The 72,089-nt window shown below is 43.7% G+C and overlaps 1 long non-coding RNA gene and 1 other non-coding gene across 2 annotated transcripts; one reads left to right on the top strand and one right to left on the bottom strand.

Annotated features, from left to right (window-relative positions):
* The first annotated feature begins 2,411 nt into the window (after positions 1-2,411).
* Positions 2,412-2,536, top strand: LOC116269916. Its single transcript, XR_004177726.1, has one exon. It is a non-coding gene; the product is annotated as a U6atac minor spliceosomal RNA (small nuclear RNA).
* Positions 2,537-18,324: 15,788 nt separating this feature from the next.
* LOC108581967 lies at positions 18,325-54,027 on the bottom strand. The gene is made up of 3 exons (XR_001894946.3): positions 53,466-54,027; positions 29,993-30,428; positions 18,325-19,262 (listed from the first exon to the last, which is right to left on the bottom strand). It is a non-coding gene; the product is annotated as an uncharacterized LOC108581967 (long non-coding RNA).
* Between the last annotated feature and the right edge of the window lie 18,062 nt (positions 54,028-72,089).

Below are 72,089 nucleotides of genomic sequence, written 5' to 3'. Positions count from 1 at the left end.
GATTGTCAGGCACTTCTCAGAGGCACCAGACCTGGGCTTCTGAGCTTGGAGCAAAAACAGAGGCCTGGGCATTAGAAATGTGGACATTGGGAAATTTCAGGAAGGCTTGAGCTGGTGCCTAAAGTTGAGGCTGGAGAATTTGAGTAAGACTGAATTCTCTAAGAGTGAGGTAGAAGAGGGGCAGAGGGAGCCTGCCTGAAGCTCTGCTATGCTTTGCTCTGGGAGAGTCTGGCCAGATCCCCAGAGGGCAGCCCATCCCTGACAAAGCCCAGAACTCAGCAGGAGGGGACCACGACTCCTGGGGAAGAGTTGGGTGGAGATGAGGGGTGTTATCTTTGGCTTCCAAAGGCCTTGCCAGTGTTCCTGCTGAGCCTGGCAATTTGCCCCAGGGCACAGAGCTGTAATTTAGAGACAGCAGGGACTGGGATCCAGGGCGGAGGGGAAGAAGCCTTCTGGCCCTTGGTTTAGGGGAGGCTGAAACTAGTTTAGGACAGGATACGTCAGGATATCAGAGGTGAAGAAAGATCCAGGATTTTCATGAGAGCAAGAACTTTGCTGTCTGGCTCACCATTGTATCTCCAGAGCCTGGAACAAACCCTGACACATAATAGGTCCTCACTAAATATTTGTCGAATTAATATTTTTCACTCCCTTTTGCTGCCCACAATTTCCTCTCTACTGGATCTCCAGCATATAATAAAAAGTCTGCATGGAGTCAAGTCAGCACATTTACAGTGGTTGGCTGACGACTTTCTGTGCCCAGAGTGGCTGCACATCCCAACTAGAACGGTTTGCCCTTAGCTCCATCAAACATATTTGATGGATACAAAAAGTATGAGGCTGGAAATCAAGAAATTTAGGTCCTAGGTACAGCCCACTGTTTATCAATGACAGATGTGAAAAAACTTTCAGAACATCTTCACAATTAATTCTCCTCTTGTTATGCCCATTTCATAGATGTGAAAACTAAGTTGAGGCTGGCACTAGATCACACAGCCTCGGAGTGGCAGAGCAAGCCTGACATCCCAGGAACTTGCTGTACAACTATCAGTAGCTTCTTTCCCCTCTCTGTGCCTGTTTTCTCACCTGCATTATTGAGGTTTCCAAAGACAGTCCCAGATCTCCTATGGTAAAGGCAGGAGGCAACTGTCCGAGTACCCCACCACCCCCGCTAAAGGCTGGTCCAGCTTAAATGTACTGCAGAGAGGAGTCCACAGGGCAAGATCAGGCCACAGTGGATGTCTGGGGCTGCTTGGGCCCAGCATGTCTGAGGCCATCTTTCGTTTGGATCTTTCTATTACCTCTTCCTAGAACAGAGTAGAAGACCGGAAAGGACTTTTCAGGAGAAGTGAGAGGTGAGGTTAGAAAGGCAGGAAAGAAAGAAAAGGAAAAACAAAAGTAAAGAAAGATACACTAGTGCCCAACAGGTAAAATAAAAGATAAATCAAAACCACAATGCAAATCAAAACCACAGTGAGTGATCACCTCACAGCTGTTAGGCTGACTATTATCAAAAAGACAAGAGATGACAAGGGTTGGCAAGGATGTAGATAAAAGGTAACCTTTGTATACTGTTGGTGAGAATGTAAATTGGTACAACCATTATGGAAAACAGTATGGAGGTTCCTCAAAAAGTTACAACGATCTGGTAATCCTACTATTGGGTATATACCCTAAAGGAAATGAAATCACCACCTTGTAACGATAGCTGCACTCCCATGTTCATTGCAGCATTATTCAAAACCACCAAGATATGAAAATGACCAAAGTGTCCATCAAGAGATAAATGGATAAAGAAATCATGATATATATGTATAAAGATATGTGTATATATATATTTCTTTGTGTATATATAAACATATATATGTGTTACATATATTTATATATAAATGTAAACACACACGAAGAAATATTATTCAGCCTTGAAAAGAAAGTTATCCTGCCATTTGTAACAACGTAGATGAACCTAAAGGACATTATGCTAAGTAAAATAAACCAGACACAGGAAGAAAGAAAAATACTGCATGATTTCACTTATACATGAATCTAAAAAAAATTGAATACATAAAAACAGAAGAATGATGATTGATGGGAGGGACTGGACAGATGTAGGTCAAAGGGTTGAAAGGTGTAGTTGTATAGGATGAATAAGACTAGAGATTAAATGGACAGCATGAGGACTATAGTTAATAACATTGTATTGCATACTGGAAATTTGCTAAGAGAGTGGATTTTAGGTTCTCTCACCAAAAAAAGAAAGAAAGGTAACTATGTGAGATAATGGATATGTCAATTTCCTCGGCCATAGTAACTGCTTCGGCTACTGATAGAAAGAAGCTACTGATAGTTGCACAGCAAGTTCCTGCCTATGTACATTATGCATACAAATGTACATTAAAACATGATGTTGCATGTTTTAAGAAAGGAGGGAGAGTCAGCACTCCTCTTGACAATGACAGAAAAGGCCCTGCAGCCTGACAACATGCATACAGTTAAGGTATCGCCACCTACTTCAAGGCATCAACTACTTCCACTCACCATCCTTTTTAAAAACGCAAAAGGTTTGCTTTGGGGGAGCTTCCTGGTAGCTGAACACCTGGAGGCTCCTGGAAGGTGGCGCATCCAGAGAGGGCAGGGAGCCCCTCGCCTCTTCGCACATCTCTTGCCTAGGCATCTATTCCATCCATCTGGCTGTTGTTCATCTGCATTCTTTGTAATATCCTTTATAATAAATTGGTAAACTTTTTTTAAAACTATGTCCTTCACTGGCTCCTTTGTAAACCCACTGGCAGGAGTGTCCCACTCAGAACCTAACAGTTCAACCTCCATAGCAAGGCTGCAATCAGCTGTACCATGCTCAGGGGACCCATGGATGAGAGACAAGCCTGTCCCCCAGGAAGTCCAGTCTCTGGTTGGGGGTGGGGGTAGCAAGCACACATAGTCACCAGCAATCCAGCCTGCAAAGTGCTTTGAGGAGGCAAGCCCCGGGGCTGTGAGAGCAGGGAGGAGGAAGTGACTGGTTCTGCTCTGAGGTCACAGAAGGACAACAGCCTGGGGCATGACGCCAAGCACGTGTATGAAGGAGGATGAGTGTTCTAGCCCCAGGGAAGAGCATAAACAGAGGCACTGGGCATGGTCACCGTGAGGAAGCAACTGTTCCTATGGAATCCCCCTTAGTGATCACAGCCTCCATCCTTCCCCTGATTTCCCTGCTTTGGCTTAGCCTACCCTTGACACTCGGCATGCTCTCAACCTCTGACCTCTCCCAGTTCTCCTCCTGCAGGGGAGACTTTCAGTCCCCTGACTTTCAGTCCCTGACTTTCAGTCCCCTCTTCCCTGATCCCAAACCATTCGCCCACGAGGACTTCAGGAGAGTATCTTCCGAGAGAAGCCTGGCCCCACTGCAGAGTCAGGCTGTCCATCTTCCAGGGAGTCTTCCTGCAGACCCTCATTCAACATAGGTGTTGTTATGCCCAGACCCTCTGTTCCCCAAAGAAGACCACCAGAGTCCAGAGTCAAAGCCAAGCGGCAAGGATCTTTACTACAAGTTCGAACCTGGTCCCTCCATTCCACAGTATACAAGAGGGCCCCGAACAATGCGAGTGCTTGCTTTTTTATAGCCCGAAAGTTACAGGGGAACAAAGGAATTCTTTCGGTTCCCGCGCTTTCAGTAAAACCTTGAACGGCTGTCTCCTTATCGGAGACCTTCCAGGTGGTGTTTGTACTGGGCTCAGGAAGTTTGAAAGATATGTGGTGGGATGGGAGGATGGGATGTGTTTGTACTGGGCTCAGGAAGTTTGAGAGATATATGGCGATATGTGGTGGGATGGGAGGATGGGATGTGTTTGTACTGGGCTTGTTTGTTTTGAGCCCGGGGCTGAGGAATGTGCCCGGCTCCTCTCATTCCCCCCTTCTTTTCAGGTATCTCTAGAGCCAATCTTGGGTCTTACAAGTCAGATTCTGTTTCAGCGTTTACAGGTTGGTATTGGGCTCTGAGGACCATGAGTTGTACAGTGTCAAACCTTTCTCTAACGAACCGCAAAATTCTGTTAACAATACAAGGTCCTACGGTAAGCAGAAATAGAGGACACAGCAGGGGTCCAAGGAAGGGGGCTAACAGAGAAAACATAGATGAGTTCCACCATTGGTCTGCAGCTGAAGCAAACTGCCGTGTTCTTACTTCTGTGCTTAACTTGCGTAACTGTTGGACCCGGTCCTCCACAAGTCCTGATTCATTTATGTAGAAACAACAGTCTTCCTTTAGGAACATACACGTACCCCCTTTTTCAGCAGTGAGTAGGTCTAAGGCCCTCCGGTTCTGCAAGGTTACCTGTGCTAGGGACGTGAGCTGCCGCTGGAGGGAGGCAAGGGACTCAGCTGACTCCTCCATAGCAACGGCAAATTGTTGGTACAGCTTGTTACTTTCTATGAGGGTGTGACCTAAGGCTCCCCCCGTCAGTCCGGCTGCCATGAAGGATGCGGTGAGGGAGATTCCTGCAATGAGGGGGAGAAATATGGCTCGTGCAGGTCTCAATCTAGGGACTGGGTGAATAACAGCACTAGTCCAGTTACCGGTATACCCTAGGAACTCGCCGGCAGTAAGTAGAGTCAACCGGGGAACTAATGTGACAGGAAGACACAGTAGGTTGGTAACAGAGGGGCTTGATAGGTTTTTAGATAATGTTCCATTACACCAGAAGAATATGCCTGACGGAGCCCTTAAGGTGATATTAGGGGGTGTTGCAGTGATGCTGCAGAGGCTGGAATTAGTTCCTGAGAAACAGTAGGGAAACTTTTCTTGGCTGGGGTTTAGGTATAGTGGCACGTTAGGGATAGGGGCATATGAGAGGTTGTGGTGGTTGTTAGCTTGGGCAGAGGTAGAGGATCCCCATGGCAGGGGGACAGCGGTTAGTGGTGGACGCCCTAGAGTGGCACACAGAAAGCAGCCAGACAGGCTGTGAAGTCCTGTAAGGTTAGCAAGTTCTAATCCTTCTTGCAATAATTTTAACCAGGAAAAAGGACGTAAATCTTGTGTCAGGCGGTTTTCTTGTCGCTGGATATTTCCATGGACCAGGGGCCGTACCTGCACTAGACCCCGCCACAGATAGAGGTGACTACTAGGCCATGTGGAGGCGGAGGAGTAGTATACAGCCCCGTGTTGAGGCGTGGTCCAGCGGGAGTTCCAGGGGTCTCTAACTATCCATGTATATGAAAGGTCTCCATCTCGTCTACGATGGAAGGGCCATCTGGGGTTTATCTGTTCTTTTCCACCCCACCATTGGTATTTATGGACGATACAATAGTTATAAGGGCAGCCAGCACTTTGGTGCCACCAATAGTGCTTACAATTGTATTGAGTCTGATCATACTCGAAGCATATCATTGGTGCCACTGGTTTGGCTATTGGGAAATCGGTAAAATTTAGTAAAATTGGGCTATTGCACCCCGAGGAGGGGCAATCTGCACTGGCCACTAATTTCCCGGGCTTATGAGGTTGCCCAGGGTGGGTTTGGTTTTCATAAAGCCAGAATCTCCAGACAAAGGGATTAGGAGCTGGCTTTATGTTTTCCCCAGCGGCCACTAGGGCGACTAACGTTAGAGTCAGACTACCTAACTGCATGTTTGCAGTGAGCTATGCTGTCGGCGCAGGGTGAGTTTTAAGGGGTTGTTCTTAGCTCTGTCCACAGTCCACGTGTCCGGTGCTTCAGCCGCCGCCGTGATTGGTCCCAGGAGGTCGGAGGTTGGGTCCACCGGCTTGACGTGGGTGTAGTGGATCCACGACGCGATGCCTTCTACCTTTAGGGCGGTGGGTGTGGTTAGGAGTACCTGGAGTGGTCCTTTCCACCTGGGTTCTAGGGTCTCTTGTCGGTGTCGCTTGACCAGGACCCAGTCTCCCGGCTGGTACGGATGGGGTGTCGGCGGGGGACCGGTCTCATATAGTTCCTTCAGCTTGGGCCAGATTTCTTGATGAATTTTCTGCAAGGCTGGGAAGGATATCTTCCAGAATTTTCTTTGCTACGACCTGAGCAGTTTCTCTTTTGGTTGGGAATGCTTCAGTCCACCCTGAAAAAGTATCTACAAAGACAAGTAAGTACCGGTACCCGTACTTTCCTGGCTTTATTTCAGTAAAATCTACTTCCCAGTAGATACCAGGCCTGGTTCCCCTGAGCCTTGATCCTGTTGCAGCTTGAGATTGGGGGTATGCGTTGTTAAGCTGGCAGACTTTGCAACTTGTCACGATACTGCTGGCCGTCTCAGCTATATGTCTGATTTTGAGCTTGGAGCGTCTGATCAGGTCTATCATCCGCCGGGCCCCCAGGTGGGTGGTTCGGTGGATGTGTTCTAACACCTGTTGTCCTAATTTTTCTGGTAGGATGGTTTGGTCATTAGTATCAGTCCACCACCCATTCTGGATTTGTTTCAGGGGAAGTTTGTCAATCCACTGGAGATCTTGTTCTGAATATTCAGGGAAATATGGCAAGTCCCGGGGGCCCGGGTCAGGGAGCTGGAGTGCAAGGAGTTGGCTGGGGGCCTTCGCCATCTTTCTTGCAGTTTGATCCACCAGAAAGTTGCCTTGAGCAGTTGGAGTAGTTAGTTTCTGATGCCCTGGGCAATGCACAATGGCTAACTTTTCTGGCCTCCATAGGGCTGTTAGCAGGGCTAGGATTTCTTGCTTGTTTTTTTATCTCTTTTCTTTCAGCCGTCAGTAACCCCCGCTCCCTGTAAATGGCCCCATGTATAGGCGCCGTTGCAAAAGCATATCGGCTGTCTGTATATACCGTCAGCTTTTTCCCCGCCCCTAAGGTAAGAGCTTGGGTGAGCGTTATCAGTTCGGCCTTCTGGGCCGATGTCCCCGGGGGCAGGGGTTCCGCCCAGATTACCTTAGTCTCTGAAGTCACTGCCGCTCCAGCGTACCTCTGGCCCTGATGCATGAAGCTGCTCCCATCAGTGAATCAGACTAGGTCGGCGTCAGGAAGTGGGCGGTCCTGCAGGTCTTCTCGAACTCCGTGCAACTGAGTTAGTATCTCGGTGCTGTCGTGGAGTGGGGCGTCCAGGTCCGGGTTGGGCAGCAGTGAGGCAGTCTCTTACCCAGTGGCTAGCCTCCTTGCAGTAGGCACATTGGTCTTTTCTCAGATTATCATGCCTAGGGGGGCCGCCTAGGTTGGGTGTACTCTGGCTGTAGATGTTTTTTCTGTACTACTGCTGCCAGGACCTTGGTTCAGTGGCCTTAAATTGCCTTTCCTCTGGAATATCTCTGTTATTATAAACCTGCTGGGCTATCTGAAGGAGGTCCTGAATCCGCTTTCCTTCCGAGTCTTTTAATTTTTGGAGTTTTTTAATATTTGGGGCTGCCTGATTTACAAAAGACATTACAACAGCTGCCTGACTTCCTGGAGCCTCTGGATCTATGGGGGTGTACTGTCTAAAAGCTTCCATTAATCTTTTTAAGTAGGTGGCTGGGCTCTCTGTCTTTCCCTATAGAATAGAATATACTTTGGCCAAAATAGTGGGCTTGCGAACAGCTGCCCGGAGACCTGCCATTAGAGTCTGGCGATAAAGGTGTAGCCATCCCCTACCTTCTGCCGTGTTGTAGTCCCACGCCGGCCTGCTCAGAGGAAAGGTCGCGTTTATGAGGTCGGGGTTGGCAGTCGGTTGACCGTCGTCCCCCGGGACCAGCTTTCTAGCTTCTACCTGTATTCTCTCTCGCTCTTCCGTGGTAAACAAGATTTGGAGGAGCTGCTGATAATCATCCCAAGTGGGCTGGTGGGTTAACATGACACTATCCAGTAAAGCCAGTAAATCTTTGGGGTTGTCTGAAAACCGAGCACTCTGCGTCTTCCAGTTATACAGATCACTGGTGGAGAATGGCCAGTACTGGAGCCTGGGGATTCCTGTGTCATCTGGGGGTCCTATTTCCCGAAGGGGTAAAGCCACCGTGGAGTCAGGCGGCTGGGGGGGGCTAGTTCGCGAAGTGCGCCCTCGCGTCCGCCCCGCCGGCCCTTCAAAGTTACTTTCCTTTTCAGCGGGCCCGTGAGTGCCGGCCGCCTCCCCTCCGCCTGCTCCCTCCCTCTATCCTTCTCTCTAATCTTTCCGTTTCTGTCCAAATCTTTGATTGACAGACTCACAGGGTCTCTTCTTTAAGTCTCTATCTCATTCGCGCGCACTCTCTCTCTCTCTGTCATCCCGTGTCCTTTCTCCTTCACACTCAGTCTCTTTCTCTTTCTGTCTCTCTCTCTAACTCTCCACGTCTGCCGTTTCCTCCCCTTTCTCTTTCCGATTTCCCTTCTCACTTTCTTTCTCTTACTCATTCTCTCCCTCTCCCCAGTCTCACTTTCTTTCTCTTACTCATTCTCTCCCTCTCCCCAGTCTCACTTTCTGTGTCTCTTCCTGTAAAGGAATGTGGGTTTGAATCCCTGCAAAGGAAATCTGATCTGACTTATTAATGATATTTAGTCACGATCGTGCTCCGGCAGCCCAGATCAGAGACAGCTACTGCCCAAACCGCAGACCGGCGCTCGGGGCAGTTCAGATCAGAGACAGCTACTGCCCAAACCGCAAACGCGCTCGGGGCAGTTCAGATCAGAGACAGCTACTGCCCAAACCCCAGACCGGCGCTCGGGGCAGTTCAGATCAGAGACAGCTACTGCCCAAACCCCAGACCGGCGCTCGGGGCAGTTCAGATCAGAGACAGCTAGATCAGACGAGAGCCAGGAGACGTCTCCCACCAGTCTCCACTGGCTGTCCTATAGCGCGTCCACCAGGACTGTGCCAGCCCCAGTTTCAGACCTCGCGAGTCACAGATTCAGATTCAGAACAGACATACAGACACAGACAGACAAACGGAGACGAGCCGGCTCACCTATCAGTAGATCGATCCTAGCAGATCCGTTGACCAGGGGTCTGGTGGGCTTGGGGAATCCCGGGCGAGCCCCCAGATGTTATGCCCAGACCCTCTGTTCCCCAAAGAAGACCACCAGAGTCCAGAGTCAAAGCCAAGCGGCAAGGATCTTTACTACAAGTTCGAACCTGGTCCCTCCATTCCACAGTATACAAGAGGGCCCCGAACAATGCGAGTGCTTGCTTTTTTATAGCCCGAAAGTTACAGGGGAATAAAGGAATTCTTTCGGTTCCCGCGCTTTCGGTAAAACCTTGAACGGCTGTCTCCTTATCGGAGACCTTCCAGGTGGTGTTTGTACTGGGCTCAGGAAGTTTGAGAGATATGTGGTGGGATGGGAGGATGGGATGTGTTTGTACTGGGCTCAGGAAGTTTGAGAGATATATGGCGATATGTGGTGGGATGGGAGGATGGGATGTGTTTGTACTGGGCTTGTTTGTTTTAACCCCGGGGCTGAGGAATGTGCCCGGCTCCTCTCAGTGTCTCCCCAATTCTCTGGCCAACAAGCTACCCTTCTTTTCTCCCCTCAGACCCCAAAGCCTCTTTTGCCAAGCTCAGCATTTGCAGAATAGCCTCCCCCTGTAGCAACAGGCAGTGGTCATTTAGCTGCCACTCCCTCCATTTCTCTTCCTTCCACTCCAAATCCACACTCTCTCATCTCCCATTCTTTCCTCCTGACTCCCCCTCTCTAGCCTTACCCATCTCCTGTCCATGCTCCACCTAACTATCTGATATACAAAGATGACTATCTGATATACAAAGTTGTCCATGTCACCCATGCTTAAAATGTTTTCTAACTCCCTATCATTCGCAGGAGTAAATCCAGACTCCTCAGTTGGCATTTGAAGCCCCCCACACTCTCTCCAGGTGAATTCTGTACCGGTCCCTCACACACCCTAAGATCCAGCTTCTTGGCCTATCCCGACCTGCCCTGCATTTTATCATACCTGTCACATCTTGAAGCAGCTGCAAGGTTGGGAAAGGCTGGATGCTGGTGGTAACTCAAGACTGGAGGGAGAGGGATTAAGCATTGGGCACCTCACCCACAGAATAGCGGTCTTGGCATTTTGGGGGTCACCTACCTTTTTTTAGTGTCTCTTAGAAGCCATAGGTCCCCTTCCTACAAAAATTAATATACAATGTACCTAAACACAAATTTTATACCACATGTCTGGGAAGTTACAGACCTTTCCCTTACAGTGTGATATGGTTTGACTGTGTTCTCCCCATCAAATCTCATCTCGAATTATAGTTCCCATAATCCCCACGTGTCATGAGAGGGACCAGGTGGAGATAATTGAATCATGGGGGCAGTTCCCCCCTACTGTTCTTGTGATTACACTCCATACTGTGATGGGCCTTAGCTTATATAGGTTTAAGGCCTTAAGAGCAAAGACTGAGAGTTCTTGAAACAGAAGGAATTCAGCCTCAAGACTGCAATATAGAAATTTCCTGAGTTTTCAGCTTGCCGGCTTGCCCTACAAATTTCAGACTAGCCAGCCCCGCAATCATGTGAGCCAGTTCCCTAAAACCTACCTCTCTTTCTCTCTCCTTCCCTCTCTCTTCCTCCCTTCCTCCCTCCCCCTCTCTTCCTCCCATATGTATGTGTGTATCTATATATTCGACAGGATATATACCCAATAGGGTGGATGGGTAGATACCTTACTGGTTCTGTTTCCCTAGAGAGCCCTGACTAATAATACACTCCTTTCCCCTACTTCATCCACAGAGAGGGAAGTAGCCTCCGTCCCCATCTCTTCCTCCCAGATATATGTGTGTATCTATATACTCGATAGGATACACATCCAATAGGGTAAACGGGTAGATATCTTACTGGTTCTATTTCTCTTGAGAGCCCTAATAATACACTCCTTTCCTCTACTTCATCCGCAGAGAGGAAGTAGCCAGGGAAAATCAAGTAAGAGTGAGGTCACTGTGGAAGTCCCAGAAGTGCCGTGGTTCTCTTCTCAAACATGAAGGGCCCCAGGGTACCAGCCTGTGCATCCCCCTGCGAGCCTGTCCTGCAATCCTTCCAGGAACAGCCTGGCTTGTGGCCTAATGGTCAGGCGGTCCCCTGTACTAATGAGATAATACGATCAGAAAATGAATCTAGTTTTAAAAGAATGTTGATAAATGCGGCAAACATGCACTCAACAGATTACATATCAATGTTAAAGAGTCACCAAAGCCTCTCTTCTCGTCAGATGTAGTCATTCATTCACTCACTCAACAAATATTTATTGAAAGCCTGCATGTGCCAGACATTCTTCTAGGCATCAGGAATGCAGCAGCAAACAAAACAGTGACATTCAGGCAGAGAGAGATGGATAGTAAAGAGATTGATACAGAATACGTTATGTGGTGATGATAAAGAGCTACAAAGAAAAATGAATCATGGTAAGGGGAGTGGGGGTGTGAGTGAAGAAAGTGTCTAATTGATGTGGGGTGTGTAGAGAAAGCCTCTTTGTTAAGGGAGCCTCTGAACGGAGGCCTAAAAGGAGTGAGGGAGTGAGCCAGGCAGCACTGTGCGAGAAGAGCATCCCACAGAGGGCCCAGCAGATGTGAAGCCCCGAGGCTTGGCATGCTGGCATCTTCCAGGAACAAGGAGGCCAGTACGACCAGAATAGAGTACACAAAAGAGAGTCCAGGAGAAGGGGTTGGAGGCCAAGTCATAGAGGGTCTTAAGTCCATGAGAAGAACTTTCGATCTTACTGAGGAAGTCAGAAGGCCTTTGGAGTTTTTGTTCAGGGGAGGAGTACTAACTCCATAAAACTCATAAGAGGTAGAGAGAAAAGAAAGGGGCAGGGGTGGTTTTACTTCCAGCACTTCTGTGCCAGTCACTCCTGGGCCACATATGCCCCAGAGAGGCCTCCATGATTGAATTTTCAACAGCTACTGCCTTGCCTCCCATTTATGTTGCCTCATCCAAACAGGACTAGTTTTAACTTCAGGGTGACACACCTGGGGGTGGAAGAAGGGCGGTGGAGGGAGGAGGACCGTTGGGGCCACACTAACCCCCATCTCCACAAGTTTGTGCTGCTGCTTTCAATGCTGCTTTGTCTAATCTTTTTCCATCATCATCTTAACAACTGTCGTGCCACTATACCACCTTGAAAACTGTCTTCCAGAAATAATCCCGTGGAGACAGTGGCTCTCTCTTTCCTAGCCCTCTGGAGTGTTGATCCTCACCCCAGCCCTCCTCTTTCATGCTCAAGACCACAGCCTGGTGGCTCCAAAAAGGACCTTCTGGGTCAGTGCACAGAGCACTTAGAAGCACCTCTGCCCCTTCCTCACTTACTTCCTGTTAATCCATCAGCATTCTGCAGCTCTGGCCAACGCTATCAGCCTCTACTCAATACGGTGCTTCATTCCACTGTGGGAGGGAAAGTGAGGAAATAAAAATATGACAAAGGAAGAGAGAGCTGAGAGAGAAGGCCAGAGGAGAGGAGAGCCACAATCAGGAAGGAACTGCTAAGACACTTCATCCCTGAAGGAGCTCAGGAATCACTGCATCTGGTGAGCAGGGACAAGGAGCTCATCAGAAAAGACTCTGCTTCCTCAAGTGTGTCCTCTAAAGCCAAGAAGAGTGACAGCAGGAATCTCCATGGTAGGGGGAAGGAGGCGCCTGCGGTCAAATCGGGGACCTTTTTTTTTTTTTTTTTTTTTTGACATGCAGAAGGGTTCAGCAGGTAAAGGGAAAACTGCACCTATAGAAGTCCTGTCCTTTTCACAAGTACCAGCTCAGATGCCCCAAGAAAACAGCCCACATCTCCAAGTGGGAATGAACATCTCCCTCCCTCTCTATCCCAGAGAGCTCAGCCATAGGGAATCCAGAGCCCTAGGCAGGAACCATTCTTCATGGAAGCCAGAGAAGCATGTCGTGTTCTCATGCCACACCAAAGTGACATTTTCTCCTCTCTTTCCAATTCTACCCTTCCTGCCTTGAATATTAGACTGACTGAGTGCCCCTCTCCCTCCACATCATGTGATGCTCTGCGTGAGTTTCTCAGGGGTGAAGGGGTGACTCAGCCTGGCTGCCTGAACCTACTTTCCAGCTCTCTGGCCCACGGCACATCCTCAGCACGGCCTCCACACCGCAGAGCAAGATGTGCCCTCTCTGCCTTCACTGCATTCAAATCCAAAAGAATTTTTCCATGATTTGTCACTTTCAGAGAGGGCTTACATAAAGAGTAGTTGTTTCCAGAGCAAAGCAAAGAATAATCAATGGAATTTAAAACAATCCTAGGAAAGGCTAGTCCCAGTGGAGCCAAGAAAGTTCTCCTGCCCCAGTTGAATCACTATTATGCACAGTTCTGGCCCTGCAGCAACCCAAGAGCCCTCATATTGGAAGGGTATTCCAGGTCCCCTGTGCCCGACGTATTTACTCAAGGCTGTTTGAAAGACCTTAGCTTTAGTGCAAGGCTCCCAGGGAAACAGATAAGAGGGTGTCCCTCCTACCTTACCTATTCTCCATATGCTGGCAATTCAGCTTTTGCTCTAGCCCAAGCCTCTTCTGGGTTCCTGTCTCATTTATTCAAGTGCCTACTTGACCTTTTGCAGATGTCTAATGGAGATCTCAAACTTAACATGCTCAAATCTGAACTCTGGATTTCCTCCCTGAACTCGGAAGCTTCTCTGCTTGTGATCTTCATATCTCAGTTGAAGATGCCACTATTCACTCAGTTTCTCAAGCCAGAAATGTGGCAAAAGTACATGAATCTCCCTTGTCCACCACATCCTACTCTACACCCCAAACATGTCTCCAGTGCCGTCCCATCAGATTAAGACACCGTTATCCCTTGGCTAAAAGACCAGCAGTTCCCTGCTTCCATGTGACCCCCTCTCCAATCTATTTTCCACGTAGCAGCTAGAGCAATTTTTAAAATCAGATCACATCAATTCCTGCTTTAGTCGTTTCCTTTTATAACTTCCTCACCGAGGCCAAAAAGCTGGGCATGAATATGTCTCCTGCCTTCTTTCCTGGTCTCATTTTATGCCACTTTCTCACTTGCTGTACTTCAGCCACATCAAGCTTCTTTCCAGTTCTGGAACATGTTTTCTTCTCCACCTCAGGGCCTTAGCACTTGTTTTCCGTTCTCTGCACATTTTTTCCCCTACGACATCCTTCAGATCTTAGCTTAGTCACTTCCTCAGAAAGCCTACTCCTAATACCCTTCCTAAGTAGGTGCCCCCATAATTTGTTGTCATTTTCTTTTGCAGTCTCATTTATTCTTTATATAGCATTTAGCCAATTAGCAGTTGACAATTAACTATATGTTTACATGTTTATTGCCAGTCTCCCTGCCATTGTCTGCTATCCCCATAAGAATGAGCCTAGACTGAAGGCATGTTAGTGAGTCCAGCTGGAGACAGTCCAGGTCCCGCCAGAGAGAGGCAGGGTTTGAGGTCTGAGGCAGACACAAGGCTCTTTGCAGGAAGAAACCATGTCTGAGTTGTTTACACAGGACTTCGCAGATACATTGATTGGATGACTGGATGGATGGGTGGATGGATGGATGGATGGATGGATGGATGGATGGATGGATGGATGGGGGAATTTCAGCTGTGGGCAAAAGGCAGTAGAAACCATGTCTGAGGAATGGGAGTTGACTGAACAGAACGGACCCTGCACTGGCAGGAATTCTATAGACCCAAGTTCAGAGACAATGCCATTTTAGCACCTGGATGAGAAAGAGACTAGGACAAGTCAGCCTTGCATGTGCTCAGGTAATACCTGCCTGCATCATGAGAGGGAGAATTAAAACCAAAAGAATAAAGAATATATATAGTCTGACTTTCTCCTTCTTCATTTTGGCCAGAGTTGCCTTGACTCAGGTCAATCACATGGGTTGATGAGCTGATGTGGGATGACCCATAATACTCTGGGAGATGTCTACATGAAGAATTTGACTTTGGAGTCAGTAACCCTTACCGGTACATGAGATCTACTTACTGGGGGAAGGGCTGCTGTCCATGGACTCCTAATGACCTTTGCAACCAACAGAAGGGAGACAAATGGAAAGGAGAGAAGACTCCTGGGCATGACTCAGTGGAACAGGAAGCATAGCCCATGCCAAGTGTCATTAGAATGGGCTTACAGAGAAAGTATGTAGGGCCAAGGAGAGGAACAAAGAAAGTGGAGAAAGCCTCCTCACTAACTCTGAGCCACGGGTTCCAGCCCAGCTGCAAAATGGGCTGGTAAACTCTTCAGGGGTCATCCCTAGTTAACATCAGTGTCAAAGATAGCCAGGCCAGTGGGCAGAGATGATAGAGATGGGAGGTAACATAGAGCCAGGTGAAGGTTCATCACCATGCCCAGGGTTCCCTTCATCAGTGGCTGCAGTAATGGGCCAAAGTTTATACGCAGGTATAGAGCCCCAGGAAGGCTTAGAACCTGAGTATAGACCCACAGGAAGGGTTCAAGGAAGTATAACCAAGTGAACTAGGACGAAAGGACTAAGGCAGGACCCCAGTCCTGTGGATATACCAACACAGCAAAGCAGGAAGCCCAGCCTGGTGCTACCAGCAGGAAGATGATTCCAAGCCCCATGGAATGGGATTGCGGCTGTTGTCAGGATTGGCTCAGGTTCCCAGATGGGCTCAGGCCTGGAAGTGGGAACATCAGTGACTCCAGCCATGAGGTGCTGGAGAGACAGATGCAGGGATAGCAAGGTGCACATAAAACTGACAGCATCTGGAAAAACATGAGTATCCTTTCCCACACCAAGACGGTGGAATGAGGGAAAGTGTCATTGCTCTGCAGGATTACAGATGACTAAGGAGACAGACACCAAACGTCCTACCCCTTGTAGTCCTTTAGGAGCTGGCTCTCTGGCCTGCCTTGGGGACCCTTCTCTCCAGCTTCAGAGAAAGGCCTTTTCCCCCAACACCATTTTATGCCTCAGTGTGATTCCTTAGTGTGAGGTGGGACTCAGGAGAGAGAGGCTCTTCCTCCCTGCCTTGCTTGGGCCTTCCCTACATTCTGTCTAGGAAGCAACCTCAGGGTAAAGAAGACCATCCTTGGTAAGGGCCCATCCTTCCCCCAGGATCCTGAACCCTGTGAGAGGTCACCCTGTCCAGGATCTATGACACGCTCCTTCTGATAACCTCCCCAAGGGTTGCAGCTAGCCATACCACTGGTGTTTGGCTCCCGGCTCGTTCCAAGGCCCGCCAACAAAATCCTATTTAATCAACACTGCTCGTTCTGCAGCTGCTCCCAAGGGGAAACCACATAGGCACAGTCCATTTCACAACTGTTGGCTCCACATCAGGACCAGTGGAACAGAGTGTAGTGGAAAGAGCACTGGGCTGGGAGTCAGGAGCCCTGGGTCCAGCCTTACTCTCACACTAATGCCTGGGCGCCATTTCCCTGTCCTGTCTCCCTCCCAAGGGTGGAGTTGCATCAAAGGAGAAGCTGTCTGTGACTTATAGTTCACTACTAAGCACTTTCTATAAACAAGAACCCCCAGGCATGGGACCTCAGGGTGGGCTCCTCTTAGCCATACTCATACATGTGACTCTGAACCCCTAGCCATCGCTGCTTTTACCAATAGTGAGCCTGTCACCCACCAAGGCTAATTAGCACCTTTCCCCCAAGGAACTTGGAGTGGGGGAAGAAAGACAGAGAAAGAGACTCATGTGGACTCAGGACCTGTGGGGCAATTGCATTTTCTGCGACGCTGTCAGGTGATCAGAAAAACCTGTTCTGCAAGGAGAGAGAAACATGAAACAAATATGCAAGACTTGCAGACAGAGGTGCAAAGAGAGCCAGTGGATTTTAGTTCTGGTTTCCAGGTCTCCCTGAAACCTGCCTGCACCTTTTTTTCAAGCTGGCTTTTAAAAACGAGTCTCTCTCGGATCCCAAGTCTCCAGACAGCTTCAAAGTGGTGAGCCCTGACAAGCTATCAGGGTCCCGCTCAGCAGTCCACCTGTGTAATGCCTGTCTGTTCGGGCATCTCTCCTCGGCTGCACTGTGCTCCGGCAAGCTGGGCTCAGGCGCTGGTCCACACCTGTGCTTCACCCCTGCCCCATGACACAGCCCAGTGTTTCGGCCAAAGTAGGTGCTCACTCAACTGGTGTCAGGTTAAGACAGAAAATCCAAAGACATCATTCCTCTGTGAGGCGTGTTCCTCAGAGCCAGGCCAGGCAGCAACTCCCTTCCTGCACAAGGTTGTCCACAATAAATCCATGACCTGCTCAAGACCTTCCGGTTCTGCAATCCATGGCCCTGCATGAGCCCAGAATTCAACTCCTGATGCAGCCAGCCCACAACTTCCCAAGTTTTATTTTCATTAACCCAACTGGAAAATTGGACCTCACTCAGGATTGTGCTGAAAACCAGATGCTGGAGCTGGGCTCTGGTTTCCTAGATAAACACATTGCAATAATATGCATCTACCCGTGAGATGCTCTGTGTGGCGGCACGTGGCAGCACTCCAGAAGAAAGAAAAACAATGTCAAAGCTTCATTTGAGGCTTCTCACTCCCCTTCCTGGCCCGCGGCTGGGAAAATAGCCACATTTTTTGTTGGCCCCATTGCAGGCCAGCTCTCTCTCTCTGCTGGCTACCCTCACCCTGTCCCTACCTCTGGCCCAGAACTTTACAGCTTCTAGAAAGAACTTCAAGCTTTTCCCAATTGCCCTGTCTGGATCCAGCCCTTTTCCTCTGTGTTCCCACCATGCCCTGTGTCGACCCCATCCTAGCAGCGGAAGACAGTGTTGCGATTGTTGGGGTTGTCTGGCCCCTCTAGAGGGCTCCAGCACAGTCAGTGAACATAGTTCTTAATGTTGTTAAATGAATGAATGAAAATTAGTCATGCCAGTGGCAGTGGGTGGTGGACAAAATGGGTTGCACATGTGGAGGAGGCATGGGCTTCAGGGATGTCATTGAGGGCTGATTTTCAGCTGAGGGCTGAGTATTTTTGCTCACTCATCCAAGGTTCACTGAGTTTTCCCCTTGCAACAGACCCTGTGCTTAGTGTGGGGACAGGCGGGATTCTGACACATCCCTGCCCTCAAGGAGCCTGCCACTTGGGAGAGGAACGGTGGTAGCAGGATGAGGTTTCCTGTTCCCCTTGCCCACTTCTTCCCAACACATAACCCCACCATTCTTGTAGAGAAGGCTTGTCTCTAGATAGTCACCATAGAGTGGCAGAAACTCTGTTAGCATAAAAACCCCAAGCGATGGAAGGCAATCAATATTAGAAAGAGAATGACTTGGGTTTTGGGGCATGGGAATTTGAGACAAAGTCTCGCTCTGTCACCCATGCTGGAGTACAGTGGTGCTGTCACAACTCACTGCAACCTCAACCTCTTGGGCTCAAGCCATCCTCCTACCTCAGCCTCCTGAATAGCTAGGAACACAGGCAAATGCCATCACATCCAGATAATTTTTTACACTTTTTTAAGAGACGAGGTCTCCTTATGTTGCCCAGACTAGTCTTGAACTCCTGGGCTCAAGCGATCCTCCCTCCTTGGCCTCCCAAAGTGCTGGGATTGAGAAAGACTTGTTTATGATGCTCCTCTGACAATTTTGAAAGACATTAAGACCTGAAGACCTCAGGATATGATGCTATCACTCTATAATGGAAAAGGAATCCTAGGGGAGGCCAAGGAGTGCAAAAAAGAAACAGGGGGTCATAAGGGAGGCAAAGAGAGCAAAGAGAACACCCATTTGCCTATCTAAGGCTGCTTCTATATGAACCAGTGGATGATTTGCTGAGAAAATTAAATGCTTTGCTGTACCCTTTAGTCTTCACAGGTGTACATGAATCCCCGACAATCAGAGGTGTTAGAGCTGTGTACAAGAATAGTTAAAGAATTACAAGATACTTCCAATGGGGCATAATTGGGAATGGTACAAGAGCCTGTGTAGCATAAAGGAAGGGAGGGTTTTTTAGGGAACCCATGCCCTCATTCAGGCATGTACGCTATGTGGCATTTGGCTTCGAATCCTGCTGTTGTCCTTCTCGTTTATTTCCTTGGCCTCTCTGGACCTCAGCTGCTCCAGGTGGATAGTAAAAATCCCATCGTGCAAGGAGGAGAGGCTCATGTCAGGAAAGATGAGCACATGGATTCACAGAGCTGCCAGGGGAATCACAATCACAAACCCAGCTGTTGTTGTCAGGGACATCTCTCTGACGAACTCACAGCTCACAGAACTGTGGTTCTGCTCCAGTCCACGTGGTGTTTCTCTCTTCTGAGGCCAGTCAGATCCCAGAGAGGAATTCAGTTGCTGCCCCCTTTCCTGGCCCTTGGCCCCGTCAGGTACTGAAGGGTGGTGTATCCTTAGGGTAACCCAGGGAAGAAGTCACATCTCCTTTGAGGACAGTAGGGAGGGCAGAGCAAATTTCTTAACAACTTCAAAGCCTGACGTAAAAGCAAATACCAAAAAAGGTTTAGTTTAGACAATAACATGTAATCTACATAAATGCAAATTGGGCCACTTTTCTATGTGGAGGAGGATTAAGTCCTTAAATTTTAAAAACTAAAGAAAAGTCAAGGTTTTAATTTAAATTAAATTTTAAAAACTTAGGAAATTGACACGAGCATTATAATGAAACTGTGAAGACTATTTTTAATTATAAGTACAAAAATGTGTTGGGAGGCCGAGGCGGGCGGATCACCTGAGGTCAGGAGTTCGAAACCAGCCTGACCAACATGGAGAAACCCCGTCTCTACTAAAAATACAAAACTAGCCAGGCATGGTGGCAGGTGCCTGTAATCCCAGCTACTCAAGAGGCTGAGACAGGAGAATCACTTGAACCTGTGAGACAGAGGTTGCGATGACCCGAGATTGTGCCGTTGCAGTCCAGCCTGGACAACAAGAGCGAAATTCCGTCTCAAAGAAAAAAAAAAAAGTGAAGACCACTTAATTATAAAGACATTTTTGTGTATTTCAGACTTCTGTGTGACTTCTCTCATAGGAATGGCAGGATATACTTTTTTTTTTTTTTTTTTTGAGACAGAGTCTTGCTCTGTTGCCCAGGCTGGAGTGCAGTGGTGCAATTTCGGCTCACTGCAACTTTGCCTCCCAGGTTCAAGTGATGCTCCTGCTTCAGCCTCCTGAGTAGCTGGGATTACAGGCGTGCGCCACCATGCCCGGCTAATTTTTGTATTTTTAGTAGAGATGGGGTTTCACCATATTGGCCAGGCTGGTCTCAAACTCCTGACCTCAAGTGATCCACCCACCTCGGCCTCCCAAAGTGCTGGGATTACAGGCGTGCGCCACCACGCCCGGCTAATTTTTGTATTTTTAGTAGAGATGAGGTTTCACCATATTGGCCAGGCTGGTCTCAAACTCCTGACCTCAAGTGATCCACCCACCTCGGCCTCCCAAAGTGCTGGGATTACAGGCGTGAGCCACCGCGCCTGGCCAGTTGTGCCTTTTTGATGGATTTACACTTGATATATATTTTTTATGAATCTTGATATTTTGTTCTATATACATTGCAAATCTTTCCCATGCAGTTTTTTTTTTTTTTCTTTTTCTTTTTCCTTATTGCTTCCTATGAATGAAACTTATCATTTGTCTGTCCAGGACTCGTCTACTTTTCTTGAGGAAACAGGCTGTGAGACAACCCAAGAGAAGAAGGAGGAGACAAGATAGCGGAGAAAACCAAAGAGGGAGGATTAGAGACTCAGAGCTAGGAGCTGAAACTCAGGAAGGAAGGAGCCAAAACAGGGAAGGAGCAACAGCCTCTGAGAGGGAGGAGCTGAGACTCAGAGAAGGAGGAGCCCAGACTCAAACGGGGAGGGGCTGAGACCCAGAGAGGGAGGAGCCGAGACTCAAAGTGGGAGTAGCTGAGACTCAGAGTGGGAGGGGCCGAGTCTAAGCGGGAGAAGCCGAGACTCTGACAGGCTGACAGGGACTGGGGAGAGGCCAGACTTGGAAAGATAGACACCAGAGAGAGGGGACAGAGATGCAGAAAAAGTTTCTTTTGTGTTCTTAATGCTTTTATGGTGTCTTAACTTGCAAAAAAGTTTTCGAGTTTATGTAGTCAAATCTACCAGCCCCTTCTTATTAAGACTTCTCAAGTTTAGAATCTCAAAATGGTTTTCCCACTCCATGATTGAAAAACTGTTCTCAAATGTTGTGTTCTAAAACATTTTAGTTTTGTTCTTTAGTGTTACTTCCGTAATCCATTTGAAAATGTATTTTCATTTGTATATGTGTGAGATAGGAATTCTAATCTAATTATTTTCCAGATAGATATCTAATAACATCATCTGTTATAATATTCACCCTTATTCCCCTCTTTCTGCCCTGTCATTTCAAATACCGTGTTCATTACTTCTCAGTCTTTTGGCTAAGATCAAGTGTGAAATACCATATTCATCATATACTAAACTTCTACATGTTGGTGAATCTGTTTCTGGAGTCTCTATTCTGTTCCACTGAATTATTTGTCTATACTTGTGCCAATCCCACAATGTTTTAACCACTATAGCTTTATGGTATATTTTGATATCTAATAGGGAAAATTCTTCACTATTGTTCTTTTTCAAAATGTTCTTGGCTAGACTTCTGCATTTTTTCTTCCAGATGAACTTAAGAATTTGTGGTCAAGTTGCATAAAAAGTTCAGAACCCACCAAATACTTTGTTTCTAAATGTTATTCCTTTTCTAGTTACTGATCTATTTCTCCTTCTTCCCATCCCACCTCCTTTAAGCAGTACATATGGTCATCAGCAAGGCACTCCCAAAATTCTAAGAAGTAAAAATTTTAAACCCCCACATTATAAATAAAACTAGAACATGCAGAAAGCAATAATCATAGACTATTCTGGGGTCAGGAGTAGTAAGCACAGAACCTAATTGATTCCTTTTAACAAACTTACTTTAAAGAATAAAGAATAAAGAGGCTGGGCACAGTGGCTCACACCTGTAATCCCAGCACTTTGGGAGGCTGAGGTAGGAGGATCACTTGAACCCGGTAGTTAAAGACCAGCCTGGGCAACATAGAGACCCATCTCTACAAAAAAATAAAAATAAAAAAATTACCCAGGCGTGGGGGCACACAACTATAGTCCCAGCAACTTGGGAGACTGAGGTGGGAGGATTGCTTGAGCCCAGGAGGTTGAGACTGCAGTGAGCCATGATCACACCACTGTGCTCCAGTCTGGGTGACAGACTGAGAACTTGTCTCAAAAAAAACAAAACAAAAACAAAAACAAATATATATATATATATATACACACACACACACACATATAAATAAAAAGAAATGACCAATCATAAAGGGTCAAGGATACAAGTATAGAAAAAAAAAAGCGATGAGCTTTTTTAAGCAAAGTCAATTCATGACTGCCTACAATACAGGGATGGGCAAATATGCGACTTGTGCCCTTCTTATATCCCCTCAGCACTATCCATTTCAGACCCACCAGCACAACTTCTAACCACCACATCTGTTTCTCTTGACCTGAGGACTCTCTGGCCACCAAAGCTCGTTCTTCCCATGTACACAGTAGGAAAGATGTGTTGACAAATTAGCCACCCAATCCGCTCCCTGGTCAGGAGTATCACTCAGTCAACGACTTATGAGAGTTGGTGCATAAAGACCCAGATCTTCGGCTGAGAACAGTGGCTCATGCCTGTAATCCCAGCACATTGGGAGGCCAAGGTGGGCAGATCATCTGAGGTCAGGAGTTCAAGACCAGCCTGGCCAACATGGTGAAACCCCATCTCTATTAAAAATACAAAAAGTAGCTTGGTGTGGTGGTGCATGCCTGTAATCCCAGCTACTCGGGAGGCTGAGGCAGGAGAATCGCTTGAACCCGGGAGGCAGAGGTTGCAGTGAGCTGAGATCACCCCACTGGACTCCAGCCTGGGCAACAGAGTGAGACTCTGTTTTAAAGAAAAAAAAATAAAAAGACCCAGATCTCTGGCCCCTAGGTTGGATTAACATGGGGATGCATATTGTACACTGTCTCCCAGAGTCTCCAGTGAGGCCAAGCTTCAGTTATCCACAGTGGTATCTTGTTTGATAACATACCTGTATTGGTTTCCTTCCTTTCCCTGTTTCATTTCACTCTGCTACCACTGTTTCCCGGAACCACTTCCCAATTAAACTGTTTACACTCAAATCCTTGTTTCAGGGTCTGCTTCTGGAGGAACCCAAACAAAGAGGGGCAGTCCCCTGACCCAAGGCCTTAACCTATCCAGCTTCAAAGGTAGGCTTTCCCCCATCCCAGGCATGGGGGAACAGTTGATTAGAACCTGTTGCCATCAAACCCCACCATCAAAACTGTCACCCCTAAATCTGATTCCAAGTTCACCAAGCAATCTTCTGATGATGACCTGGTTTCCCAGATGATTTTCCATTAAAAAAGAGGGGATGCTGACAAGAGGCAGCAAATGCCCAGTCCCCAAGTGGTTTTGCTTCTCATCGCCAACAAATACTTAGCAAGTAGTTTACAAAATAAGCACTTGCAAGCTCAGACAATGAAACCCTATTCTGAGTGATATACAGCCACTCTCAGTGTTGACAAACGTGTGTTTCCAAGCCTACCAAGATGAGAACCAGGCTCTGGGCCAAGGAGACTTTCCAATCTAAAAGCTGATTCATAAAGAGCCTAATGGAAGTCAACCAGCCTCTCCTGCCAGCACCTGACCTGGCCACATACCTTCTTACAGGCTCTGGTAGCAGTGTTCCACCTCTGTTAAGGGAAGCAATAACAGATGGCTTCACAATTTTTCAAACCTCTATGCTCCCTCTTTTATGCTTCCTCCTTTTACTAGAGGAAAATCTGTGCACCCTCTAGTACCTTAGTTCCCAGGGCATTCACAATGCCAGGACCTCCGTTTCCTGTTAGACTTCTCTCTTCTACCTGAGTCATTCTAGACTGCTGGTTATGAGCAAGATAAGCATAACTCTGGATTTTCTGGGACAACCCAGATTCCAAATATGCTGAACTTTAGCCTTAAACCATTAAAATAGCTATGGAATTCTAAGATTTCTGTGTCCAACTAACCTCTCCCATATTGCATTAATGCTGGGAAATAGCCCAAAACAATTTTTGTAAGACAATGTGTTCTCGATGTTGATTTGGTTCTGAAAATGCTGTTATAAAAGATTCCTGAGCTGTGATACACACCCATCCTTGAGCTGTTTCTAATTCAATTACTCAGGCTCTTATATTTAGCCAAAGGTCCTTTATTTGGACCAACTCATTCCTTTATATACATTGGGTATCTTAAAGAATGAAATCTCTTAAATTGGAGCTTCTTACACCAAAGTGAATTTTTTAAGAAAGAAAGAAGAACAAGAGAAAGACAAGCCAGTGTTCCCAGAACACCAGTGGCCCAGGGGCCCCACTGAGATGGGGGAGATTCTGGTGGCTGATGGGGAGCTGTCCACTAGGGAGGTGCTGACAATTTCCTGGCGTTTAGATGGGGACCGTCCTCAAGAGTTGTGAAAGAGTCCACTCCATACCCCTACTACCACCACATTCCCCAGAAAAAAAAAAAAAAAAGTAAAATATTGTGAGGGTTTATGTAAACATAGGCCATGCCCCCAAGTTGGAGTGGGAAAGACAAGAATTGGCCCCGAGAGTTTTCTGAATCTTCTCCACTTCGCTCAAATACAGATACAATATCTGCGAGGACTCCTTTACTCTGATTCTAAACATTCTGTGTGATGGATGCTATAGATGCCTCCAGGGAGGTCTTGAAGTCCCTACAGATGCTAATTATGGCAGATCCAATAGGAAAAACAAGACTAGCTGCTGAAGAGGGGGAGGTTGCAGTCCCAATCCCCCTCCCATGCCCTAACATTGCCTTCCTTCTCCCTTTCTGTGCTGAGAATAAGGAGCTGAAGCCCTACCACCTTTCCTTACTCATAGGACTTGGGAGAAAATACTGAATGCCTTTGAAGGGACAACTGATTGCGTTTGCTGTGTGTGGCAGGCTGGCTGACTCTGAACAAGCCACTCTTCCCCTCTAGGCTTGCTCTCCTCCTATGTAAGATGAGAAATGCCTGGACTCACAACCCTTTTGCTGTCTCACCGTCCTCTGGCTGTCTTTCCTCCTCTCCTCAGCTGTATGTTTCCCTGCCAGGGTATCCACAGCCTCCTTGCAAAGAATTTCCACCACTCAAGTTCCCCAGCACTAAGGACCCCCGAGCTCTGGAAGCAAAAGCCTCGGGAACAATCATGGGTATTGGGATATCAGATGAACCTGAAAGCCTTGGTTCTGGAGTATATAGGGTGAGGGAGAGTAGGAAAAGCAAGGAAATCCCCAATTGTTTGGGGGAAATTCAGGAGCACTGTCTCCCTCTGTTTTTTTTAAGATAATACTTTATTTTTATAAACATGATACATGCTTATTATAAAAAAAATCAAACAATATTGTAGAACACAAAGAAAATATTTAAAAATCTTCAATATCCCACCACCACCAAATAACCATGGCTGACACAAGTGAGCATTGTTGCAGATGTCACTCTCCTTATGTGTACAGAGAGAAGGATGGATAGGTAACTAAGAAGGAAGAGTGAATGGATGTATGGATAGTTGAATATAAAAAGTGGTTTAGAAAGAGATCATACCAGCCGGGCGCGGTGGCTCAAGCCTGTAATCTCAGCACTTTGGGAGGCCAAGACGGGCAGATCACGAGGTCAGGAGATCGAGACCATCCTGGCTAACACGGTGAAACACCGTCTCTACTAAAAAATACAAAAAACTAGCCAGGCAAGTGGCTGAGGCCTGTGAGATCCCAGCTACTCGGGAGGCTGAGGCAGGAGGTAAAGTAAACTCAGGGCCGGAGCTTGCAGTGAGCTGAGATCCGGCCACTGCAAAGTCGAGCAACAAGACTCCGTCTCAAAAAAAGGAATGCCACCCTTACGTGTTTAATAAAAGGTATAAAATTTAATTTTCAGCATGGTTGAGGAGAACAAAGATGTTAATAAAAATTAATGGGTTGCATTAACTTATTATTCTCCACAAGAGATATTTTTATTTTTATTTTTTTGAGACAGGGTCTCACTCTGCCACCCAGGCTGGTGTGCTGTGGTGCAATTACAGCTCACTGCAGCCTCGACTTCCCTGGCTCCAACAATCCTCCCACCTCAGCCTCCCAAGTAGTGGGGACCACAGACATGTGCCACCACACCTGGCTAATTTTTGTATTTTTGGTAGAGACTGGGTTTTGCCATGTTGTCCAGGCTGGTCTCAAACTAGTGAGTTCAAGCAATCCGCCTGCCTTGGCATCCCAAAGTGCTGGGATTACAGACATCAGCCATTGCACCTGGCCTAAAGGAGATAGTATTTCTCAAGGATGTTGTACCTCTAAGGTTAAGAAAATATGTTATGAAAAATATTCAGAGACTGGAATAAACTTTTTTACATGCTTCAATTTTAGGCAATATCAATTGACTGACTGCTACAAAAGTTAAGGAAATTACCATTCTTACACTTCCCCTTCCTCCCTTCCCCCACTTCCCAAATATTATGAGTAATACTGTTCTTTCTTTCTGTTTTTACCTCTTAATATGAGTCATTGTCAGTGCATGTGATCAAGATGAAATGGTGAATGTCATGGAGAAATGTGATAACATGGATGTCTATATTTATAGACATGAAATAATATCAAAAAAATAATAATAATTTTATTTGGCTACATAATTATAATAATGTCAATGATTTATGTGGACCACTGACCTTATGCACCTAATTACTATGCATCTAATAATTGTGTGTGATTATCTTCAAAGGTCAGATCAGAAAAATAATAATAAAATCAAATGAGCAGACAAACTGGATTATCACTGAGGCTTTTGTAATGCTATGACTTTTGAAATCTATCTTCTTAGAGATCCCCTGGAGGGATCTGTATATGAGCTCTGTGGAAGCTTTTCCTGTCACACAGCAGAGACAGACTTGATAATAATAGCAACAATTGGCCGGGCGCTGTGGCTCAGGCCTGTAATCCCAGCACTTTGGGAGGCCAAGGTCAGGAGTTTGAAACAAGCCTGGCCAACATAGTGAAACTCCGTCTCTACTAAAAATACAAAAATTAGCCGGGCGTGGTGGCTTGCACCTGTAGTCCCAGCTACTCAGGAGGCTGAAGCAAGAGAATTGCTTAAACCCGGGAAGCGGAGGTTGCAGTGAGCCAAGATCGCGCCACTGCACTCCAGCCTGGGGGACAAAGTGAGACTTTGTCACCAAAAATAATAATAACAATAATAATAGCAACAATTTCTAACATTGCCACTCACTGTCTGCCAGGCACAGGCTTAACTACTTTACATATATTGGCTTATTTAATCTCCCAACATCTCAATAAAGATGTACTATATTCTTAATTTAAAAGTGAGGAAACTGAGGCAGAGTGATTAAGTAACATTTGAGGTCCCACACTAGTGAGTTATAAACCTCAAATAGTCACAGTAAGTAGCAGAGGTGGAATTTGAACACTGTTTCCTTGACCTCAATAACTCACCAAGCCATGTGCCCTTGGGTTAATCACTCATTCTCTCTGGGCCATCCTGTCTTCCATAAGTTAGGTACTAATAAGGACTTCCCTGCCTGTCACCCAGGGCTTCATTGAGGATCAAGTAAGCAGTGCTTGGGAAAGGGCTTTGAAAAGCAGCATTATTATCTTCTTTTCCTCCAGTCCTCACTACAGCATGCGACCAGTGGCCTTGGTCAGGGCTCAGGCAGGAATTAGCCTCTGCTGATGAGAAAAACATTACCATGAGACCACGAAAACAAAACAGTCCTCCTGCCAGAAGACAGTGAGATGGGGTGGGCAGGGAATTCCGATGGCCACAAACACTTAACCAAGTTCGTGTTCAGGGTGAGTTACAGCGAGACACTTCATTTATAAGGTTTGTTGTCAAACGACGATTTCACAGTAGAAGTCATTGCATGGAGAGAATATCAAGACAGCCATTGGCTATTGTCTCCACTCTTTGGGCCAGCTCTCTTTTCTCAGGTTCTCAACACTTGTTCTCCCCTGAAGCAGACACCCTTTGGCTGGCTGAGCTACCAACCTGCCTCTCTGGATGCGATACCTGAAAAGTGAGGGCCAGAAAAAATGCCTTTTTAAAACTCAGCCAGTGTAAAGAAGAACACCAGGCCAGGATTAGGAGCCCTGGGGGCTCTGGGAGACAGAAAATCTGATTTCTGGCCCTGACTCAAAACCATGACCTCGGGCAAGTCCCTTTTCTTCTCAGGGGTTTTGTTTTCCCATCTGTAATACAAGGACTTCCTGGATGCTCTCTCAAGGCCCTTCTACCTCTGCCCTCATGCTGACTATTCCAGGGAGAGGTGCAGTGCGGATATGACTGGCTGTGACTTATCTGGGAGATTTCCAGAAAGAGAGCAATCAAGCAAGAATCCAGAGACCACAGAATAAGACCAACTGCAGTTTCAGAACCCACAGCCAACAATGCAAAGTTTCAAAGCCACAGCAGTTGGTTTGTAGGGCAAAAAGAAGATAGTACTGTCTAGAGGAGCATCTGGGAATGTGTTTTTTAACAAATGTTGCTGGGATCCTCTATTGTATGCAAGGCACGGGGAGAAGGGGAGGGAAAGAGAAGCTATGGAAGCTCCCAAGACGAATAAGACATGGTGTCAGCCCTCATAGACTATAAACTAGGGTAAAAGACTGTTGTATACTAAGCTAAGAGGAATGAAAAGGGTATAGGATAGGGCTGTCTGCACTCGCCATGGGATGCAACAGGAGCCACTTTTAAGTCCTGTGCTAGGTATGGCAGGGTCAAAGGTCAAAGAGAGGGTCCTCTCCAGTCTAGAAGTAGGAAAGCTGGCTAGGCTGAAGGGATACTCTTAAATACTATCCCAGAACCTTGAAAAAGAGGAGCGAGCTCTAAAGGTCTGGGAATCAGTTGTCACTCCAGTTTCATACCTTTAAGTCAAGCCCTGTTTCTCTAAAGGTCTTCCATTTCTCCATGAGCAAATACAAGAGCCACAGCTTCCCTCCCCACTGCCCCACTCCCAGCATCTGAGGCCTCATTCCTTTCAAAAGAAGCCAAGATTTCCAAACTTGTTCCCAGACTTGTCACCTTGTCACTGGCAGGGCTTTTCTCTGAGAGATGGGTCAGGGTCCTGTCTCCCAGCGAGCCTGCAGCTAAGTCTGGTCAAGAGAAGCGAGGCTGGATCTTCCCATTAAATAATCAGAATCATGGTGCTGTTTCTGCCTTGCTGGCTTTCTGTGCGCTGCTTCTGGTCTAACATGTAGCCCAAACAGATAGGCACAAGAGACAGCTCATCCAGGACATACACTCAGTCCAGGAATGATGACTAGAATGCCAGCAGGTCCATTCATTCAGACCTCCCTCCTGAACAAAAGCTTCTATGATTCAGGACTTTGTAAAGATGACAAAAGGATCATTTGAATGACTTAAATCTCCCTATGATATTAACCATGTAATACTGTTTGTGAATTATACATACATATAGATACACATGCATGCATGCATAAACATACATATACATACACATCCATGCATATATGTATATATACATGTATATACATTTATATGCGTTATGTATACATGTGTGTATGTATATACATGTACATACACATATACACAGATGTGTGTATATATAGCCTATACATATATACACATACGTCTGTGTGTGTACGTATGCACGTATACACATATACAGTGACTTTGAATAAAGTACAGTCATGGCCTAGGGGCCTGGGGTTAACTGCCAATCCCCCTCACCAGAAGGAAACTGGCTACAGGTAGAGTTTCTGTGATGGCCTTTTATGGTCTACCTCTGCCTGATCAGATTGTACATCTGCTCCCCCATTTCTCCATCTTGATGATCTATGTCCCACACAGACCCGCACTTCCTTGACAGGTCCCATTTACCAACTGATAAATATGGAAAATTATCAGTAATTGATCTGATCTATATCTGTGCAGGCTATAGATCATCACTTCTGCCACAATTAAAAATAAAAATAAAAAAGGAGATGGTCTCCTTTTTTATTTTTATTTTTAATTGTGGCAAAAAAACACATGCACAATGGAAAATTTACTATGTTAACCATTCTTAAGTGTACAGTTTATAGTGTTAAGTATGTTCACATTGTTGTTCTCCGTCTCCCCTTTAGCACTTACCTAAAAGCCTTGAAGCAACACAGTCTTCGTTTGTTATGGTTAGATTGCTTCCAGAAATTTGACTCCTCTTTGCTCCTGCACAGATCTGTGTAGAGCTGAAGTTCAGGAAGTTCATACTTGACCTCAAATGCACTCTGCTAATGGCTATTATAAATTATCTTCACATTTTGCTGACTCTGTGGATAAAAGCAGGTCAGCTTCCTGCAGCCAAGAGTCTTGGGCCAGGCAGTGGCATGGGATCCCTTCCAGGGAATCAGTCTCAAAGAGGAGTGGATCTACTTGTGTTCACAACACAAGAACTGGACTCTTTGCATCAGATGGGGACATCAGAGGACTGTGCCTTTCAGGGTGGTAGGCACCCACCTGTGTGGCCCCAGCTTTGACCTTTGGAGGAGGCACTTGGAAGAAGCAAGTTATGTAATGTCAGGTTCCTCATCTGAAAAATGGGAATAATATTCACCTTATAGATTATTTCAAAGCTTGAAAAAGATGATGCTTAAGATGATTTTCAAGTAGTAAATAGTTTAAAACAGTCATATGGTAAGTGCTTTTTCCCCAAGTTTAATTTTTCAAATTCATTTCTATCTTGTAGTATACTATACTTCATAATATGTCCACTCTTTGAACTTCTAGTTACTTAATTGACAAATAAAAGTGTATATATTTGTGTAACATGTACAACATGATGTTTGATAATGAATACACTGTGGAATGACTAAAAATTAACATAACAATTATCTCACATACAAAGAGACTTCAAAAAGTTTATGAAAAATGTGTCTTACGAAAAAACTACGCATGGATTTAAATTTTTTTCTGCACCAACATAAACTCACACTAACTTGTTATAATATGTATGAACAGAATCTAGTTTGAGGCACTAAGGAGGATAAGACATGAGTTTGAAAAGAGCCTCTATCAGAGCAACATGAATTCTGCTAAAATTGAAGAACAAACATCAAACTTATGGTGAAGCTTGGGTGGAAGAATGATAAAATCACTGATGCTTTATGAAAGTTGATAGGGACAATGCCCAAAAGAAACCAGCAGTTTGCAAACAGATGCCTCATTTTAAGAAGGGATGAGACAATGTTGAAGACGAAGCCTGCAGTGACAGACCATCCACATCAATTTGTGAGGAAAAAAATCATACCAATTGTGCCCTAATTGAAGAGGACTGACAATTACCAGCACAAAAAAATAACCAACACCATAGACATCTCAATTGGTTCTGCTTACACAATTCTGGCAGAAAAATTAAAGTTGAGAAAACTTTCCACTCAGTGGATGCCAAAACTATTGCACCCAGATCAGCTGCAGACAAGAGCAGAGCTTTCCATTGAAAGTTTAAATAAGTAGGATCAAGGCCCTAAAGCATTTCTTTGAAGAATCGTAATGGGAGATGAGGGGTGGCTTTACCAGTACGATCCTAAAGACAAAGCACAATCAAAGCAATGGCTACCAAGGGGTGGCAATGGTCTACTCACAGCAAAAGCAGACAGGTCAAAAGCAAAGGTCGCGGCAACAATTTTTTGGGCTGCTCAAGGCATTTTGCTTGTTGACATTCTGAAGGGCCAAAGAATGATAACATCTGCTAAGTATGAAAGTGTTTTGAGAAAGTTAGTCAAAATTTTAGTGGAAAAATGTCCGGGAAATCTTCAACATAGAGTCCTTCTCCACCATGACAATGCTCCTACTCATTCTTCTCATCAAACAAGGGCAATTTTGACAGTGTTTTGGTGGGAAATCATTAGGCATCCATCTTACACTCCTGATTTGGCTCCTTCTGACTTCTTTTTTGTTTCCTACTCTTAAAAGATCTTTAAAAGGTACCCATTTTTCTTCAAATAATAATGTAAAAAAGACTGAATTGACATGGCTAAGTTCCCAGGACCCCTTGGTTCTTTAGGAATGGACTAAGTGGTTGCTATCATCAGTTACAACAAGGTCTTGATCTTGATGGAGCTTATAGTGAGAAATCACGTTTATATTATGTATTTTAATTTTTTAATTCCATTTTTCCATGAACTTTTTGAAGTCTCATACTTATCATTTTTTTCTTGTGAGAACATTTAAAATCTACTCTCGTAGCAATTTTCAAGTATGTAATACATCGTCATTAACTACAGTCACAAGGTTGATATTGAATTTGTTCTCTGTGTCTAATCTTATATCCTTTGAACAACATCTCCCAATCTCCCTACCCCAATGGTAAGTGCTTAATAAGTAGATAAATAATATTTGTTGTTATTATTGGACCCCAAATTTTCCCAATCCCTGCAAGCCTGCAAGCATGAGTGAAGATGCTTTAACAGTAATAGATCTGATTTCCCCAACGAATGCTCCCCTTTAATAACTTAGGCTTTCACTTTTGTGGAGTGTGTCTCACAGAAGTTATTTTTGCCCATGAGCAAATCTCTCTCTGGGGCATCTGCTGTCCCATAGGTTCCTAGTTTCAGATACTGCTCTTTGCACTCAGCACCACCAGAGATGTGTGGAACCTTCTCGGTATCATGTAGGCTCTCTCCCTGTGTGTCACACCCAGCAAAAGTATCCTAAAGAACTGTGGATGGTGCACCAGTGTTTTGCATTATTTGTAAAATGGCTTGAGTTTTTACTTAGAACTCCCTGTTTAGCACAAGACAGGCCTGAGTGAGTCTTTTGAGTCGGGATCAAGAGAGATTTCTAAGGGATAGACAACAATCTGTATTAGTATTTCTCACCCCCTCCTCCCCTGGGTTGGAGTGCTCTCAGCAACCATACACAAAGACATATGGGAAGCCTGACCCTTCAGGTCACCAGCCATGGTGGCCAAATCTGTCCCAGATCAAGGGACACAACCTATCCTAAGCAGAGATCTAGCATTGTTATTCTACTGGGTTTTGACATCCCAAACACAATCTCCCAAACACCTGCCCCCTATTAGTTATTTATTGCTGCATAATAAATGACTCTACACTTCGTAGCTTTTGTTATGAGGTCAGGAACCTGGGAGTGGCTTAGCAGGATGGTTCTAGTTCAGGGCTTCTCCTGGGGTTGCCATCAATGAGTCAGCTACGGCTGCAGGCATCTGAAGCTCAACTGGCAGGCGGCTTTAGTTCTTTGCCACATGAGCCTCTCCACAGCTTATGACATGGCTTCCCCAGAGCAAATTATCCAAGACAGGGTGACTGAGACAGAAACTACAATCATTTATAACCTAATCTGGGAAGTCACATACCATCACTTTGCCATAGTCTACTGATCACACAGACTTACACTGGTACCAGGTGGGAGGGGACTATCCAAAAGTGTGAATATCATGAGGTGGAGATCACTGGGAGCTGCCTTGGTAGCTGCCACCATACGCCCTCTGCCCTCTCCAGCTCCAGCCTCTACAATCTTGCCTGAAAGGAGCCCATCTTTCTTCAAAGTCAAAGGGGGGAGTTTAGAGGCCCTGAGGATAGAACTAAGCAATGGCAAAGTAGCACTGGGACCCAGGGATATGTGTGTAAAAGATAAGAACCAGGAAAAGAAAGAGCAGGACATAAGAGGACAGAAGTAAATCAAAGGGCACAGAGCTTTGAAGGAAAAAAAAGAAAAAAGAAAAAGCAATACTGTGGGACAGTAAAAGCTGAAAATAGACAGAAGACCTTGATCCTCAGGGAGGTATATTGACAGAGGTCAGTGCTTTATAACAGCAGAGGTGCTTTCCCTCTTGTGCTACCTGTCCATGGTTGGGACTTCACTCTGCACCTCACTTGGGAGCCCAGGCTGATAAAGCAGCCATCATTTGAACATCACTGCATGTGGGTGGAAAGAGCGCTCTGGAGGGTCTTGTATTGGCAATGAAATATGCTCTGGCCCAGAAATGATTCACGCCCCTTCCATTCACAACCCTTTGGCCACAGAGGGTCACCAAGGAGCCAAAAAGTGCAATCCTATCATATTCCTGGAAGAAGGGAAAACTAGAAATATTTGGCAACAGCACTCATGACTCCTCCGGGTCTAAGAGAAGAACAAACTTTTCAGAGAGAAAGGTATAGAAGGGACTACTGGGGACTAGACTAGAGTCTTGCAAATGAGGCTTTTCCAGAGCTGTGCTCTACAAGGTCCTCTGCCTGTGATCCCACCCCCACCTTGGGCTCAGCTCATCCTTTGCTGCCTCACAGAGCAGGCCAAAGGAGCAAGCATCTTTTGAGGCCTCTGTCTCAGGCCTGGGTCATTCCCCGACCTTCACCTTACACTGTTTTCCTCCCTCACCAAGCCCATTGATCCAGGGCAGGATGCCCAGACACCAGGTCACATGTTGCAAAGCAAGACCCAAGCCATGGGATCTGTGGGGGCAGCCCTCAACTCACTTCCCAGAGATGCATATACCTCTAGCCCTAATCTGACCACCTGACCATGGTTCTTGGTAGATAGAGCTGGGCCAAGCTCCCATCAACCTGAGAGGTCCCTGGAGAAGTAAAGCCCTTTCTTGCCTAAACCCATTCTCTCTCTTTTGACCAGAAGCCCAACTCCTAAGAATCTCAAGTTCTCACCCATACTAGCTGGCCCAGCCTACCCAACCAGGCCAAATATCTCATCTTCCTAACAGGCTTTTCAGAGAAAGATCTGGAGGTGGCTATAAGACAACACATGGTAGCAGTCTGGCTTGTCTCTCTGCAGACTCCATGTGACCTCACACTTTTGTTCATAGTCTTACATCCAACAACTGCTTAGGTTAGTGCTGATTTAGTTATTGGCCATTCTTAAGGACTCCATTGGCTCACTCACAGATCAGGAATATCCATGGTTCATCAGCAGGGCCAATGCCACCTGACCCCAACCTCTTACCCCCATCCCCTAAGCCATCCCTAAAAAGTATGCAGTGTAAGTGAAATCAGCATGTTTTCCATACAAAACAAGACTTCTAGCTTCCCCTTCCACTGCAATGCCTCCTAACCCCTCCAACATAGAAATGCTGGAGCTGGCAGGGTGTGGTGGCTCACACCTATAATCCCAACATTTTGGGAGGCCGAGGTGGGTGGATCACCTGAGGTCAGGAGTTCAAGACCAGCCTGGCCAACATGGTGAAACCCCATCTCTACTAAAAATACAAAAATTAGCCAGGCATGGTAGCATGTGTCTGTAATCCCAGCCACTCAGGAGGCTGAAACAGGAGAATCACTTGAACTCAGGAAGCAGAGGTTGCAGTGAGCAGAGATCATGCCACTGCACTCCAGTCTGGGCAACAGAGCAAGACCCGGTCTCAAGAAAATAACATAAAAATGAAAGAAATGCTGGAGCCAATAGCACCTCTCACGCTAGGGCACTCAGAGATCAACTCTTGGGGTGGGTTTGGGGGGATGTCCACCAAAACTTAGGACATTCATCACACAAACTTTGACATTAAATTCATTCTCAGGGACCAATCTCATCCAGTTCTTGACTGAAAATAGTTACCATGGCTGTGCTGCTACAGGAGGCAGAGAAAAACCTCTGAAGGGGCAGCCAGGAACTCTTCACGGAGTAGGTCATACTTTAACTTGGGCCTTGACAGTTGGGAAGATTCTCAGTCAAGGATGCTGAGAAGGTTAGTCTGAGTGCAGAGAGAACAGCATATACAAAGAGGTGAAAATTTAGCTGACTAATACTGTATGTGTAACAGAGTAGTGGAGATAAGGCTGGAAAGACAGTTCATAAACTGACCCCAACCTCAAGAGAGCCTTGAATATCAGTGAAGAAGTTACCCTGATTCTCAAGAGAGACACAGAACAATCAGGATAAAGAATAATCTTAACTAATGTATTAGTCCATTTTCATACTGCTATGAAGAAGTACCTGAGACTGGGTAATTTATAAAGAAAAAGAGATTTAATGGACTCACAGTTCCACATGGCAGGGAAGGCCTCACAATCACGGCAAAAGGTGAAGGAGGAGCAAAGGCACGTCTTACATGGTGGCAGGCAAGAGAGTGTGTGCAGGGGAACCACTCTTTATAAAACCATCAAATCTTGTGAGACGTATTCACTATCATGAGAATGGCACAGAAAAAACCTGTCCCCGTGATTCAAGTACCTCCCACCAGGTTCCTCCCACAACACATGGGGATTATGGGAACTACAATTCAAGATGAGATTTGGGTGGGGACAGAGTCAAACCATATCAACTAACATCTATAGAATAGTTACTAGGTTGAGCATTAGGCCAAGTGCTTTATATGCATTATTATCTCACAACAGCTTAATAAGTATATCTATTATTTTTCTGTTTTAAAGATGATAAAACTTGGCTCAGAGATGCTGAGTTACTTGCCTGAAATCACAGAGCTAGTAAGTGGCACGCCCAGAATTCAAACCCAAATCTGCCTGATTCTAGAACCACTAGGTGATATTAAATAGTGATGAACAGCATACTTACAAAAGTGCCTCTCCATGGCCTTGGTCTTGGATGGCATCAGGGGGATGGCAAGGAAGGTGTCAGCCTAAAGCCAGACAATTCCATGCACAGCTCAAGCATCCCTATCTGGTGTCATTCACAGTTGACAGCTGAACAGAAAGGCTGGACATATATGTTGTCTCAGTTAGCAGGGAAGGACAGGAAAGAAGCACACTGGGCAAAGGTCCAGACTGAATGTGATCCCTTCCCCACTCCGGACTTTGCAGAGCTGTCCTGCCCGGCTGCACCAAGCCTTCTCAGAGTTGTCCTTTGGCAGAAATGTAATTCATGTTCCCCACTGAGGGCAGAGTCCAGGCTTTGGGTCTATTCTGGCACCCCTTTTCTTCAGAGGCAGCCAAAACAACCCATTGCCTCATTGCAGCACCCCCTTCAAACCAGTCACTTTGGAGAACTTCCAAGGGCTTCGAGACATCTGTGAACACTGGATCTGTTGAACAGAGTCCCACTCTCAATGCTTCTGCCTGTGGGAAGTCACGACAAGGACAGATGTTGTGGCTAGAGGGCAGCAGAGAGCTAGAGGCAGAAGCCCAAGGAGGAGCTAAAGATCACAGCTGGGAGAGCTCTTGGAGGAAGTAGGGGGATGGGGGGCACATGGAGAACCTCCATCTGCCAAGGAAATCCCCTCCCTTGAGTTCACACAGAGGCCAGTTCAGGTTGAGCCATAGATGCTAGGGGATCACATTGGGAAGCCAGACCAGAGGAGAAACAGAGAGATGCCAGAGACAACACCACCAAGAGTCAAGAAGAGAGCTGGGAATAAGCTGGAGGTCACCAGAGGTCCTGGAGCAGGTCTGAACACAGGCCAGCCTTGTTCTCCCCAGGCCAGGAGAGCAGAGAAGAATTTGGGCAAAAAAGCAAAGAAGAAAAGCTGCCCAGTTCATTTTACGAGGTTATCATAACCCTGATAGCAAAACCTGTCAAGAACAACACATACACACACATAAAGAAAAAACAGACCAGTCTCACTTTTGAATGGGGACAGAAAAACATCTGGAAAAAAATTAGCAAATTGAATTAAATCTCATCAAAAAATCATCCATGATAGTCAAGGAGGGTTTAACAATGTTAAGGATGGTTTGACATTAGGAAATGTATTAAAATTATACAGTTCATCCTTAAGAAAATAAATCACCCAAACCTATATTCTGAAAAGCACTTGATGAAGTTCCACATCCATTTCTGGTGGGTTTTATTTTTAACTTTTAAATTTCTAAGAAGAGCAGAAAAATCCCTTAACATAATGAGTGGTGGCAATATCTTACTTAAAATTGAAATACTACAGATTGTTCCATTACAATCAGTAACCAAAAAAGAATCATCAATGTTGTTATTATTATTTAATATTGTTCTAGCAGTTAAGGTCAATGCAATAAAGGAAGGACTAAAACAAAAACCAGATGTGTCAAGAAGACAAAATTATCATTACTTATCAGTGCTATACCTTGGTTATAAAAGCTGTATTTTAAAATTCCAAGGCAACTTCCGGAAATAAAATAATAGTAAACAAGAACTTAAAAATCACTAATAAAAGTAATGTGAATAAAACAATAGGCAATGTAAGTTGTTTACCACGTAGAATGTTAATGGTCAAAAAGTTTGAAAACAATGTTGATAAGGGTTTGGGTAAACAGGTACCCTCAAACGTTGCTGATGGTATTTTGTATAGGGGGACAAAAACGTTTCTTCTCTATACTCTCATAATGTTTCTGGCCACTAAATGTGTGTGAGCTTTTCCCATACCAACCAATTCTCCAATTCTCTGTAGGCACCAACTGGGTATCCTACAATTTAACTCAATTCTGACACTAACTTTCCTGAGTTACTGCAGACCCCACAGATTAAGGGCTCAGTGCCATAGGACTGCCCCCAACTTCAGACACCAAGTAGGTCCCCAGGTTACCAAATTGAGGGTTGTCACAACCCCCTCCCCAGGTTTGATAATTTGCTACGATGACTCAGAACTCATGGAAACACTTACGTTTACCAGTTTATTATATAATAAAGGATCTGATAAGGATACAGACGGACAGCCAGAGGAAGAGGTACATAGGGCAAGGTCCAAAAGCAGGACAGGCATAGGAGCTTCTGTCCCTGTGGAGTTGGGGTGAACCACCCTCCCATCACGCGGATGTGTTCACCCACCCAGAAGTTCTCCAAACCCTGTACTTCAGGGACTTTTATGGAGGCTTCATCACGTAGGCATGATTCATTATTAACTCAATCTCCAGCCCCTCTCCCCTTCCCTGAGGATGGGGTGGGGTGGGGCTGAAAGTTCCAAGCGTCTAATCATGGCTTGGTCTTCCTCGAGAACAGCCCCCACCTAAGAGCCCACTAAGAGTCATTTTATTAGAACAAAGATGCTCCTGGTACCCTTTCACTTCAGAAATTACAAGGATTTTAGGAGCTCTGTGTCAGGAACCAGGATCAGAGACCAATAAAAACATATATGTATTTCTTATTGTTTCACAGTATTATATATTGGTACAGCCTCTATGGAGAGCAATTTGGCAATATTTAAAAATTATAAATGCACTTGCTTTTTAGACTAGCAGTTCCTCTTTAGGAATTAATCTGACAGATATTCCTGTATCTATGTTAAAAAGTGTATGTACAAAATTATTTTTTATTTATTGTCATGACATAAGAAAATGGAAATGACCTAAATAACCATCAACAGAAAATTGTTCAATAAATTGTGGTATTCATTCATTGGTATACTATGCGGTTGTAAAGAAGAATGAGGAAGATTTTTATATATTAAAATGGAATGAGCTCTAAGATATAAAGTTAAGTGAAAAAGCAACATACATAAGACCATGCACAGTTTGCTAGCATTTGTATATATACATTTGAAATACAGGAAAAATCATATTTACTAGTTTATGTATAAAATATCTGTGGATGGATATACAAGAAACTAGTAACGTTTATTCAATATGTATACCGTATTCTATAATTTGAGTTTAAAACTAAGTATATATATTACCTGTTATTAAATATATTTAATTTTAAGAAAGAACGGGGGAAAACGTTCACAAAAGTATGGGACATCCTTTGCTTTGCCAGACAGAAAATATATTTTAAAACTACTATTATTAAACACTATGCAACTATAATACTGGCAGAAGTACTGACACAACATGTAAATTGGTAACTTAAAAGACAAAGGAAAAATGAGAAATTAATGGAGAAATATCAAGTTATTCCCTCACCAAATGATATTGTAAAAAACACCACTTTGGCAAAAAATTATATTCCTACGCTAGCCCCATACACCCAAATTAATTTCAGATTATTTAAAATCTTAAATGTACAAAATAGAACTATATAAAAACTAGGTGAAATATATGTAAGTAGTTAACTGATCTTTAGATGTTGATGATTTTCTGTTTCAAATGTTAAGTCTGCCTTCCATTCCTGGAATAAACCCCACTAGGTCATGATATATTTTCTTTTTCAGATATTATTGGTTTTAATTTGCCAAAGTATTACCATTGGTTTTAATCTGCTACCTCTATTCATGAGAGATGTTGGTCTTCAGTTTTGTTTGTGGTATCAAGATAATGCTAATCTCCTAAAACAAGTTGGGTGGTGTTTCTCCTCTATTTTGATTGAGTTTATGTGCAGGTGTTTATTCCTGGGCTGCGATAATAATAAATAAGGTTACCGTTAAACATAAAGTTGTTCATAATATTCGCTGACGGGTTGGTGTATCTCGAGATCTATCGCGATCCTGTTCTTCATTCTCGAAATGCCAGTAATTTCTCTTCTCTTCTCTCTTTGAAAGGTAAAGAGTTATTGACTTTTTCAGAACAGCTTTTGAGGGACATTGCTCTCATTGTTATTCTCTATTTCATTGAGTTTTCCGCCATTTCCTTGATTCTTTTTTTTTGAATGAGGATCTCGGGCTGGGTCACCGGTGGCATGATCCAGTTCCATCGTCGCTCAGCCTCCCAAGTAGCAGACTACGAAGCCAGCCACCGCTTCAACCTAAGTTTTTGTATTTTTAGTAGAGGCAGGGTTTCACCATGTTAGCCAGGATAGTCTCGATCTCCTGACCTCGTGATCCACCACGCCTCGGCCTCCCAAAGTGCTGGGATTACAGGCTTGAGCCACCGCGCCCGGCCTCCTTACATTCTTAATTGTTTATACATCGACTTATTTTGTGTTCAATTGCTCTTTTTCTAGTTTTTGTTTTAAGGTGGAAGATTAGATCATTGATTTTTTTTTTAGACCTTTTTTTCTCTAATACAAACATTTAATGCTCAGATTTATCTGAAAGTACTGCTTCAGCTTCATACCACCAATTCTGTGTGTGGTGGGTAAGGGCGGTTGTTGTTTTGTTTTGTTTTGTTTTAGACAGAGTCTCGCTCTGTCATCCAGGCTAGAGTCCAGTGGCATGATCTTGGCTCACTGCAACCTCCGCCTCCCAGGTTCAAACAATTCTCATGCCTCAGCCTCCCTAGTAGCTGGGATACAGGCATGGGCCACCACACCCAGCTAATTTTTGTATTTTTAGCAGAGATGTGGTTTACTATGTTGGCTAGTCTGGTCTGGAGCTCCTGGCCTCAAGTGATCCACCCACCTCAGCCTCCCAAAGTGCTGGGATTATAGGCGAGAGCCACCGTGCTTGGCCCATACCACCAATTCTAATTTGTTGTGTTTTCATTTTCATTCACTCCAAAATATAATTTCCCTTCTTTGACCTATGAGTTATTTAGAAGAATGTCATTTAATTTCCAAATATTTGTGAATTTTCCAGTTATGTTTTTGTTGTTGATTTCTAATTTAATTTTATTTTTAAACAGAGAACCTACTCAGCTTAATTTCAGTTCTTTTCATTTTATTGAGACTTGTTTTATGGCCCAGAATGTGTTTTATCTTGTTCAATGTTCCACATGCACTTGAAAAGAATGTGTGTTCTGTCATCACTGGTTGTTAACATTCTACCTACCAAATAGATCAGTGGGTAGATAATGTTCTAGCCTTCTTTATTCTTTTTTTTTTTTTTTTTTTTTGAGACGGAGTCTCGCTCAGTCGCCGAGGCTGGAGTGCAGTGGCGCAATCTCGGCTCACTGCAAGCTCCGCCTCCCGGGTTCACGCCATTCTCCTGCCTCAGCCTCCCAAGTAGCTGGGACTACAGGCGCCCGCCACCACGCCCGGCTAATGTTTTGTATTTTTAGTAGAGATGGGGTTTCACCGTGTTAGCCAGGATGGTCTCGATTTCCTGACCTCGTGATCCGCCTGCCTCGGCCTCCCAAAGTGCTGGGATTACAGGCGTGAGCCACCGCGCCCGGCCTCCTTCTTTATTCTTACTGATTATCTGTCTCTTTTACCAATTACTAAGAATACAGTGCTCATATCTCCAATCATAAATGTGAATTATTTCCATTTCTCCTTTCATTTTTGTTAGTTTTTATTCATTTTTTTCTTTTTTCTTTAGTTTTGTCTAATTGCAATTCGTATATTTTGAAGCTCTGTTATTGGGTATATATATATATACTTAAAATCTTCTGATTAATTGATATTTTCATCATTAGAAAATGTCCCTCATTATCCTTGGTAATATTTCTTGTCCTGAAGTCTACTTTGTTTAATATTAATATAGCCACTGCACTTTTTTGATAAGTGTTTGTGATGTCTATCTTTTTCTATCCTTGTTTTTTTATTATTATAAATAAATGAGACAGGGTCTCATTCTGTCACCCAGGCTGGAGTGCAGTGGTGTGATCATTGCTTACTGCAGCCTCAACCTCCTGGGCTCAGGTGATCCTCCCACCTCAGCCTCCTCATTCGCTGGGACTACAGGTGCGTGCCACTATGTCCGGCTACTTTTTGTAGATACGGGGTTTTGCCATGTTGCCCAGGCTGGTCTCAAACTCCTGGGCTCAAGTGATCTTCTCACTTCAGCCTCCCAAAGTGCTAGGATTACAGGTGTGAGTCACCATGCCCAGCTACTATCCTTTTAATTTTAAACTGTCTGTGTCTCTGTATTTAAAGTGGGTTTCCATAGATAGCACAAAGCTAATCTCTGTTTTTACTGGACTGTCTGGACCTTTTATGCTTAATGCAATTATGTATATGGTTAGATTAAGTTTATCATCTTGCTGTTTGTTTTCTACGTGTCCCATTTTTTCTTTTTTTCTCTTTTCCTTTTTTTTTTTTTTTTTTACTTTTTTTCCCTTATTTTATTTTACTTTTTTGAGATAGAGTCTCACTCTGTCACCCAGGCTGGAGTGCAGTGGTGTGATCTTGGCTCACTGCAACCTCTGCCTCCAAGGTTCAAGTGATTCTCCTGACTCTGCCTCCTGAGTAGCTGGGACTACAGGCACACGCCACCATGACTGGCTAATTTTTTTTTGTATTTTTAGTAAAGATGGGTTTTGCCATATTGGTCAGGCTGGTCTTGAACTCCTGACCTCATGATCTGCCCACCTCAGCCTTCCAAAGTGCTGGGATTACAGGTGTGAGCCACCACATCTGGACTTTTTTCTTTCTTTCTTTCTTTCTTTTTTTTTTTTTTTTTTTGAGATGGGGTTTCACCATGTTGGCCAGGCTGGTCTCGAACTCCTGACCTCAGGTGATCCACCCGCCTCAGCCTCCCATAGTGCTGGGATTACAGGTGTGAGCCGCTGGTGCCCAGCCTCCATTTTTTCTTTTTTGTTGTTGTTCTTTCTTGTTCCTTTTTTTTCTTTTTCCTGACTTCTTTTGAATTATTTGATTGCTTTTTCAGTATTCCATTTTACTTCCTATTTGAGGTTTTTTAGCTGCACTTATTTGGACATGTTTTGTTCTGTTGCTTCTTGTTTTGCATACGCATATTTACCCTACCACAGCCCACATTCAGACAATATTACACCACTTCATGTATAAGATCTTACAACAACATGCTTCTATTTACCCTGCCATCTTTTGTGCTGTTGTGGTCATAATGTTATAAGCATCAGGAAAAGTTGTTATCTTTAAATAGTGAATTATCTTTTAATGAAAGGTTTAAACTAAAAAAATTGCATAAATATATTTATCATTTCCTCCACTCTGCTTTCCTTTATGTAGCTCCAAGTTCCTATGTAGTACCATATTTCTATAGTCTCAAGAATTTCATGGCCAGGTGTGATGGCTCATGCCTGTAATCCCAGAGCTTTGGGGAGTGCCAAGGTGGGAGGATTGTTGAAGGCCAGGAGTTCAGGACCAGACTGGGCAACATAGAGAGACTGTCTCTACAAAATGTTTTTACAAAAATAAGCAAGAGCATATCTGAAAAAAAAAAAAAGAGACTTCCTTTAACATTTCTGTATCCAGGTGATAGTCACAAATTCTCAGCTTCTATCTGTCAAAAAAAAGTCTTTATTTTACCTTCATTTTTAAAGGATATTTTTCCTGGGTAGAGAACTCTAGGTTGGCGTATTTTTTTGTTTTAATATGTACTTTGAAGGTGTTGTTAGAAACAAGGGCTTATTTTTGCATTCATTCTTATCTGTATGCCCCTATAAGTATCTCTTTTTCTCTGGCTGAGTTTCAGATTTTTCTCTTTGTCATTGGCTTTCAGCAATTTGATTATGTTTTACTTTGGTTTGACTTACTTTGTACTTATCTTGCTTGGGGTTTATTGAACTTCTTAGGTCTGTGGATTTATAGTTTTTGTCAAATATGAGAACTTTTTCTGCCATTATTCCATCTGCCCCTTGCCTTTAGGACTCCAGTTATACATCTGTTATACTTCTTGTTGTTGTCCAGTAAGTTGCAGAGGCTCTGAACATCTTTTTCAGTCTTTTCCCGTGCTCTGCATTTTAGTTGGGATAGTCTATTGCTCTGTTTTCAAGTTCACTGATCTTTTCTGCAGTGTCCAATGCATTATTAGGCCCATCAGTGAATTTTTCATTTTATGTATTCTATTGGTCAGCTCTGGAATTTCCATTTCATTCTTTTTGATATCTATCGTTTCCTTCCTTATTATGTTCATGTTACTCTTTAAATACTTAAGCATATTTATAATAACTGTTTTGGTGTTTTTTTGTTTTTTTGTTTTTTTTGTTTTTTTGAGACAGAGTCTCGCTCTGTGCCCCAGGCTGGAGTGCAGTGGCGCGATCTCGGCTCACTGCAAGCTCCACCCCGCCGGCTTCACGCCATTCTCCTGCCTCAGCCTGCCGAGTAGCTGGGACTACAGGCGCCCGCCACCTCGTCCGGCTAATTTTTCTTGTATTTTTAGTAGAGACGGGGTTTCACCGTGTTAGCCAGGATGGTCTCGATCTCCTGACCTCGTGATCCGCCCGTCTCGGCCTCCCAAAGTGCTGGGATTACAGGCTTGAGCCACCGCGCCCGGCCTATAATAACTGTTTTAAAGTTATTTTCTGCTAGTTCCATTAGTTATTTAATATCTACATCTGTTTCTGTTTACTGATTCTTCCCCTGCTTGTGGGTCACACTTTCTTGCTTCTTCTCATAACTAGTAATTTTTTGGATGCTGAGCATTGTAAACATTGTGTTGTTACATGGCTGTAAATTGTTGTCCTCTAATGTAAGTAACTTTATATCCTCAAACAGAAAAGGGACATTAGAGAAAAAAATGGTGAAATACAGAGTCTGTAGTTTAGTTTATAACATTGTACAATGTTAATTTCTTAGTTTGACAAATACACCATAGCCATGTTTACAATAAGGTAAGCTAGGTGCAGGTCATACAAAAATTATCTGAAATATTTTTGCAACTTTTCTGTAAATCTAAAATTATTCCCAAATTAAAAGGTTATTTTGTTCAATTTCTCCTTTTTTCCTTCTATTTATCTTAAGGCATTATTTGTTTTGTCTTCCCCTTCCATTGTCTTCTAATTTAGTCTTCAGTTCTAAAACAATTTTTTCCCGTGGTTTCAAATTCTTTTGTTCTATCATCTCATTTCCAAGTTTTCTGATTCTAATTTACTTTGCTCTCAAATCTTTTGTTTGAAATAGAATGTTGTATTTTGATCTCCTTTTTGAGTATGTCTCTCTGACATACATGCTTTTGTTATCTGTAGGTATAATATTGCTTATTCCTTTTCCTCATAGAATTTTTCTCCTTTTTTTTTTTTTTTTTGAAATGGAGTCTTGCTCTGTCTCCCAGGCTGGAGTCCAGTGGTGCAGTCTTAGCTCAGTGCAACATCTGCCTCCCAGGTTCAAGCGATTCTCCTGCATCAGCCTTCCAAGTAGCTGGGATTACAGGCACGTACCATTATACCTGGCTAATTTTTGTATTTTTAGTAGAAATAGTGTTTCACCATGTTGGCCAGGCTGGTCGAAAACTCCTGACTTCAGAGAAGCCCACCTCCGCTTCCCAAAGTGCTGGGATTACAGATGTGAGCCACCATGCCCGGCCTCTTCATAACATTTTTGACCTTGATACTTTTCTGTGGGTTATGTTGCTATGAGTTTCATTTTTTATTTTTATTTTTTGAGACAGAGTCTCACTGTAGCCCAGGCTGGAGTGGAGTAGCTTGATTTTAGCTCACAGCCTTTACCTCCTAGGCTCAAGTGATCCTCCCACCTCAGCCTCCCAAGTAGCTGGGACTACAGGCACACTCCTTTTGGGATTTTATCAAAAGAAAATAATTCAGCAACAACAAAAGGCCAAGCACATAAAGGTATTTATGACAGCATCATCTCAGGCAGCAGAAAAATGGAAACAGCTCATGTGTCCACCAAGGGACAGGCTGAGTAAATTTTGGTATGGAATATTCTGTAACCATAAAAATGATCACTATGAAGATTATGTACCAAAGGTTTGCTCCTCAAGACTACAGGCACACTCCTCAGCTAAGAGTGTGTGTGTGTATGTGTGTGTGTGTGTGTGTGTGTTTCCTGTAGAGACAGGGTCTCGCTATGTTACCCAGGCTGGTCTCAAACTCCTGGGCTCAAGCAATCTGCCCACATTGGCCTCCCAAAGTGCTGGGATTACAGGAGTGAGTCACTACACCCAGGCTTGAGTTTCATTTTTTTAAGTTTTGTTCAGATAGCCTTCAAAATCTCACAGAGCTCCCTCTTCTGTTGTTTTCATGTAATGTCAAGAAATAGCAGTCTGCATTCTAAAATTAAAACGTTTATTTTTAAAAGTTTTCTTTTGAGATTTCCTAGTTCTTTTCTTCTTCTCCACTTTTTTTTTTTTTTTTTTTTTTTTTTTTTTTTTTTTTTGAGACTGAGTCTGGCTCTGTCCCCCAGGCTGGAGTGCGGTGGCCGGATCTCAGCTCACTGCAAGCTCCGCCTCCCGGGTTCACGCCATTCTCCTGCCTCAGCCTCCCGAGTAGCTGGGACCACAGGCGCCCGCCACTTCGCCCAGCTATTTTTTTGTATTTTTTAGTAGAGACGGGGTTTCACCTTGTTAGCCAGGATGGTCTCGATCTCCTGACCTCGTGATCCGCCCGTCTCGGCCTCCCAAAGTGCTGGGATTACAGGCTTGAGCCACCGCGCCCGGCCCACTTTTTTTTTTTTTTGAGACAAGAGTCTTGCTCTGTCACCCAGGCTGGAGTGCAGTGGCACGGTCTCAGCTCACTGCAACCTCCGCCTCCCGGGTTCAAGTGATTCTCCTGCCTCAGCCTCCCGAGCAGCTGGGACTACAGGCGTGTGCCACCATGCCTAGCTAATTTCTTTTTCTTTTTAGTAGAGATGGGGTTTCACTGTGTTAGCCAGGATGGTCTCCATCTCCTGAGCTTGTGATCCACCTACCTTCGCCTCCCAAAATGCTGGGATTACAGATGTGAGCCACCGCACCCAGCCCTTCTCCACTTTTATCTAAACCTTCTTTCTTTAGTTTCTTCTTTACTTATCTTATTCAATTTTGATTCCCCTCCTAGAAGTTTCCTTGGAGGGGGCCTGTCTTTAAATGGCATACCACAGGCTACTCAGTTTCAAGAGTTCATGTTCAAACAGTTCCCCAGTCTCTTCAGGCCTTACCTTAACCCTTTGTTCTCCTCCATTATTGAAGTGGACAAACTTCTTTCCAGTTTTAGCTGCTGCTCTCAAATTGACTCTCTGTGCTTTTCATCGTGTCTGATGTTTTCTCATAATTTCTCAGGTCCATTGGATGTCCTATTGCTTCCCACTGCTTTCTCCCCCTCAGATGCCAATAATATGTCTGTGGTTGTTGGTGACTGCATTTTGTCACCTAGCTTTATTACAAAAGTTGTCCCCAGGTCTTCAGTTTTGTTAGCTAATTGCTCTGTTTTTTAATGTGGTGATTCAAGAAGATTCATAAACCATGCTGCTCTGCTCCTGCCATCTTCCCAGAATCCCAATACTATCTATCATTTTTTAGATTGGAGCAGGGTGGGGAACATTAGATATTTTGAAGTAAGCTGGGCGCTATGGCTTACACCTGTAATCTCAGCATTTGGGGAGGCCAAGGCAGTAGGATTGCTTGAGCCTAGGAGTTCGAGACCAGCCTAGGCAACATAGTGAGATCCCATCTCTACAAAACAATTTTACATTAGCCAGGCATGGTGTTGCATACCTGTAGTCCCAGCTACTTGGGAGGCTGAGGTGAGAGGATCGCTGTAGTGAGCCATGATCATGCAACTGCACTTCAGCATGGGTGATAGAGTGAGACTTTATCAAAAAAAAAAGATATTTTGAAGTAACTTTTGTATTATTTTTGGGATTTAACTACAGTGATAGGAACTTGGAAAAAATTAGTTGCTTGAGACAAAGAAGAAACATGCAACACATTTGCACTAATAACATATATAGCATTTGGTATACTTCTTTTGACCAAATTATTTATTCTGTGTTTTCTGTATTTAGTACCTAATCTTCACAGTGATCATTTTTATGGTTACAAAATATCCATACCAAAAATTAGTCAGCCTGTCCCTTATCAGTGGACACGTGAGCTGTTTCCATTCTTCTACTGCCTCAGATGATGCTGTCATAAATACCTTTACGCACTTGGCTTTTTGTTGTTGCTGAATTATTTTCTTATGATACAATCCCAAGAGTAGGATTATTGGGTCAAGAGTAGGAACATCTCTCCGATTCTGGCAATCTATAATCTGAAAATATTTTTTGAGAATTATTTTTCTTATTATAGGGGAAAGGTTGAAGCTCACTTGGTGGTGGTAAGGATCACATGAGGAAAACAGCCCGTTTCCCTGATCCTGTTAGCCCAGGATCACTGCTAATCTATCTTTTCTCCAGCCATCAGCCTTTTCTATTTATTTTATTCAATTTTCATCATTCATTTAACCAATCTTTATTAGGAGCCTACTATGTATCAGGCACTATGATTTCTCTCTGCCACACTGCAGTGAATCCCAGAAGTGAATCTAATACACAGAATGTAAAGAGACCCAATCCAGATGTGCCCTGGCCTATCCTCTCTGAGGACTATGAAAGGTATTGGAGCTTGTCCTCGCCAGGGTTCCTGCACCCTTTCTGACATATCTGAGATTGTTCATGGAACCCTGGAATCTCTTGCCTAGACAGATCTGGCATTAGCAATCTAGCCCATTCCATAGACAGGCTTGGTACCATGGTAGGGCAGGCCTGAGCAGGAAAGGGAGAGCCTAAGCAACCTCAACTGCACCAGCTGATCCAGTTGCCCTGATATCATCTTGATACTTCTGTCCCCAGAACTGGTAAGCTAGAAGTAACCCCAGGGTCTCCTAGCCACAACCTAGCAGCTGTATTGATTCAGTCCATATACTTGACTTTCAGCCTCAGTTTCCCTCAGTCTGTCTTTTCAGTGCCCCCCTACCACGAAAACTGAGACTTGTCCTGAACCCAGGTCCTCTTGGCTTGGGTTCTGGTTGTGATTCTGAGTCCCTGCCTTCCCTGGCCAGCATCCTTTCATGTCGGGGCTGACCTTGCTCCACTGGTTGAGTCTGTGTGTTTGAAGTGAACAAACTCCTTCCAGTTTTAGCTGCTGTTCTCAAGCAGCAGACTAGTTGACTCATGGGACTAGTCCATGACCAGCTGACTTGTGGGACTAGTCCATGGTGCTGAGAACCCTATATAACTTGTGTCTAAGCCTGCTAAGTTATTAATAATAATCACAATGTTCTAAATGTGAGGACCGCAAGGGCTATAGAGTAAATGTGACTTTGTGAAAGTCAAATAGCAAGTTTGTATCATATTAGGCCTAGAGCTCAAGGTTTTCGCAATCTAGTCCCCTCCATAGGCAGACTTAGCCCCATTCTAGGGTAAACTGCTCTCCTCCTAGTTTATGCCTAGAAATTTAGGAAAATATTCCAAAGCAGAGGCCCAATTACAAGGCCTGAGACCCACAGGGTGGAGGAGAGAAGACTCCAGGATTTGAGAATAAAATAAGTTCTACTTTTCAAAAGAGGGGCATGAATCAGGAAAGTCCTGAGCAGCAAGACTGATTTTATGTGGAGCCCTAGACCATCAGGCTGGATCTAGTCATCTTAAGATGCTTCTTACATCTCAAGAATGTACCAGGAACCTGGAGCAGGGCTGGGCTCATAGGTGAGAAGAGACATGGTAGAAAATTGAGGAAGGATATGGGGGCGAGAAACCTGGCTGGACCTGACACAGAGATGCTCAAGTAGCCCACATGTCAGTTGAGACCTCTCTGCTTCATAAGTCTTAGGTAACAATTGGCTTAAAATACACATCCCCATGGCCTTTGGAAGTCTACAGCTTTCTCCAAAATTTCTGTAAATACCCAGGACACATACATTCTTCTGTCCTAGTCTCTCAGGGATAATGTTCTTTGAGTAGTCTCTGCTCTCTGTACTACATCAATCAAAGCACAAATTTAGCTCTTTAACAGAAAAAAATCTTAATATACCATATATGAATTTAAAAGACTTTGCTGAAAATGTTGGGAGGGGTTTCACCAAAAGGGAATCCTCTCATTCACTGTACCCTGGACAACCTAAAAGTCTCATTCCTCATTGCACATTCTTGCTCTCTGCAGTCCTGGTCAGCCACCCACTTAAGATGGTTTTCTCTATTGGCTTCAACACTATACCCACCCTCAACTCACTGCACCCACCCTTGCACGCTCCTCTGGTTCTTCTATGTTCCTTCTCTTTCCTCTTTCCTCTGTTCTTTCTTCTCCACCCAATCTCTCCAAAGTCAGACATAAATTCCTTTCCTTATCTCATGCAGAGAGGCTCTAGTGGGGGAAGGAGAAATTATACCTCTATTGCTTCATTATTAAACTCTTTTTTTCAAACAAAAACACTTCCTTCCCATCAAGAATTCTAGTGCCAGATGTTAATTAAGGTAATTCAAAAAATTACTCAATACACAAGTGTAAATAAAAAGTATGTAGAGTTATTCTGATGGATAGTTCATGCCAGACCAAGCACTATGATAGTCCTATTCAAAATGGACTAATGAGAATGTTTAGAACATCCTATTTGATTTAGGAGTATGCCCTTGACCATAAAACTCAGTTGAATCCCAGAACTGAGCCTGGGAAAACTTGATTTGTCTCGTGCCCTTTGAAAGTATTTTACAAACTGCTGCTACAGGCAAGACACCCAAAATGGGGTGCTGCTTTTATTAGATAAGACAAAAAGGTACCTATAGTAGCCAGAAAGTTATGAGATTTTTCAGATCTATGTGGACTCTTAAGGTATTTTCAGCTTGCAAACTTTGAGCTGAACTATGATATCAATCCAGTTGCAAAAATTGGCACGGGCAAAAACGCAATGGTCATTTCATGTGGTCAAATCAGGTGACAAGCTGAACAATGAAACTTCAAGATATGTGGCTTGTTCCAGTTGCTACCTAATGGTGTAAAACAACAACAGTTTATTATTCTCAAGGATTATATGGGTCAGGAGTTTGGGAAGGACATGACAAGGACAGCTTGTATTTGCTCTACAACATTTAGAGCCTTAGCTGGAAAGTCTCAAGGCTGAGGGTTACTGAATAGCTGGGAGCTGGAATTATCTGAAGGCTCTTTCACTCATGTGTCTTGGTGTTTGAGGTCAGAAAGTCTTCATATGACCTCCTCATCTGGACTTTCTCATAGTGTGCTAGTTAAGTTCTATGGTAAGAAGCCTCTAAAATGGTCCCCAGTGATTTCCACCTGCTGGTATTCACAGCCTTATGTAATCTCATCCCCTTGATTAACTTGCTTCTAACCCATAGAACATGGCAACATTGAAGGAATATTTCTGCTATCATTAGGTCACAAAATAATCTCTCTCTCTGGCTTTGATGAAGGAAACTGCCACACTGAAGAAGCTCACATGGTAAGGAATTGAGTGTTACCTTGGCCAATAGCTATACAAAACTAATGGTCTTCAGTCCAACAATCCCTAAAGAAGTGAATCCTGCCAAAAACCACAAATAAACCACATAAGTGACTTTGGAAGTAGATTCTTCTCCATTCAGACCTTCAGATGAGACCCCCGCCCTGACCAAAATCTTGATTATAGCCTCGTGAAAGATTCTGAAGCAGAAGACACAGTTAAATTGTGGTTGAATTCCTAACTCGGAAACACTGTGGGATGGATAATAAATGTGTATTGTCTTAAACTGCTAGGTTTTGGGTTATTTGTTACATAGCAATAGATATCTACTACAGGTTCCAAGAGCAAGTATCTCACAAGAACCAGGCAGAAACCATAGCTTTTTATGACCAAGGCTCAGTAATTGCATAGCATCATTTCCCCCAAATTCACAAGCCTGCACAGATTCAAGCAGATGGAATATAGACCCCATGTCTCACAAGGAGGGGTGTACAAGTGTCAACATGTCATCATAGGAAGAACATGTGGGAGGAGAGATGCCGCTGTGGCCATTTTTGGGGAACACAATCTGCCTCATGGCTCTTTGGCCTTGACATGTAGCATGGCATGCTCTGCTCATGTGAAAATTTCAAGAAAGAGTTATGTTGTTTTGCTATTTTGAAATTGAGGTTTTGTTTGTGTTCCTCCTGACATGTCTCCTCTGCTTTTAAGAAATTCTCAAGCAATTCATCAGCATGTCACAAGATTCATGGGAGTTTCCCCTCCTGCAACCAAGGAGACCTCAGAGCGATAATTTCCAAGAATGTGAATGACTATCTGAAGAACAAGATCCTCTCCACTTAAGAGTGACTGCTAATAAATTACAACATTGCTCTGGCTACGTGTTCTGAAACATTCCTGTATTGCCCCACATTCCATGCCAGTTGAGGGGAAAGAAGACAGTGAACGAGGAGGATGTGGTTGGGGGACCTAATGGACACTCAGGCCGGGCTGACTCCAGTGGTATTTCCAGTACCCCATAAACTCACAGAACTTCTGAACATGAAGGCATCTCAAAGATTGATCAATTCAATTTATACTGGAAATGATCGTAGCTACATTTAGTGAGATCTGACTATAATAGTATGTCCTTTATAGCTGAATGAAGTAGATATTAGTGTCTAATAGAACTCAAGTATGTCAGACTTCGCCAGTTTGTAAACTCATCCTTCTATGTAATGCACCATTATTGTAGCTTGAGCCTCATCCTACTTGACTTGATGAAATCAGGACTGTTTTTCTTTTCTTTTCTTTTCTTTTTTTTTTTTTCTTGAGATGGAGTCTTGCTCTGTCTCCAGGCTGGAGTGCAGTGGCACAATCTCAGCTCACTGCAACCTCTGCCTCCCAGGTTCAAGTGATTCTCCTGCCTCAGCCTCCCAAGTAGCTGGGACTACAGGCACATGCCACCATGCCCGGCTAATTTTTGTATTTTTAGTAGAGACGGGGTTTCACCATGTTGGCCAGGATGGTCTTGATCTCTTAACCTTGTGATCCACCCGCCTCGGGCTCCCAGTGAAATCAGGATTTTATCCAGTTCTGCTGGGGAACACTTACATGGTCCACTCATTTTCTCTGTACTTTTCATCTCTGCCAGCTGCCTGGCCCCACATGGGGGACTCCTATGTCTGAACACCTGCTTCCTTCAGGGTACAACTTTCCTAACCCCACTGTTGTGCCCCAATGTGGGCTGTACAGACTCCTCCACCATTTCCCTGTTGTGATAAAGCAGCCTAGGCTGAAACTTTTAACAAGACATTACCAAAGGCTTGGAGAGAAAAGAGAATTGCAACAGAGAGAAATTTGAAACTCAGTACCTTTGCCCAGATTCCCCAGTCTCTGGGTTTGACTTCTACATTGCTCTCTACTGCTGCCATGGAGGAAGGGCCAGCCTGCCTCCCCGCAGTGGGAAGATACTTCATTCTACAAATCTTTGAGGTTCAGTTCAAGGAGGCAGTTATCTCCCCCACACTTCAACCTAAGACCCATGTCCTTAGTCTTTATTTCCTGCCTTAGGATTGATCATGTTCCAGGAGGTCTGAGAATTAACGTGTCTATTTCGTGGAAAACTCCAACTTCTAAACAATAACAGAACAAACATTCTAACCATGGAACACTGTGTGTGATAATAACAGCCCAGTCAATGCTGAGTCCCATAAAGCCCAATTAAGTTATTTTCCTCATTCTCTCCTCTAGCATGATCATGGTTATACGGTTGCCTAGCCATCTTCAGTCTCTCAGCTCTTGAGTTTCTATGATTGTCTAGTTGGAAAATGGCTTTTTCGGCCTGGCATGGTGGCTCACACCTTTAATCCCAGCACTTTGGGAGGCCAAAGTGGGCCAATTGCTTGAGCCCAGGGGTTCAAGACCAGCCTGGGCAACAGGGCAAAACCTCATCTCTACAAAAAATACAAAAATTAGCTGGGCATGGTGCCCCTATAGTCCCAGCTACTCAGGAAGCTTAGGTGAGAGGATCGCTTGAGCCCAGGAGACTGAGGCTGCAGTAAGCAGAGATCATGCCATTGCACCCCAGCCAGGGCAACAGAACAAGACTCTGTCTCAAAGAAAAGAAAAAGAAAAATGGCTTATCCGTTAGAAATGTTCAAGAGCAAGCAATAATAAAGCAACAAATGGCAGTGTAAATACACAGGAAATTTTAGGCTGGGCATGGTGGCTTTCATCTATAATCCCAGCACTTTGGGAGGCCAAGGTGGGAGGATCATTTGAGCACAGGAGTTTGAGACCAACATTGTGAGACTCCATCTCTACAAAAAAATAAAAATAAAAAAAATTAGCCGGGTGTGGTGGCACGTAACTATACACCTAGCTACTCGGGAGACTGAGATGGGAGGACTGCTTGAGCCCAGGAGGTCAAGGCTGCAGTGAGCCATGATTGTGTCACCGCACTTCAGCCTGGGTGACCGAGCTGGACCCTGTCTAAAAAGAAAAGAAAAGAAAAAAAGAAAAGAAAAGGAGGGAAGGCAGGGAAGGGAAGGAGAGACAAAGAAAGAGAGAAAGAAAGAGAGAAGGAAAGATAAAATGCTCCAAATAAAACCTTTTGAAGAGATCAATTCTGCCTAATATGTTGACATTTTACACAATTTTGCCAAACATTTTAGTTCTTGGAATCATAGTAGCAGACCTTCCCCATTTCAAGGTAAGACTTTTTTCTCTGTATTTGCGTACAGCTTATAAGAAGCATTTTCTGAGACATTTCCTCTTTTTAGAGACACAAAAATGTGTACGGATTACAAATGACAGTTCTTTTTCAGTCTCTACTTCTCAAGTGATCCAAAAATATTTGGGTCTAATCTCAGCCAAGTTCACCTTGTTATAGCCACCTTATGGACAAAGGAAGCTGAGGTTCTGTGAAATCCAATTTACTGAATTACACAATTAGAAAATGGGGCTGGAAATGGTGGCTCATGCCTTTGGGAGGCCCAGGAGGGAGAATCACTTGAGCCCAGGAGTTAGAGATCAGCCTGGGTAACATAGGGAAACCCCGTCTCTATAAAATATAATAATAATAATTTTTAAAAATAAAACAATAGAAAATGGGAAGGCTGAAATTCAGAACACCAGCTGCCCTGGACGCTCTGGCCCTTGCAACTATACCAGGCCACACTTGATCTAAAAGGAAATGTTACGTATCACAAAAACACGCTTTGTGAAGACCAGCCAAGCATACAACAAATCAGTCTCATTCAGTTTGGGATTACAAGCCGGATGAACAATAGAGCAGGCTTCAAAATAAACTTCCGTTTCCAGGATGAGAAGGAAACATAGGGACATAAGCTCTTAGGAGACACCTGCAGTCAGCAGGGACCCGCGCCAGAGAAAGGGTATAAAGCAGAGCCTGAAAAGAGGGGACTCCGAGGAGGACACCGTGTTCATTCTTCCATCTCACAAACTTTTGCCAAGTGTGTCCTTCGTGCCCGGCTTTGTGCTTGGCTTTGTGCTATGCAGCAGGCACATGCTGTTGAATCAGGTAGAGGCGCCTGCCCCCCTCGGGCCTCACAGTCTGATAGAAGGGACAAACAAGTAAACATAGAACTTGCATTCCTCTCATTCAAGTGAAAAGGACATCCTGATTAAACTATCTATGGCAGCTCTGAGAACATTTGTGCCCAATCACAGTAAGGGCCTGAACTGATTGTCATTTCCTTTGTTTAACCAATTCTCTTACACCTGGAGCAGAATCCCTGGGGCCAGCCTGGCTGAGTACCCAACGTGATCCTTCTAGATCTCTGGAGCAACTTGTCTTCCTCATAATCATTTTACCCTGGGATGTTTCAGCCTTTAGGGTACAATGTGTGACTAAGGCCATGGTCAACAGGCAACGACACAAAGCATCTGTCGTCTGGCAAAGACCAGCTGAGCAAATGCTTAACTCAGAAGGCTGTTACAGTTTTTGTGAAAACAAATTACATCAGCGCCTAACCCAGGAGTCTCCCAACAAGGCTAAAGGGTGTTTTCTTTGGTGAGTGTGTGTGCTCCTACCTCACACAGCATGAAGGAACTGTGCATAGAGTGAAGTGGCACAAAGTCTCCATATCTCAGAGCTTGGTGATGCCGTCAAGAAGATTCCTTGCAAAATCGGCTTAGCAGGGAGGCAGACATTCTGAGACTTCTTGGCATGCAAAGAACCCTGTGCTGTGGGAAGGGACACACAGGAGGTCAGCCAAGGTCATGGGCTCCCAAGGAAATATTTACTGATTAGCTTCCGTGGGCCAGGTGCTGGGTGGAGATTTAACTTACCTTATCTCATTTAATTATACCCCACGTATGCTCAGCCCCATGGCATTACTCTGGACCTGCCTTAAGGCCAGCACTTCACAAAGATACCTTTAGCCGGGCGCGGTGGCTCAAGCCTGTAATCCCAGCACTTTGGGAGGCCGAGACGGGCGGATCACGAGGTCAGGAGATCGAGACCATCCTGGCTAACACGGTGAAACCCCGTCTCTATTAAGAAATACAAAAAAATTAGCCGGGCGAGGTGGCGGGCGCCTGTAGTCCCAGCTACTCGGGAGGCTGAGGCCGGAGAATGGCGTAAACCCGGGAGGCGGAGCTTGCAGTGAGCTGAGATCCGGCCACTGCACTCCAGCAAAAAAAAAAAAAAAAACAAAGATACCTTTAAAGCAATAGTGAATGATGCAGATTCTACCACTAACTCCATGGGGACATAGAAGGGACGTTTATATTGCAGACCACAGGGAAATATTAATCTTCAAGAGATCTATTGTACAACACGGTGTCTATAGTTAATAACAATGTCTTGCATTCTTGAATATTGCTGAGAGGAGATTTCAAGTGTTCCCACCACAAAAAAAAAAGTACATGAGGTAATGCATATGTTAAGTAGCTCTATTTAGCCACTCCACAACTTATACAAATTTCAAAAATCATGTTGTACACAATAAATACATACAATTTTATTTGTCAATTAAATACATAAATAGATAAATTTGAAAAAAATACTTAATTTAACACCTCCATTGTCTTCTCCCTTCTTTCCCTTTCTGTTCTCTCTAATTTCCCTGTGACAGTTTCCTCTCTCTCTGTTTCTCTCTCTCTCCCCATTTCTCTCTCTGCCTCCCCATATACACAGCTTCTTCAAAATCCCCTCCACATCTTCCCTGGTCACTTGCCTAACCCCACACACAAAAGCCTAATAATAGCCAAAAGGCAAGAATATCCAGTTACTCTTTAAGCAAAATCCTTGTGAGCCTCAGTTTGTCTCATGCATTCATTTAACAAATCGTTGTCAAGTGTCCGGCACTGTTTTGGGTACAGGAGATCAGCAGTGAATATGAATATCTGCCCTCATCTAGCTTCCATAATCCTTATAGCAATCCATTCTTATGTATAAAAAAACAGAGGTTTGGACTTAATTTATCCAACCGAATCAGACACTTGGGGCCCAGAGGCAAATTCTAGCCCAGAGAAAGCATCTGGCAGGACCCAATGAGGGCTTCAGGGACCCAGTCAGCACTCTGGAGTCTGGTGGTAAGACTAGGTGCCTAGAGCCTGGAGAACGAGGGGAAGGGACTCAAGTGTCATGTTACAATGACAGTCCTTGGAAACAAATACATTGGGTTCAAGTTCAAGCTCAGCTATTTACTTGGACTAGTTACTTAATTCTCTCTAAGTCTTAGTTTTCTCATCTATAAAATGGGGACAAAAATTAAACTTACCTTAAAGACTGTTATTACATGTACACACACTGTGTATACACACACAGACACAATCATTAAATTCTCAGAACCCTGTGTTGTGCTAAACATCATATATCTTTCTGTGGTCTCACAGAGTAAATGCTGTAAATATTAGTTACCACTTATTTATTTATAGTTGTAATTATTATTAGGTAGAAAAATGGGTCTACTTAGTAATAGAGCCCCATAATTTGTCAGCCCAGCTCCCTTCTTTTTCTGGGAACAGACTTTCTCACAATCACCTCCCCGCCCATCCTCAACCTCCTGATCAACCAACTCTATCCAGGAGGTTTCCATGGAAGCCACATGTTGGTAAAATATGACCTCTCCCCCAGGCACTTGAACCAAGTTTGGCATATCAGAGTCCTTTCTCAGAATGCTTGCCACTGGAATAGGAAAGAAATTAGTCTTCACGTAGCTAAAGCTGTTATTACTAGCAGCCATGTTTTCAGCCACGTGAACTGAGGGCAGAAATCAGTCTGCAATAAGAACAAAGAATGAAATTGGTGTGCAAATAGATAGAAGTGGAGATAGGATATGGGGAGCTGTACCAGCATCTGAGGGCTTGTTCCACTTCATTGAGTTCCAAGAGACAATTCTGTAAGCAAATACCTCATTTTTCCAAACTGGTTTGATTTAGGACATTATGCCTTGCCATTAATGAGTCTTAACTAACTACAGGTCTAATCCAGCAGACTTGGCCTTGATATATGAGTCACACCAGTCTCTAAGAGAACTTCTCTGAAGAGAAATTCAATTCCTCCTTAATAGTCAGGATTAGTTATCCCAAGCCAGTTTAGTAGCCCTCTCCTTTTCCTGTTGATTCACTGGCATGATGAGCCCAATGTGGCCAGGTGGTCATCTTCACTTCCAGGTTAATGATACAATTGCTGTGCTCCCTGGAGGAAATATTCTTCCCCTGAAAAACAAGACTTCTAAACCAGCAGAGCCTAAAGTTGTAGATAGGAAGATAAAATTTCATAGTGGATGACTGAATGTAATAATAAGAAGAAACTCTCTCATTTCCACTCCTTGATTCCTGAACCCAGAAAAATTGGCTATGGGAAAACAGCAATATATGTTGGTCACTAATTTAGGACATATGCTACATCCTGAAGGACACTGTCCCAGCTCTACAAGGTGTTTCCACCCAGCTGGCACTGTAACTATGCCTTCAAAAGGTCATTCTACCACTTTATCAGGACAGCCGCTTCGAGGTAATGGGGAATTTTGCAAGACTAGTGAATTCCATGAGCATGAGCCCATTGCCACACTTCATTTGCTGTGAGTTCCCTGGTCAAAAGCAATGCTCTGTGAAATACCATGTGAATAACACATTCTGTAAATCCCTGGATGGTGGTTTTGGAAGAAGCATTGTGAGCAGGAAAAACAAATCTTTATCCAGAGTAAGTGTCTATTCATTCCAGTGAGAACAAAGTTCTGTCCCTTCCATGATGAAAGTGATCCTTTATAATCAATTTTTCACAAGGTGGCTAAACTGGTACTCCCAGGGAATGGTGCCAAATAAATGCTGTGTTAATCTCTGCTGTTGGCAGGTTGGACACTCAGCAGTGGTGATTCGAAGTCCATGTTGCTGAGCCCCTAAATAGCCCTATGGACCATTTTATGTGGCTTCCATAGAACAAAAAAGGGGAACCTAGGGAAAGAGGGTAATAAATGTTCACAAAACCGGCAATCTCATCCACCTACTTATTAAGATCTTCTTCTGATAAGATTGCTGTTTGGTGAGCATTCACACAGGATATACTATCTTCCCATTCTGTGCAAATTCATAACATTCTACCTACAAACCTCTTTCTCAGCTCTCCCTGCCACCAGTTTTTAAATCATGATCCTTCTAAGATTTGACCATCCAGCCAAACCATTAGCCACTATCCTAAGTCAATATAGACTCATACTGTCCACTGGGAAGATTTTCCTTCACCCCATCTTTCAAGGCCATGCTGTGGTGGAACTGCAATGGTACAACCACCTACTTTTGGGTAGTGCCAGCATATTGGACAGAACCATCTTAAAACAAGGCCTGGAATTTTTCCTCTTCAGCCAACTTGTTATAGGGAACTACCAAAAAAGACACAGATGCAGATTGAGAGGGAAGAGAAATTAATTAACATAGATTTCAAATTAATACAGATAATCATAACAGATAACATTTACTTAATATGTGATGTGTACCAGACACAGTTCTAGATGCTTTACATGTATTATCTCCTTAATTCTCACAATAATATTCCCATTTTACAGATGAGAAAAGTGAGGCACAGATATTTAGTAACCCGCTCCAAATGACATAGCCATTAGGTGGCAGAGTTGGGATTAGAACCCATACCTTCTCATTCTAAAACCTGTTATGCAATTCTGCCTCCCATGGTAAAACAAATTCACATATGTTTTTGCAAGTTACATTGTAAACTCCCAAAATTAATACTTTGATTGCCATAGGAATCCTAACCCTGGAACTGTGTGTTTTCAACAGAGGGTTATTTTAATATACATTTTTATATATGATAACAAGTGCAATAGGGCTGCTGGAAATGTTATTATGTGCCAATTTCAACTGCTCTTAGATCTCAATGTGATTTTCAACTTAAAATGAAACAATACAGGACAAAAAATATGATGCTTGTTATTCAAAGATAATGTCTCTTCAACAGAACCTACCTTCAAACAACTGAAACTTAACGCAGGAACTCAAAGAAGAGAACTTTACTACAAAAAAAATTGAGTTTCCATATGTTGAAGCCCAGAAACATCATTTTCAACATCCTCTGTCTCTCACAGTTAAATAATCATAGACAAAAAGTTGTATACAAGGTTTAAAACATCTGAAGTGGAAAATTAAACTGTATCAATGAAATATGATTATTCTGATATTTCAGACTACAAAAGGCAGGCTGGAAGTTATAGTTTGGATGCTAAAACATTGATATTTTCCAGGTATTCTGGTGGCTTATGGAGATAGAAAACTTGAAGTCAGCGCTGTCCTGGTTTTTCTAAGTTATACAGCAATGTCACTTCTCTGGTTTCACTTGAATAGTCCCTGCAAGGATTTTTGTAATAGAAAACTAATGTGCATTTGTAGATGCAGAGAGGAGATTTTGAAGAAAGAGGTATAGCATTCTGAGGATTATGATTCTGCTAGGGATGGGAGTAGAGATGGAGCTGGTTGGAAACGGGAGAACCTATATGCTTCAATTTTTTGAATATAGCTTCAAAACATGTATTAATTACAAATGTATCCAGCTGGAAGTAACAAAAAATAATAACAACCAAAAAAGGTGTTTTAAACCACTGGTTCTTAATCTGGGCTACGTATTGGAATCTGCTGGAGAGTTTTTTAAATTACTAAGGCTAGGGCTGGGTGCAGTGGCTCACACCTGTAATCCCAGCACTTTGGGAGGCAGCAGAATCGTTTGAGGCCAGGAGTTCGAGGCTGTAATGAGCTATGGTTGTGCCACTGTCCTCCGGCCTGGGAGACAGAATGAAATCCTGCCTCTAGTTACTGAGGCTTACGTCCTACCACCAAAAATTCCTATTCATTTGGGGGTATATAGGGAGATCTTAAAACTGAGAAATTTAAGACTCCACAGGTGATTTTAATGGGTAGCTAAGTTTGAGGGCCACTTTACTAACTAGTTCAAAAAAGTAAAGGCTTAGCCAGGTGTGGTGACATGCACCTGTGGCCCCAGCTACTCAGGAGGCTGAGCGCGGAGGATCACTTGAGCCCAGGAAGTTGAGGCTGCAGTGAGCAGTGATTGCACTACTGCACTCCCACCTGGGTGACAGAGGAAGACCCTGAATCAAAAAACAAAACAAAAAGTAAAGGCTTTTTTTTTTTTTTTCTTGAGACGGAGTCTCGCTCTGTCGCCCAGGCTGGAGTGCAGTGGCCAGATCTCGGCTCACTGCAAGCTCCGCCTCCCGGGTTTACGCCATTCTCCTGCCTCAGCCTCCCGAGTAGCTGGGACTACAGGTGCCCGCCACCACACCCGGCTAGTTTTTTGTATTTTTTAGTAGAGATGGGGTTTCACCGGGTTAGCCAGGATGGTCTCGATCTCCTGACCTCATGATCTGCCCCTCTCGGCCTCCCAAAGTGCTGGGATTACAGGCTTGAGCCACCGCGCCTGGCCCAGTAAAGGCTTTTTTTAAACATAACACAAAATCCAGAAGTGGGTGGACCAAAACCAGCATAATTGCTAAAGGTTGTCATCAAGGAATCAGGATCTTTCCATCCTACTGCTCCACCATACTTAGCTCTCAGCTTTCATTGTCTTGGTAACTAAATGGCTGCTGCTACTGCATTGGATCAAAGCTCCAGACAGGGAGAGGGCAGAATGGCAAAAACTCATTTTTACCTTTTTTTTTTTTTTTTAATTTCAACTCTCTGAAGTAACTAATTTTTTTGGTTGATACTATTTTCCTAATTTTATTTTTTTAATTTCTATTTTTTATTATACTTTAAGTTCTAGGGTACATGTGCACAACATGCAGGTTTGTTACATATGTATACATGTGCCATGATGATTTGCTGCACCCATCAACCCATCATCTACATTAGGTATTTCTCCTAATGCTATCCCTCCCCTAGCCCCCCACCCTTCGACAGGCCCAGGTATGTTATGTTCCCCACCCTGTGCCCATGTGTTCTTATTGTTCAATTCCCACCTATGAGTGAGAACATGCAGTATTTGGTTTTCTGTCCTTGTGACAGTTTGCTGAGAATAATGGTTTCCAGCTTCATCCATGTCCCTGCAAAGGACACGAACTCATCCTTTTTTATGGCTGCATAGTATTCCATGGTGTATATGTGCCACATTTTCTTAATCCAGTCTGTCACTGATGGACATTTGGGTTGATTCCAAGTCTTTGCTATTGTGAATAGTGCTGCAATAAACATACATGTGCATGTGTCTTTATAGTAGAATGATTTATAATCATTTGGGTATATACCCAGTAATTTGATTGCTGGGTCAAATGGTATTTCTAGTTCTAGATCCTTGAAGAATTGCCACACTGTATTCCACAATGGTTGAGCTAATTTACCCTCCCATCAACAGTGTAAAAGCATTCCTATTTCTCCACATCCTCTCCAGCATCTGTTGTTTCCTGACTTTTTAATGATCACCATTCTAACTGGCATCAGATGATATCTCATCATGGTTTTGATTTGCATTTCTCTGATGACCAGTAGGATGAGCATTTTTTTATGTGTCTGTTGGCTGCACAAATGTCTTCTTTTGAGAAGTGTCTGTTCATATTCTATGCACACTTTTCGATGGGATTGTTTCTTTTTTCTTGTAAATTTGTTTAAGTTCTTTGTAGATTCTGGATATTACCCTTTGTCAGATGGGTAGATTGCAAAATTTTTCTCCCATTCTGTAGGTTGCCTGTTTACTCTGATGGTAGTTTCTTTTGCTGTGCAGAAGCTCTTTAGTTTAATTAGATCCCATTTGTCTATTTTGGCTTCTGTTGCCATTGCTTTTCGTGTTTCAGTCATGAAGTCCTTGCCCATGCCTATGTTCTGAATGGTATTGCCTAGGTTTTCTTCTAGGGCTTTTATGGTTTTAGGTGTTACATTTAAGTATTTAATCCATCTTGAGTTAATTTTTGTGTAAGCTGAAAGGAAGGGATCAAGTTTCAGTTTTCTACATATGGCTAGCCAGTTTTCCCAGCACCATTTATTAAATAGGGAATCCTTTGGCTTTTGTCAGATTTGTCAAACATCAGTTGGTTGTAGATGTGCGGTGTTATTTCTGAGACCTCTGTTCTGTTCCATTGTTTTTTATATATATATATTTTTTATATATATATATATGTTTTGGTACCAGTACCAAGCTGTTTTGGTTACTGTAGCCTTATGGTACAATTTGAAGTCAGGTAGCATGATGCCTCCAACTCTGTTCCTTTTGCTTAGGATTCTCTTGGCAATGTGGGCTCTTTTTTGGTTCCATATGAACTTTAAAGTAGTTTTTTTCCAATTCTGTGAAGAAAGTCATTGGTAGCTTGAGGGGGATGGCATTGAATCTATAAATTACCTTGGGCAGCATGGCCGTTTTCACGATACTGATTCTTCCTATCTATGAGCATGGAATGTTCTTCCATTTGTGTGTGTCCTCTTTTATCTCGTTGAGCAGTGGTTTGTAGTTCTCCTTGAAGAAGTTCTTCACATCCCTTGTAAGTTGGACTCCTAGCTATTTTATTCTCTTTGTAGCAATTATGAATGGGAATTCACTCATGATATGGCTCTCTGTTTGTGGTGTATAAGAATGCTTGTGATTTCTGCACAATGATTTTGTATCCTGAGACTTTGCTGAAGTTGCTGATCAGCTTAAGGAGATTTTGGGCTGAGACGATGGGGTTTTCTAAATAAACAATCATGTCATCTGCAAACAGGGACAATTTGACTTCCTCTTTTCCTGACTGAACACCTTTTATTTCTTTCTATTGCCTGATTGCCCTGGCCAGAACTCTAACACTATGTTAAGTAGGAGTGGTGAGAGAGGGCATTGTTGTCTTGTGCTGGTTTTCAAAGAGAATGCTTCCAGTTTTCGCCCATTCAGTGTGATATTATCTGTGGGGTTGTCATAAATAGCTCTTATTATTTTGAGATACATTCCATCAATGCTTAGTTTATTGAGAGTTTTTAGCATGAAGAGCTGTTGAATTTTGTCAAAAGACTTTTCTGCATCTATTGAGATAATCATGTGGTTTTTGTCATTGGTTCTGTTTATATGATGGATTACGTTTATTGATTTGCATATGTTGAACCAGTCTTGCATCCCAGGGATGAAGCCAATTTGATCATGGTGGATAAGCTTTTTGATGTGCTGCTGGATTCGGTTTGCCAGTATTTTATTGAGGATTTTCACATTGATGTTCATCAGGGATATTGGCCTGAAATTTTCTTTTTCTGTTGTGTCTCTGCCATGTTTTGGTATCAGGATGATGCTGGCCTCATAAAATGAGCTAGGGAGGATTCCCTCTTTTTCTGTTGATTGAAGTAGTTTCAGAAGAAATGGTATCAGCTCCTCTTTGTACATCTGGTACAACTTGGCTGTGAATCCTTCTGGTCCTGGACTTTTTCTGGTTGGTAGGCTATTAATTACTGTCTCAGTTTCAGAACCTGTTATTGGTCTATTCAGATATTCGACTTCTTCCTGGTTTAGTTTTGGGAGGGTGTATGTGTCCAGGGATTTATACATTTCTTCTAGATTTTCTAGTTTATTTGCATAGAGGTGTTTATAGCATTCTCTGGCGGTAGTTTGTGTTTCTGTGGGATTGGTAGCGATACCCCCTTTATCATTTTTTATTGCATCTATTTGATTCTTCTCTCTTTTCTTCTTTATTAGTCTTGCTAGCAGTCTATCTGTTTTGTTGATCTTTTAAAAAAACCAGCCCCTGGATTGATTTTTTGAAGGGATTTTGTGTCTCTATCTCCTTCAGTTCTGCTCTGATCTGAGGTATTTCTTGCCTTCTGCTAGCTTTTGAATGTGTTTGCTCTTGCTTCTCTAGTTCTTTTAATCGTGATGTTAGGGTGTCAATTTTAGATCTTTCCTGCTTTATCTTGTGGGCATTTAGTGCTATAAGTTTCCCTCTACACACTGCTTTAAATGTGTCCGAGAGATTCTGGTACGTTGTGTCTTTGTTCTCATTGGTTTCAAAAAACATCTTTATCTCTGCCTTCATTTCGTTACTTTCCCAGTAGTCATTCAGGAGCAGGTTGTTCAGTTTCCATGTAGTTGTGCGGTTTTGAGTGAGTTTCTTAATCCTGAGTTCTAATTTGATTGCACTGTGGTCTGAAAGACAGTTTGTTGTGATTTCTGTTCTTTTACATTTGGTGAGGAGTGCTTTACTTCTAACTGTGTAGTCAATTTTAAAATAAGTGCGATGTAGTGCTGAGTATATTCTGTTGATTTGGGATGGAGAGTTCTGTAGATGTCTATTAGGTCTGCTTGGTCCAGAGCTAAGTTCAAGTCCTGGATACTCTTGTTAACCTTCTGTCTCGTTGATCTATCTAATATTGACAGTGGGATGTTAAAGTGTCCCATTATTATTGTATGGGAGTCTAAGTCTCTTTGTAGGGGCTGTTCCTGTATTGGGTGCATATATATTTAGGATAGTTAACTCTTCTTATTGAATTTTTTACCATTATGTAATGGCCTTCTTTGTCTCTTTTGATCTTTGTGGGTTTAAAGTCTGTTTTATCAGAGACTAGGATTGCAACCCCTGCTTTTGTTTTGTTTTGTTTTGTTTGTTTTGTTTTGTTTTTTGCTTTCCATTTGCTTGGTAGATCTTCCTCCATCTCTTTATTTTGAGCCTATGTGTGTCTCCACATGTGAGATGGGTCTACTGAATAGAGCGCGCTGATGGGTCATGACTCTTTATCGAATTTCCCTGTCTGTGTCTTTTAATTGGGGCATTTAGCCCATTTACATTTAATTTATATTTAATTTATATTGTTTAAATTACATTTTTTAATTTATATTGTTTAAATTACATTTACATTTAATTTCTATTGTTATGTGTGAATGTGATCCTGTCATTATGATGCTAGCTGGTTATTTTGCCCATTAATTGATGCAGTTTCTTTACAGCATTGATGGTCTTCACAATTTGGCATGTTTTTGCAGTGGCTGGTACTGGTTGTTCTTTTCCATGTTTAGTACTTCTTTCAGGACCTCTTGTAAGGCAGGCCTGGTGGTGACAAAATCTCTCAGCATTTGCTTGTCTATTAAGGGTTTTATTTCTCCTTCACTTATGCAGTTTAGTTTGGCTGGATATGAAATTCTGGGTTGAAAATTCTTTGCTTTAAGAAGGTTCAGTATTGCCCCCTCTCTCTTCTGGCTTGTAGTGTTTCTGCTGTTAGTCTGATGGGTTTCCCTTTGTGGGTAACCCGACCTTTCTCTCTGGCTGCCCTTAACATTTTTTCCTTCATTTCAGCCTTGATGAATCTGATGATTATGTGGGGTTGCTCTTCTCAAGGAGTCTCTTTGTGGTGTTCTCTGTATTTCCTGAATTTGAATGTTGGCCTGTCTTGCTAGGTTGGGGAAGTTCTCCTGGATAATGTCTTGAAGAGTGTTTTCTAACTTGGTTCCATTCTCCCCATCACTTTCAGGTACACCAATCAAATGTAGATTTGGTCTTTTCACCTAGTTCCATATTTCTTAGTGGCTTTGTTCATTTCTTTCTACTCTTTTTTCTCTAATCTTGTCTTCTTGCTTTATTTCATTAATTTGATCTTCAATCACTGATATCCTTTCTTCCACTTGATCGAATCAGCTATTAAAGCTTGTGCATGCATCACAAAGTTCTCATTCTGTGGTTTTCAGCTCCATCAGGTCATTTAAGGTCTTCTCTACACTGTTTTTTCTGGTTAGTCATTCGTCTAACCTTTTTTCAAGGTTTTTAGATTCCTTGCGATGGGTTAGAACATGCTTCTTTAGCTCGGAGAGGTTTGTTATTACCAACCTTCTGAAGCCTACTTCTGTCAACTTGTCAAAGTCATTCTCCATCCAGTTTTGTTATGTTGCTGGTGAGGAGCTGTGATCCTTTGGAGGAGAAGAGGCACTCTAGTTTTGGGAATTTTCAGCTTTTCTGCTCTTGTTTACTCCCCATCTTTGTGGTTTTATCTACCTTTGGTCTTTGATGTTGGTGACCTACAGATGGGGTTTTGCTGTAGATGTCCTTTTTGTTGATGTTGATGCTACTCCTTTCTGTTTGTTAGTTTTCCTTCTAACAGTCAGGACCCTCAGCTGCAGGTATGTTGGAGTTTGCTGGAGGTCCACTCCAGACCCTGTTTGCCTGAGTATCACCAGTGGAGGCTGCAGAACAGCAAATATTGCTGCCTGATTCTTCCTCTGGAAGCTTCATCCCAGACGAGCACCCACCTGTATGAGGTGTCTGTCAGCCACTACTGGGAGGTCAGGCTACACGGGGGTCAGGGACCCACTTGAGGAAACAGTCTGTCTGTTCTCAGAGCTCAAACACCATGCTGGGAGAACCACAGCTCTCTTCAGAGCTGTCAGACAGAGACGTTTAAGTCTGCAGAAGTTGTCTGCTGCCTTTTGTTCAGCTATGCCCTGCCCACAGAGGTGGAGTCTATAGAGGCAGTAGGCCTTGTTGAGCTGCAGTGGGCTCCACCCAGTTCAAGCTTGCCGGCTGCTTTGTTTACCTACTCAAGCCTCAGCAATGGTATCCCCACCAGGCTTCAGTCTTGCAGGTCGATCTCAGACTGATGCACTAGCAGTGAGCAAGGCTCTGTGGGCATGGGACCCGCCAAGTAAGGAACAGGAGGGAATCTCCTGATCTGCCAGTTGCTAAGACCATGGGAAAAGTGCAGTATTTGGGCAAAGTGTACCAGTTTTCCAGGTATAGTCTGTCACTGCTTCCCTTGGCTAGGAAAGGGAAATCTCCTGACCCCTTGTGCTTCCTGGGTGAGGCGATGCCCTGCCCTGCTTTGGCTCGCCTCCATGGGCTGCACCCACTGTCTAACCAGTCACAATGAAATTAACCAGTTGCCTCAGTTGGAAATGCAGAAATCACCCATCTTCTGCATCAGTCTTGCTGGGAGCTGCAGACTGGAGCTGTTCCTATTCAGCCATCTTGGAAGTGACCCCAAGTCTTTGCCTTTTTATTCAGAAATGAAAGCCCACCTCAGGGACATGTGCTTACTTACCACACTATATTACACAGCTGTCTTAGATTGTGATGAAGTCTGGGAATTTGTGTGTGTTGTTTGTAGCCTCTATAATAGAAAAAGTCAACAGAGAAAGCAGTTGGGATGGTTATTGAGTGAGCCAGTCCACAGCATCTGCCAACCTTGAATATACTACTTTTGTCAGTTTTTAAATGTAAATATAGGCTGGATGCAGTGGCTCACACCTATAATCTCAGCACTTTTGGAGGCCAAGGCAGGTGGATTGGTTGAGCCCAGGAGTTTGAAACCAGCCTGGGCAACATAGTAAGACCCCTTTTCCACAAAAAAATAAAAGAACTAGCTGGGTGTAGTGGTGCACACCTGTAGTTCTAGCTACACAGGAGGCTAAGGTGGAAGGATCACTTAAGCCTGGGAGGTAGAGGTTGCAGTGAGCTGAGATAGCACCAGCACCACTGCACTCCAGCCTGGGTGACAGACCTTGTCTCAAAAAAAAAAAAAAACAAAAATGTAAATATAGTGACATAAGGACTATAGGGATACTGCCCAAGCATGGTGGCTCATGCCTGTAATCCCATCACTTTGGGAAGCTGAGACAGGAATGCTTGAGCCCAGGAGTTTGAGGCTGCAGTGAGCTATGATTGTACAACTGCACTGAAGCCTGGGCAACAGAGTAAGACCCTGTCTTTAAAAAAGAAAAGAAAAGGCCCTAGGGAAACAACATACCTGGGAGTAATTTCATCATAACCTGGTCTATCTAACACTCCATTTTCTGCTTATGTCATTCTGCCCAAGCCCCAAATCTCTCTGTTACTTTTTCTGAGGCTATGCTAATTGGTTAATACAGCAGCCTTTTTAAGTCTCAGAGTTTCATTCTAGTAGAAAAGAAGCAGCATTTAGTTTAAGCCTGGAGAGTAGAAAGACCACAAAATCCTCCCCAAAGTCCTGGCCTCCTCTTGCCTGATAGTCTCCAAAATAAATTTAATTTCTCTGCTGACCTGAAGTTCACATTCAACTGTTTACTGCCAAGGGTTTGAATTACTGCAAATATGGCCCTTGGGTTTATCCCAGTTGAATTAATAATCACAGCCCCTGCCACAATCTCTTGTTTGCCAATTACACTTATTCCAACATCCCTCCTGAACTTAAGACTCATGATTTCCAACTTCCTGCTGGACAAGAACACCTCAATACCCCACAGACAAATTAAACTCAGTATGTCAGGGTGATCTCATGATGCTCCCCCTTCAAACTCCTGTATTCCCCATCTCAGTAAATGGCACGACTATTGATCAAGTAATTTGAACTACAAATCTCAGAACTGTGCTCAAATTCTCTCTCTTTTTAATATCATAGATCCAATCAGCAAAATCCTGTCAATTCTACCACATATATATTTTCTAATCTGTTCCTCCTCCTCTAACCCAATTATCTTCTACCTGGACTATTAGCACCTTCAAGAAACGGAAACAGAGGGCTGGATGCCATGGTCACTGTAATCCCAGCACTTTGGGAGGCAAAGGCAGGATAATCTTTTGTTTTGTTTTGTTTCATTTTTGTTTTTGAGACAGGGTCTCACTCCATCATCCAGGCTGGAATGCAGTGAGCCTCCTGGGCTCAGGTGATTCTTCCATCTCAGCCTCCCAAGTGGCTGGAAATAAAGGCCATCAGACCTGGCTAATTAAAAAAAAAAAAAAAAAATTTATAGACGTGGTTTCACCATGTTGCTCAGGCTGGTCTCGAATCCTGAGCTCCAGTGATCCACCTGCCTCAGTCTCCCAAAATGCTGAGATTATAGGCATGAGGCACCACACCTGGCCAGGAGAATTACTTGAGGCCAGATGTTGAAGACCAGCCTGGGCAACATAGCAAGACTCCCTGTCTCAAAAAAAAAAAAAAAAAAAAAAAGGTTTTTTTATATTAGCTGGACATGGTGTGCATCTGTGGTCTCAGCTACCCAGCTACTCAGGAAGCTGAGGCAGGAGGATTGCCTGAACCCAGGAGTTCAAGGTTGCTATGAGCTACAGTCACGCCACTGCACTCCAGCTTGGGAGACAGGGATGAGACTTCATCTCTTAACAAAAAAAAAAAAAGAAAAGAAACAGAAGCTCATGGGCTTGGCATAAAGAACAGGGAAAAGAGTGTCAGCAGATGAAGTCAGAGAGGCAGACTGGGTCCAGATCCTGGAAAGCTGTGTGAGCCACATTAAGGAGTGAGTTATTTTGTTTTGTTTCTTTAATAATGGTGAAGGTAAGACACTGCAGGGCTTGAAAATGAAAGGGTACTGACTTAATAAATTTGAACTAGTTCACCTTCCACATTGGCCCCATATCACTTTTGTAAAACACAGATCAAATGGTCTTTAAAACACATAGTACCCACAACCCCAATCTTGTCATGTGAAAAACATCAGAAAAATTCCAATAAAGGGGCATCCTACAAAATGCCTGGCCAGTACTTCTCAAAACTTTCAAGTTTATCAAAAAAAGAAAAAAAGTCTGAGAAACTGTCACAGCCAAGAGAAGCCAAAGGAGACGCGAAAAATGTAGGGTCCAGATAGGGTTCTGAAACAGAAAAAGAACATTAGGCAAAAACTAAGGAAATAATAAATGACGGACTTTAGTTAATAATAGTATATCAACAAAAGGCCAGACACAGTGGCTTATGCCTATAATTCCAACACTTTGGGAGGCCGAGGCAGGAGAATCACTTAAGCCCAGGAGTTCAAGACAAGCCTGGGCAACATAGTAAGACCCAGTCTCTATAAAAAATTTGAAAATTAGCTGGGTTTGGTAGTGCATACCTGTGGTCCCAGCTACTCAGGAGGCTGAGGTGGGAGGATTGCTTGGGCCAGAGAGGTCAAGGCTGCAGTGAACCATGATCATGCCACTGTGCTCCAGCCTACATGACAGAGTGAGACTCTGTCTTAAAAAACAACAACAACAAAAAGTGTATCAACATAGATTCATTAATTGTAACAAATGGATCATGCTAATGTAAGATATTAATAATAGGGGAAACTAGGAGGCTATGTGGGAACTCTCTATACTATTTGCTTAGTTTTTCTATATTTCCAAAACTACTCTAAAAAATAAAGTATATTAATTTTAAAAAACTCTACAGTAATCCCCTAGTTCCCAAAGGACAAAGGACAAACAGCATTTGCTTAGGACATTTTCCCAAGTGAATTTCTTACTCTCCTCATGCCTCCAAATTACACTTCAGTCACACTAAACATTTTACTTTTCCTTGGACATTCTAGACCCTTTTGTGCCTCTGAGCCTTTGCATATGCTGGTCCCTCTACCTGGAACGCCATACTTTGTCCTTCTCAGCTTAGCTAACATTTCAATTATTCAACTCAGTGCTTCCCCACCTCTCCCAGTTGACTTTCCCTGTGTCATCCTATAGCTCTTAAACATTCACACACTCTCTGCTCACAACAAACTCTAGAAGAGCAAGCTGCCCAGGTCAACCATCTCCCCTTTATTCCCAAGGTTCAAGCATCTAGTCAAACCATCTCCATCTTTTAAATTTTCCAGGCAGAAGCCAGAT

Source organism: Papio anubis, chromosome 12 (genome assembly GCF_008728515.1).
Source record: "Papio anubis isolate 15944 chromosome 12, Panubis1.0, whole genome shotgun sequence".
Taxonomy (NCBI): Eukaryota; Metazoa; Chordata; class Mammalia; order Primates; family Cercopithecidae; genus Papio; species Papio anubis.
The sequence above is the reverse complement of the archived record's forward strand: the minus strand, read 5'-3'. Positions and strand labels throughout refer to the sequence as shown.